At 45.3% G+C, this 72089-nt stretch overlaps 1 long non-coding RNA gene across 1 annotated transcript; it reads right to left on the bottom strand.

Moving 5' to 3' along the window:
• Positions 1-42769: 42769 nt before the first annotated feature.
• LOC123074975 (uncharacterized) lies at positions 42770-49310 on the bottom strand. The gene is made up of 3 exons (XR_006436072.1): positions 49135-49310; positions 46439-46683; positions 42770-43220 (listed from the first exon to the last, which is right to left on the bottom strand). It is a non-coding gene; the product is annotated as an uncharacterized lncRNA (long non-coding RNA).
• Between the last annotated feature and the right edge of the window lie 22779 nt (positions 49311-72089).

Raw genomic sequence — 72089 nt, 5'->3', positions numbered from 1 at the left:
ACATCCAGGAGGCCCGCCACGGACGTCTTCATCCGTCCCGGACACGGAACGGAGCCGAGGTGGCCCGTGCGCTCGCCATCGAGCCAGACTTCGTCGCGTACGTCGTCGTCGTCCGTCATCGATTACCGCCGATCCTGTCAACCCCGACCCTCCCTGACCTCACCATCTCCATCACAGTGAGCTGCTCCTTCCTAACCCCCTCGCCCCGCTATCGATCTGTCGCCATAGACCCGTGCCCGCCCGAGGCCGCCTTGGCCGGAGTTCCGCATCCGCACACATCCACTCCTAGCCCTGCTCGTGTTGCTCCTCCTGCCGTCGCCCGTCGCGCGCGACCACGCACGCGCTCGTCCGCCCACACACGCCCGTGCTCGCGCCATGCCTATTGCCGCTCGCCCGCTGCCGCTCCCCTGTCTCGCTTGGCCACGCTCCGCGTGCCTCCCCGTCGGGCTCCACCGCGCCCAGGGCCGCGTCTTGGCCGCCCTCGCCTGTGCACGCCCGCCCGTGGGCCGCGCCCAGCCCCTCCTCCCCCCCGCTGCTGTGCTCCCGCCGCTGCTTCCCGTTGTTTGCTTCTGCTGCTGCGTACTGCAGTTGCCTGCAGCAGCTCGCCCCTGGCGCTGCCTGTTGCTGCTCCTTGCCGAGCCTGCTGCCCGCTACTGCTTTGCCGCTAGTTTTCCCTCTGCTGCTGCCGCTTAGTGCTGCCTGCTGCTATCGTTGGCCGTTGCGGCAGATTGGCCATGGTCGTGCGCGCATGCTCAATGTGCACAGCCGGTTGTGCCTCTGGCCGGCTTAATTAATTAGAGATAGATTAGTTTGGGATTAGATTAGTGGTATAAATAGCCTAATGTGTAGATGACATGTGGCCCCACTAGTTTGAATTGGTTTAGACTAATTAAATTTCCCCTTGTCACTTACATGTGGGCCACACCTGCCCCTTTGACTAGTCAAGTTTGACTTGGTCAATTCAGAATTTTACTAAATACACAAATTTCAGAATATTTGTTAAATTTTAAAAAATCATAGAAAATAAAACGTAGCTCAGATGAAAATACTTTCTACATGAAAGTTGCTCAGAACGACGAGACGAATCCGGATACGCAGCCCGTTCGTCCACCACACATCCGTAGCATAGCAAACCTGTAACGTTTCACCTCCGGTTCATCTGTCCGAAAACGCGAAACACCGGGGATACTTTCCCGGATGTTTCCCCTTTCGCCGGTATCACCTATCCCTACGTTAGGTCACCCCTAGCACAACGTATCGCCGCGTCTTGCTTTGTGTTGCATTTGATTGCTCTGTATTTATTGTGTTCCTCCTCCGTTACTTCTTTCCGGTAGACTCCGAGACCGCTGCCGATGTTCGTGTGTTCGACTACATCGAAGACGACCCCTCCTACTTGCCAGAACAACCAGGCAAGCCCCCCCCCCTTGATCACCAGATATCGCCTATTCTTCTCTATACTGCTTGCATTAGAGTAGTGTAGCATGTTACTGCTTTCCGCTATCCTATACTGATGCATAGCCTATCCTTGCTACTACTGTTGTTACCTTTACCTGCAATCCTACATGCTTAGTATAGGATGCTAGTTTTCCATCAGTGGCCCTACATTCTTGTCCGTCTGCTGTGCTATACTATTGGGCCGTGATCACTTGGGCGGTGATCACGGGTATATACTTATATACTCTATACATGAGACATGTGGTAGATAAAGTCGGGTCGGCTCGTAGGAGTACCCGCAAGTGGATCTTTGTGGCGGAGCGACAGGGCAGGTTGAGACCGCCTAGGTGAGAGGTGGGCCTGGCCCTGGACGGCGTCCACGGTTACTTCGACATAACACGCATAACGAGTTCTTGGTATTTGATTTGAGTCTGGCCATTTGGTCTATACGCACTAACCATCTACGCGGGAGTAGTTATGGGTATCCCGGCGTCGTGGTATCAGCCGAAGCCTTCGTGACGTCAGCGACTGAGTGGCGCGCGCCGGATTGGACTGGAACGCCACTAGGCTAGGTCTGCTTCCGGCCGCGTACGCAACATGCAAGTGTGCATAGGGCGATGGGCCCAGACCCCTGCGCGCATAGGGTTAGACCGACGTGCTGACCTCTCTGTTGTGCTTAGGTGGGGCTGCGACGTGTTGATCTTCCGAGGCCGGGCATGACCCAGAAAAGTGTGTCCGGCCAAATGGGATCGAGCGTGTTGGGTTATGTGGTGCACCCCTGCAGGGAAGTTTATCTATTCGAATAGCCGTGTCCCTCTGTAAAAGGACGACCAGGAGTTGTACCTTGACCTTATGACAACTAGAACCGGATACTGAATAAAATACACCCTTCCAAGTGCCAGATACAACCCGGTGGTCGCTCTCTAACAAGGCGACGAGGAGGGGATCGCCGGGTAGGATTATGCTATGCGATGCTACTTGGAGGACTTCAATCTGCTCTCTTCTACATGCTGCAAGATGGAGATGGCCAGAAGCGTAGTCTTCGACAGGATTAGCTATCCCCCTATTATTCTGGCATTCTGCAGTTCAGTCCACTGATATGCCCTTTACACATATACCCATGCATATGTAGTGTAGCTCCTTGCTTGCGAGTACTTTGGATGAGTACTCACGGTTGCCTTTCTCCCTCTTTTCCCCCTTTCCTTTCTACCTGGTTGTCGCAACCAGATGCTGGAGTCCAGGAGCCAGACGCCACCGTCGACGATGACACCTACGACACTGGTGGTGCCTACTACTACGTGCAGGCCGCTGACGACGACCAGGAGTAGTTAGGAGGATCCCAGGCAGGAGGCCTGCGCCTCGTTCGATCTGTATCCCAGTTTGTGCTAGCCTTCTTAAGGCAAACTTGTTTAACTTATGTCTGTACTCAGATATTGTTGCTTCCGCTGACTCATCTGTGATCGAGCACTTGTATTCGAGCCCTCGAGGCCCCTGGCTTGTATTATGATGCTTGTATGACTTATTTATGTTTTAGAGTTGTGTTGTGATATCTTCCCGTGAGTCCCTGATCTAGATCGTACACATTTGCGTGCATGATTAGTGTACGGTCAAATCGGGGGCGTCACAAGTTGGTATCAGAGCCGACTGCCTGTAGGAATTCCCCTTTCCAACTCCTTGGCCGAAGTTGAGTCTAGTCATTGCAAAACTTTTACTAACATGGCTGTGTGTCTTACGGGCCCACGTCGCCATTGGGTGGTACTAGGATCTTTTACTCCTTGTCTATACTCTGGGACTCTGATCTCTCTTCTATTCGGGTTAATTGAATTTTGCTAAATCTGACATTAGGATCTCGTTATCACTTTCACCCGGAGAGCCCCTTATTACTGATGATCGTCTGCTGCACGTGAAGACCCTGAAGATACTCTCCGCTGATAACCCGAGAACTTGTGTTCATCGCTTTTGCAATTCCCTTTCATCGATAAACTCCTATGGATAACCACGTATACTCGCCACTCATACAATGTTTCCCAGTTGATCTTATATTACAAGATACCCCGAAATTCTCTCTGTTGTTCCGAGAATCCTTTGAGCTTACTGCCTTGCTGTTCTTTGTCACCTGAATACCCCTACGGATAATTCTCGCACTTACCGAGTATCCGCTCATCCCCAGTTGATTCAAGTATTTCACAAAAGTGTTCAAAATACCATTCGATCTTCCGAAAATCCTCAGGAGCCTTTTGCTCTTGAAATTCTTGCTTACTTGCACTATGATTAATCTTAAGTCTCGTAATCTTATTGGCATCTCTTGTCATTATCATTTTGAGCCCGCTGATTCAATCTGTTGCGAATGCTCGCAATCCTCAATCAGATCCTAGAATTCATCCTTCCGGCTCAGATGTCATTTTAAACGTGAGTTGGATCTCGACCAATCAAATTTGCCATCGATTGTACCCGTAAGTTTACTCGACTTATCCATCCTCCATCAGAGCGTTTGCTTCTGATCCCTTGAATTTGAAATTATAATTCCTTTGCATTCAGCTTTGAGTTAGTCAGTTGTTTCTATAATCTGATCTCCTTGCATTCTTTCTTCCTCTGGTTGAGTACTGATGCTCACATCAGATCCCTTGTGGACTATCAGACCCTTTTGTCGGATTTTATCCGACAATGTCCTTCATATTAAATAAGCTTGTGAGATTTTCCTCGGATACCTGATGCCTTTGGTAAATTGTATCCTCTGCTTTGTGAACCATGCTCTACTTTTGAGCTTGTGTTATTTACTCCTGAAGTTTGTAGTATATCTTTCTACGATGCCCCGATGGGTTGAACCTATGCCTTCCTTAATTTGTGTGAACCCGAAAGATTTCGCGGGACATACTTATCTGGTATTGCACCAGGTAAAACTTTCGACAACTAATGTCATTATCAAAATACGAGAGGCGAATGGAAGGTTATGCATTGAAGAAGTGGGAGTCGACCTTGAACCTTTGTGTTCATGCCCATGGACACGATGTAGATCCTATCATGGAAGCTTCTTATAATAATAACTTTTTCCTTGATATAATATCATCTGGTATATGTGAATTGGTCCTTTGCAATCGTGGTTCTGACCATGATTGATCTCCTTTGATTCCATTTCTCAGACGAGATGAAGTACTTGTCTTCTACGGATCAATACCCCACTCCAACCTCTACTTTGATCTGTCGTCGAGTATTACCCCCCTGGTATCTTGAGGTTATCTTGGAACTGCATAACTTCTTATGAGTTCTTCATCAAGTACTACATTCTCACCGATTCCAATCCCCCTCGGGTTCTGAGTTATTAGTCACTCGAGAACACTGATAAGTGAATCGATTCCGCACTTCGACTCTATAACTCCAAGTAATTTTCATTGCTTACGAGTTTAATGATCCTTCAAATCATTCCTAGTCTGATCGGCTATACCATTATTGTGCTAAATTTTAAAACGTGCCATCTGGTACTTATTCCCAGAGCACAGCTTTCGACGATGAGCTAAGCTTACATCGATCTTCCTCGTCTTATCGTTCACCTTGAACAGCAAGCTTGATTTCGAGTTTGTGTCGTACCCATGGTTCCAATAACCTTTCGCTTCATCATTCCTTTGACTTGATGTCATCGCCGTTCGATTATCTCTTCATGAAGTCTCTCGACAAATGTGTCGTGATCATCATCAGCATTCTGAGCTCTTCCAGGATATCAATTGAATTCTTCATGGGGAAATACCATCCTTGTCCCTTGGTAATTTGTGTTGCCATCGACTACTTCCTTGCCTTCTTTCTGACTCAAACTTGTTTGTGTTGTGGCTGTACTTTGAGTTACTGGTTATCCAGCTTATATTATGTTCTACCTTGAAGTAATACCATCTTATATATCAAGAATGTTGTGAGAATTTCACCACCTCTTAAGAATTCTTGATACAATTGATACACTCGCCATCTACATTCATCTCTTGGTCCCCGTGTTGTCTCCAACCGGAATACCGATGATTGGACTATGAGGTGTAATATTCAAAATTACTAGCAACCTTATTGCCTGTAAGATAATGAACGATAGTTTCATTCCTTGTGTATTGGTTATTGAATCACCATTCTAAACATTGATCATGCTACCTAAGCCCATATTTCGGGCGCACCTTTTAACCAATGTTTAATTGTGTATGTTTTCCTCGAGCATACATAATTATATCATTTGATCTGACAAGTGTTCCTCCTTGTTCACATAATTGTGGAAATCCATCTTTTTGGTAATCTCCATGAATTGTTGCTGAGTCAATCAGCCACCTCCTCACCTCCTTGATTTAATGATGAACTCTTGTTTTGGAACTCACTTCCATAGTTCATTTCCTAAAAATCTTACGATATCATCTCGTCAATTTGTGTTGCACCTTTTCTTCTCAGGCATCCTGAGTCTGAGTTATCCTGACACCAATCAGATCTGAATCTCGGTCAGATATGATGGTTGGAACATATTTCCAAGAGTTATAACATTGGCCTATTTATGACCCGGTAAGGTGATGTCATTCCTAACACACCTGGCCGGAGGACCTATTGTTATAGTTTTCTTTTTGGCAAGGTTAGTCATTCTTCCGTAAGGAAATTGTAAGACTTATTCTATAAGTTGTTCCTGATGGATCCTTTTTGTTTCCAAAGTCTGATCTTCACCTGTTGACCATGTCAATGCTATCTCGAAGCATGTCTATGGTACTCCGATTTTTAACAGGAACATTTGAAGCCCAATGCTAAATGTTTCTCGCTCAATTATCCAAACACCGTTGTATGGGTGATGTCATGAAATTTCTCTCACCTTACCTAAAGAGTTTTCTACATTATATCCTGTCCTGGATATCATGCTCTGCTTACCCTTGGGAAGAATATACCCTTGAAATATGTGTTTAAACACATTTTCCTTTCCATTGTTCTGTTTAATCTGATAATGATATTTTCCTTTCCATTGTTTTGTTTAACCCTTCTTGAGTTCTATATGATCTAAGCAGTAATATTCTCCTGCTTATGTAAGCATCTCGGTGTACAATTCTGTCAGCAAGACCCTGTTACTATTGTTGATGACATCCCAGTAGCCACCGATGAACGAGAACTTTGCCTAATGGTCCGCCTCGTTTCAACGAGCAGGAAAATGGTTCTCTTCGTCCCTTGCCCTTGGTACCAACGTGTTGCCGACATAACTGACAGGGTACTCTCTGACATGCCTTGCTATCATGTCCGTGCAAGATGTCACTGCTACTATAAAAAAACCACATGGTGGGCCCATAACCCACAGTTCCACAGGATCGAAACCTGACTCTCTTGTATATCCCTGTTCCCAAGGTTATTCCTCACGCTTGGCTTCGTATGTAATTCACGTGCCACCTTTCGTGAGATCATCAATTTTGGTATCAGACACAATACTTATTCCCGTTGCTCAGAACCCTTCAGGCATCAAACGATTGCCTGCCCGCTCGAAACTTCCCCACGATACCTCCTTACTTTGCTCTCGATATTATCTTAAATTTCCATTCGAGAGTTACTTTCCGCCACCTTCCCCGATGTTATCAACCAGATAGTCAACCGTTCAGAGGCCTATTATTCCGAAGTTACCCCTTGTCCTTCGTAAGTATGATGGAGTTCCCGAAGGAAGGATGCCAGCTTCATCATGATGACCTGAAGCAGGAAAATGAAGACATCAACGTAATGGATCAACCGCTTCGAGAAGAGCAACCAAGATCGAGAACGCTCGTTAGAATTTCGTGACCAAATCCCTTTCCCGTCACTTCCCCTCTTAAATCTCGGGACGAGATATCTTGTAGTGAAGGAGAATTGTGACGCCCAGATATTTAAGCTACAGTAAACCTCTGCTAATGATGCCACGTCACCTTGATTACTATTGTTAATCTTGCGATGATTCAAGTCCCATTCGAATTCAAATTTAAAATAAAGTTAAACAACAAAAGTTTTCAAACATTAAAAGTAAAATGTTTGTTGGGTTGCAAATATTCAGTAGCTAATTATCTTGTAGAAATCAACATTTTACAAAGTATTGGAATGCCCCTTATATATTCAAAACAGGACCAAGAGCATTTAAATTAACCAATTAAAAACAAACAAATTTGTAAACTATTCAAAATAAATTGAAACTTGTTGTGCTAACTCAACTCACTACCTAGTATTTATGTGATAAATATTGGTTTTAAATAATTTGATTTAATATAGAAAATAAGTGCAAAACAAGAATATGGAAATATAATATTGAAAATAGAAGGAACAAAAAAATGGAGAAAAGGCTAAGTGCACACTATTTACTTGCGGCCTGCTACGAGAGTAACGAGGCCCAACCCACAAACGGCCTTCTCCTTCCTCTACAGAGGAGGAGGCAGGAGATGTGTGTGTCGCACATCCACGGTTGCCGTGGCCGTGATGGCCGCCACGTCGATCCCCTTCGCTTATAACTGCGCCAACGCAAACCCTAGGTCGCCCTCGTCCATTCCCCCCTCTTTCCCCCGTCGCCCCCTTCTTCTTTCGCTCGAATTCGAGCTTGGAAACTCTCACGGTGACCACGCTCGTCATCGTCATTACCACGACCACCGTCGTCGCCTTCGCGTGGGAGGACATCCAGGAGGCCCGCCACGGACGTCTTCATCCGTCCCGGACACGGAACGGAGCCGAGGTGGCCCGTGCGCTCGCCATCGAGCCAGACTTCGTCGCGTACGTCGTCGTCGTCCGTCATCGATTACCGCCGTTCCGGTCAACCCCGACTCTCCCTGACCTCACCATCTCCATCACAGTGAGCTGCTCCTTCCTAACCCCCTCGCCCCGCTGTCGATCTGTCGCCATAGACCCGTGCCCGCCCGAGGCCGCCTTGGCCGGAGTTCCGCATCCGCACACATCCACTCCTAGCCCTGCTCGTGTTGCTCCTCCTGCCGTCGCCCGTCGCGCGCGACCACGCACGCGCTCGTCCGCCCACACACGCCCGTGCTCGCGCCATGCCTATTGCCGCTCGCCCGCTGCCGCTCCCCTGTCTCGCTTGGCCACGCTCCGCGTGCCTCCCCGTCGGGCTCCACCGCGCCCAGGGCCACGTCTTGGCCGCCCTCGCCTGTGCACGCCCGCCCGTGGGCCGCGCCCAGCCCCTCCTCCCCCCCGCTGCTGTGCTCCCGCCGCTGCTTCCCGTTGTTTGCTTCTGCTGCTGCGTACTGCAGTTGCCTGCAGCAGCTCGCCCCTGGCGCTGCCTGTTGCTGCTCCTTGCCGAGCCTGCTGCCCGCTACTGCTTTGCCGCTAGTTTTCCCTCTGCTGCTGCCGCTTAGTGCTGCCTGCTGCTATCGTTGGCCGTTGCGGCAGATTGGCCATGGTCGTGCGCGCATGCTCAATGTGCACAGCCGGTTGTGCCTCTGGCCGGCTTAATTAGTTAGAGATAGATTAGTTTAGGATTAGATTAGTGGTATAAATAGCCTAATGTGTAGATGACATGTGGCCCCACTAGTTTGAATTGGTTTAGACTAATTAAATTTCCCCTTGTCACTTACATGTGGGCCACACCTGCCCCTTTGACTAGTCAAGTTTGACTTGGTCAATTCAGATTTTTACTAAATACACAAATTTCAGAATATTTGTTAAATTTTAAAAAATCATAGAAAATAAACCGTAGCTCAGATGAAAATACTTTCTACATGAAAGTTGCTCAGAACGACGAGACGAATCCGGATACGCGGCCCGTTCGTCCGCCACACATCCGTAGCATAGCAAACCTGTAACGTTTCACCTCCGGTTCATCTGTCCGAAAACGCGAAACACCGGGGATACTTTCCCGGATGTTTCCCCTTTCGCCGGTATCACCTATCCCTACGTTAGGTCACCCCTAGCACAACGTATCGCCGCGTCTTGCTTTGTGTTGCATTTGATTGCTCTGTTATTTATTGTGTTCCTCCTCCGTTACTTCTTTCCGGTAGACTCCGAGACCGCTGCCGAGGTTCGTGTGTTCGACTACATCGAAGACGACCCCTCCTACTTGCCAGAACAACCAGGCAAGCCCCCCCCCCTTGATCACCAGATATCGCCTATTCTTCTCTATACTGCTTGCATTAGAGTAGTGTACCATGTTACTGCTTTCCGCTATCCTATACTGATGCATAGCCTATCCTTGCTACTACTGTTGTTACCTTTACCTGCAATCCTACATGCTTAGTATAGGATGCTAGTTTTCCATCAGTGGCCCTACATTCTTGTCCGTCTGCTGTGCTATACTATCGGGCCGTGATCACTTGGGCGGTGATCACGGGTATATACTTATATACTCTATACATGACACATGTGGTAGATAAAGTCGGGTCGGCTCGTAGGAGTACCCGCAAGTGGATCTTTGTGGCGGAGCGACAGGGCAGGTTGACACCGCCTAGGTGAGAGGTGGGCCTGGCCCTGGACGGCGTCCGCGGTTACTTCGACATAACACGCATAACGAGTTCTTGGTATTTGATCTGAGTCTGGCCATTTGGTCTATACGCACTAACCATCTACGCGGGAGTAGTTATGGGTATCCCGGCGTCGTGGTATCAGCCGAAGCCTTCGTGACGTCAGCGACTGAGTGGCGCGCGCCGGATTGGACTGGAACGCCACTAGGCTAGGTCTGCTTCCGACCGCGTACGCAACGTGCAGGTGTGCATAGGGCGATGGGCCCAGACCCCTGCGCGCATAGGGTTAGACCGGCGTGCTAACCTCTCTGTTGTGCTTAGGTGGGGCTGCGACGTGTTGATCTTCCGAGGCCGGGCATGACCCAGAAAAGTGTGTCCGGACAAATGGGATCGAGCGTGTTGGGTTATGTGGTGCACCCCTGCAGGGAAGTTTATCTATTCGAATAGCCGTGTCCCTCGGTAAAAGGACGACCCGGAGTTGTACCTTGACCTTATGACCACTAGAACCAGATACTGAATAAAATACACCCTTCCAAGTGCCAGATACAACCCGGTGGTCGCTCTCTAAAGGGGCGACAAGGAGGGGATCGTCGGGTAGGATTATGCTATGCGATGCTACTTGGAGGACTTCAATCTACTCTCCTCTACATGCTGCAAGATGGAGATGGCCAGAAGCGTAGTCTTCGACAGGATTAGCTATCCCCCTATTATTCTGGCATTCTGCAGTTCAGTCCACTGATATGCCCTTTACACATATACCCATGCATATGTAGTGTAGCTCCTTGCTTGCGAGTACTTTGGATGAGTACTCACGGTTGCCTTTCTCCCTCTTTTCCCCCTTTCCTTTCTACCTGGTTGTCGCAACCAGATGCTGGAGTCCAGGAGCCAGACGCCACCGTCGACGACGACACCTACGACACTGGTGGTGCCTACTACTACGTGCAGGCCGCTGACGACGACCAGGAGTAGTTAGGAGGATCCCAGGCAGGAGGCCTGCGCCTCGTTCGATCTGTATCCCAGTTTGTGCTAGCCTTCTTAAGGCAAACTTGTTTAACTTATGTCTGTACTCAGATTGTTGCTTCCGCTGACTCATCTGTGATCGAGCACTTGTATTCGAGCCCTCGAGGCCCCTGGCTTGTATTATGATGCTTGTATGACTTATTTATGTTTTAGAGTTGTGTTGTGATATCTTCCCGTGAGTCCCTGATCTTGATCGTACACATTTGCGTGCATGATTAGTGTACGGTCAAATCGGGGGCGTCACAATGAAGAGTTTGATAGTGAGTCCGATGCCTAGAGGAGTCCCAGTCAGTCCCGTGCGATCCTGGATTTCGGTCACTTGTATTATATACGCTTCCGCCACCCGCAATAAGAGTCCTCGAGCCTCACTCCGATGCTCGATGAGCTGTTAGATTCAGGAGTCATGTCACCCACTTCACTGTGACATATCCACCACCACTTTTATTACGAGTCAGTAGTATGCCACCATACCCCCTTGTGTCATATTCGCCTTTGTGTTTAATATCGGTGTGCTTGTAATAAATTGTTGAGCAGTCTCCGCTCAACCTTGTATTATATTTACTACTCCTGGATATTTCTGTAATCAAGAAATTGTCTACCAGTGAGAAGGATTCTTCTCTACTGGTCCGTAAAAGGGATCGGTTTCTCAATAAATGTTTTATTGGAAAACCGGTCGTGACAAGCTTGGTATCAGAGCCAGGCTGACTGTAGGAAGCCACTAGGTGCGATCGCTAATCGGTTATTAGCGTTTTTAGTGCTTTTTCAGCATTTTGCAAATGTAGCTATTTTCTGTTGGTCATCATAAATTTATGATTTGACTACTCAGAATTTTTGCCTACTTTTGTAGATGGCTGGCAGCGACTGTGAGACTCGGGTGTTCACTAATGTGCCCGAGGGGTTTGTCAAACTCCTCGTCTCCATCACCAAGCTCACGATCGGGCCAGCGACTCGTCCGGAGTTCACGCTTTACCAGCACAAGCTCAGCGACGACGTGTCTATGCACCAGGTCGTGGTACAATTCAAGGGAGGACGTTCTGCGTCTCGCCACTTCCATTTTGTGGGAAGGGCCATGCCTACGGAGAGGCATGCCATGCAGATGGCCGCCCGTGAGGCGATAGCTCGTCTTCGGGATGTTCTTCCTACGATGAAGACTCGTCGCTACCGCTACCTCCCATGCCATGTGCGATATACTTGTCACTATGCATTCGCCTGCCATAGGGGAGAGAGGGATGAAGCTATCGAGATGCTTGTTGAGTATCTCAAAACTCTGGAGGCAGCTTTCGACAACCTCGTGGACGATCTTGTGGCTGCCCGCATGGACTTAGTTCAGGGCTGTTCTGCCAACAGGAGGGAGCTTCTCCACATGGCACCGCCACTGACTTTCGTCTTGTCCTCAGCATCCTATTCACCTGCCATTTTGGCCACCGCTCGCCGTCTGCCTATCACTGAGGAGTTCGACCAGGTCATTGCTCCTACTCCAGTCAGAGCTGCACCATGGACCGCACCCGCTCCTACCCCTCAGCGTAGTGCTACGCGCCTGGAGCCTATTAGGGAGGAGGTGGAGGTTGAGTCTCCTGCGCCGCTAGGTCTTACCCTCGGCAGGCAGAAGGAAATCTTCACCATCTCCGACTGAGTGCGCCTAGCAGCCGTGTGATGTACCCGCTTGTATGATATGTTTTATATGTACATAGGTTTGGTAAGAAGTAGTTTGTGTGCGCATCATGTAGGAACCCGGAGAAGCGCACTAGCCTAAATAACATGTCAGGAATGTGTACGCACATCCTGAGTGCTGTATTGTATAATTACGTATCGTGTGTAAGATATGTACTGAGCAGTCCTTCTCCGTGCACAATCAAATATTTTCTTGAAAAATTTTGAGGTCTTTTAAATTTTTGCTTTTGCAAAATTTTCCTTGTGCCACACAGTTCTTCTCATGAGTTTTGCAAAATAATACCCCAGAGTGGAAAATGTCTCGTCCGTGGACTCGTTCCATGCCAAATCCACCGGAAGAAGTTTATGGAACACAGACAAGCAACAACTTCACACAGGGGCAGTCTAGTCAACAGGACAGCGAGGCAGCCTTATCTCAAGTATGCCGCCTTTCGAACAAAGCCAACAGCAACACCAAGAAATGATGAATCACGTCATCAATATGGGAAATCACCGTGAGCCATACCAACCGCACTCCAAGTTGTCTGAACTACAGAAGACACGCCCTCCAACGTTCGCTCACACTGATAGGCCGCTTGAAGCCGATGATTGGCTTCGAGACATCAAAAGAAAGTTGATTATTGCTCAATGTTCAGATCATGAGAAGGTGCTTTATGCACCTCACTACCTCACTGGAGCAGCTGCCGCATGGTGGGAAAATTTCCTACACATGCACCCCAGTGAACATAACATCACCTGGGAAGAGTTTAAGGAAGGCTTTCGTGGGGCACACATCCCCAGGAGCATCATAAAAATCAAGAAAAGGGAGTTTGATGACCTCAAGCAGAGAGGCATGACAGTGACTGAATACAACAGTCAGTTTACCCAGCTATCTCGTTATGCCTACGATGAGCATATGACTGAGAATAAAAGGATGGAAAAAAATTTGGACCGCCTGGCCCCAGCACTAAAATGCCAACTGGTCGTACACACTTTTCCCGATTTCAAAACTCTGGTTGACAAGGCCATTACATTGGAGAATGAGCGCCACAGCCTGGAGGATATTCGCAAGCGAAAAAGGGACAAGACGGCTCATGCTCGCAGCAACCGAAGCAAGACTGATATTCAGAGGAATGAAGCGAGAAAGTCCACGACCACTGCTCTAAGGCCAACCAAACATTTCCATTCAAGGGACAAGGACTTTACATACCGTCCAGGTGTCACTTGCTATGCTTGTGGAGAGGAAGGGCACTACGCCAAACAATGCCCAAAACCAAGGAACTCGGCCCCTAAGCCGAACAATGGTGGGAATAATCCAGCCCCCAAGCGTAACAATTTCAACCCCAACAACAATCACAAGAAGGGTCACCTGAACCATGTGACCAAGGAAGAAGCATAGAATGCCCCAGATATCGTGCTCGGTACGTTCCCTGTCAACACAATACCTGCCACGGTTTTGTTTGATTCTGGAGCTTCTCACTCGTTCATTTCGAAGAGTTTTGTTTTGCAACATGGTTTTCCGATACTTTCTTTGGGAAAGTCTATGATCATCATGTCCCCCGGGAATAAGCAGATCACTCAGAGTTACTGTCAAGCAGTGATTATTGAGTTTGAAGGACTAAAGTTTCAGGCAAATCTCATCGTGTTGGAAAATAAAGGACTGGATGTTATCCTAGGAATGGACTGGTTAACCACCAACAAGGGATTTATTGACTGCTTCAATCGGACTGTAATCCTCACTCACCATCACGGCAAGACAATAAAAGTTACAGCTCAAGAGAGACCACGGTCACGGCAACCAAAGTTGAACAAGGTGGACATTTCAGAATTGAGAAAAGTTCCAGTGGTGTGCGAGTTTCCCGACGTATTTCCTGAAGAACTACCAGGCATGCCACCAGACCGAGAGATAGAGTTCAGCATTGAACTAGCACCTGGCACCACCCCCATTTATAAGAAACCTTATAGAATGGCACCCTCCGAGTTGGTAGAATTGAAGAAGCAAATAAAAGAATTACTGGACAAAGGATTTATACGAGCCAGCTCCTCACCTTGGGGTTCACCAGTATTATTCGCCAAGAAAAAGGATGGGACACTGAGATTGTGTATAGACTATCGAGCTCTCAATATGGTCACCATCAAAAACAAATATCCGATGCCACGGATAAATGATTTGTTTGACCAGCTCGCACAAGCCAAGGTGTTCTCAAAAATTGATTTAAGATCGGGATATCATCAATTAAAAGTACGGACAGAAGATATCCCTAAGACAGCATTCACCTCCAGATACGGATTATATGAGTTCACAGTAATGCCGTTTGGACTGACGAACGCCCCCGCATATTTCGTCCACCTCATGAACAAAGTGTTTATGAGATTTATGGACAAATTTGTTGTGGTGTTCATTGACGATATTCTGGTATACTCAAGGACACCAGAAGAACATGCTGAAAATCTCAGAATTGTATTGGGAGAATTAAGGAAACATCAATTGTACGCCAAATTCAGCAAATGCGAATTTTGGCTAAGACAAGTTGGTTTTCTAGGCCATATATTGACCCAAGAAGGCGTGGCCGTAGACCCAGAAAAAGTCAAAGCCATACTTGACTGGAAACCACCAGCCAACGTAACAGATGTACGGAGTTTCCTAGGAATGGCTGGATATTACCGAAGGTTTATTGAAGGATTCTCCACTGTGGCAAAACCAATGACACAGTTACTCAAGAAAGACAAGAAATTTGTATGGACTGAAGCGTGCGAGAAAAGCTTCCAAGAACTCAAAAAGAAACTAACAACAACACAGCTTTTGGTTGTGCCGGATATACACAAAAGTTTTGAAGTGTATTGTGACGCATCCCGGAAGGGCCTCGGGTGCGTATTGATGCAGGACGGCAAAGTTGTCGCATATGCTTCCAGGCAACTACGGAAACATGAAGAAAATTATCCTACTCATGACTTGGAGGTAGCAGCAGTCATCCATGCACTCAAAGAGTGGAGACACTTTTTGCTGGGAAATCGTTGTGAAATATATACGGACCATAAGAGCCTTAAATATATTTTCACGCAACCAAAGCTAAATTTACGACAACGACGCTGGTTGGAATTGGTCAAGGACTATGATGTCGGCATTCACTACCATCCAGGGAAAGCAAATGTAGTGGCAGATGCTCTTAGTCGGAACCCCAGCTCGGGCAACGACAGTCCACAGAACTTGAGGCCTGAATTTCCGCAGGAGTTCGCTAAACTCAACATGGTGATAGTCTCTGAGGGCAACGTATCAAATCTGGAGATACAGCCCACCCTAATGGAACAAATTAAGAAGGCTCAGCATGGACATCCCAGCATCGAAGGTATAAAGAGAAAAATGAGCCTTGGCAAGGCTTCAGAGTTCGTCACAGACAATGAGGGAATATTATGGTACGGGGACAGACTTTGCGTACCAAACATTGAGGACCTCAAACAGCAAATCCTAACCGAAAGCCACACCGCCCCATATTCAATCCACCCTGGAGGAACCAAAATGTACAAAGACATTCAGGAAAGATTTTGGTGGCACGGTATGAAAAGGGATATAGCCACATTCATTGCTTGTTGTGATTCATGTCAGCGCATTAAAGCTGAGCACCAAAAACCAGCAGGGCTGCTACAGCCAAACAGGATACCTGAGTGGAAATGGGACGAAATTGGAATGGATTTTATCGTCGGACTACCTCGATCACAACGCGGAAATGATGCCATATGGGTCATCACAGATAGGCTAACCAAGGTAGCACATTTCATTCCCGTGAAGACGACCTACTCCACTCAGAAGGCTTGCTAAGCTTTATCTCTCCCGTATAGTTTGTCTGCATGGAGTCCCAAAGACTATAATATCCGACCGGGGCACTCAATTTGTCTCTAAATTTTGGGATCACTTACAACAAGCTCTGGGCACTCAACTAGCATTCAGTACAGCGTACCACCCCCAGACTGATGGACAAACGGAACGCGTGAACCAAATCCTAGAAGACATGCTGAGAGCCTGTGTTCTCACCTATGGATCCAGTTGGGAAGAAAGTTTGCCGTATGCCGAGTTCGCATACAACAACAGTTACCAAGCCAGCTTACAAATGGCACCTTTTGAAGCATTGTACGGACGGAGATGTCGTACCCCATTAAACTGGTCAGAAACAGGTGACAGTCGTATCTTCGGCCCAGACATGCTCAAGGAAGCCGAGGAGAAATTTAAACAAATCAGGGACCGACTCAAGACAGCTCAAAGCCGACAAAAGAGCTATTACGATCGAAAACATCGTGAGGTCAGCTTTGAACCCGGTGAATATGTGTACCTACGAGTGTCTCCTATGAGGGGCCTGCAACGGTTCAAAATTAAAGGGAAGCTAGCCCCAAGATTTATTGGACCCTTCTGTGTAGTTGCACGAAGAGGCACAGTAGCCTACCAGCTAGACCTGCCCAAGGAGCTGTCAGACGTCCACGACGTGTTCCACGTCTCACAGTTGAGGAAATGTGTGAGCAACCCGGAAAAGCATGTATCTCATGAGAGCATTGACGTGCAACCAGACCTCACCTACAGAGAGCGGCCAGTAAAAATATTGGAAGAGTCTGAAAGGAGAACCCGTCAGAAAACGATTAAATTTTTCAAGGTTCAGTGGAGCAATCACACCGAGGATGAAGCAACATGGGAAAGAGAGGATTTTCTTCAGGCAGAGTACCCACATCTATTTGAGGATCAGCTGAAATCTCGGGGACGAGATTTTTCCTAAGGGGGTAGGTGTTGTGACACCCAAAAAATTTATTTGGCTTTATCAAACTTTTATTTGATTTGAGGGAGGTTATTTAAATTTTCTTCTAAAGGACTCTCCTTCTCAAAAAATTTCTTTTATAACAAGTATTTTATTTGGTTCATCCAAAACTTGATCTTTGGTCTTGGAGGTTTTTCCATCTTATGTTGACTCAACACAAATGTTTTTCATTGGGAAAGCTTTTGAAAATCTTTTCTTTTTAAAATAGCCCTATGGCATTTGGAGTGATCCTTTCCCCTTTCAAAATCTCCTCTTGCCATGACCTAAGTGGAAATCCCCTCCCAAAAGCCATCTCCCCTCTTTGTGTCAAGATAAACTTCAAATCCAGCAAGTTGAACTCCCCCATGATTTTCTTTCCATTTATTTCTTATCAAAAACTTTTTCTGCCTCTATTTTGACCCTTGGAGATTTACAAAGGAACTACCATTTCTCCTTTGAGTTTTGCCTCCAAACAAATTTCCCTGGCTAGTCCTTAGAACCCTCAACCAGATCCATGAAGATCCACTGGTCTCCAGTTCAAAATTTCAAAATGTGCTTGCTGCAAGTTTGGACCATATTTGTCAAATTTGATGAAATTCATTTGTTTCCTCCTCCTAAAAATCTGAGAAAATTCAGGCAGCCTCTGGATGCATCGAGAGGTCACCTCACCAAGTCCCAGCTCCAGAAAAAATTCCTCATGCCAAGTCATATCATCAAACACCTGGCGTGCACTGTTACTGTCAAAGTTCAGTGTTCAGAGATACAGTTTCAGAGCCGCCGTTGTTTTCTTCAGAAACCTACCTCGATCTCGCCAGTAGCCGTGGTGGCGCCTTGCTCCCTGTTCCTTCCTTCTTATCCCTGCGCCGCACGATCGCCTGGACACTTGCGGGCGTCGGCGACGAGCTGGCAGAGGTGCGCCTCCCCGTGAGTGGCAGCAGCAGCGCCCATTGCGGCTGCCAGAGAGGCGCGGAGTTGGACGGCGCCGTCCAGCGCCGCCCAAGCCACCAGAGGCCACCGCGTGGCCGTCCACTCACCTGTGCACGCTGCAGGTCCGTCGTCGTGAACTGGAAGGCGCGGAGCGCGCTCCCTGCCGCCGTCGTGCCCGTACGGCCGTCCGTCGAGGGCCAGCGTATTACGCAAGCCCGACCGAGGTTTGAGCAGAGAAACGGTGCCAGTGATCCACCACGATGATGCCTAGCCACCTAAACCCCCTGCCCAACCTCTGCCTCGCCGTAATTTCTCGCCGGCGTTATCCCGTTCACGGCCACCTCCTCGGATCGCCTATAAAAGGAGGTCCCGAGCTCGAACTCGAACCCGCACCATCTCTACACACCACTAGTACCACGCCAAGCCACTGGGCAGCCTCCGAGGGAGTCTTCTTCCCCAACTCCGGCCGCCTCGACCCGCTTCGGGATCCAGCACGATTCACTCCCGTGCGTGCACCCCTACCTCTCAGCTCATGCCAGTAGTCTCCTAGTGCATCCACCTCTCTGACCCGCGCATCAATTTGGAGTTTGCAGCACCCACCGGAGTATTCCACCATCGCCCGAACCACCGTCCGCCGGAGATAGGGTCGCCGTCGACGTGGTGCTCTCCGACGGTCAAGTCCACCACCCACCGACGCGGAAGAACACCCTGAACCCGTAGGTACCCTCCGATCACTCTGCCTCGCCGTGGTTCAACGCCGGCGACCACCGCAGCCTTCGGGCGCCGGCGAGCTCTGTTGGAGGTTTGAACCTGACGGGTGGGACCCCCCCGTCAGCCTCTCTTCTTTTCCCCTTCGAACCGTTTTCTGAAAGCGCCTTCGGGCAAAATGTGTTTTCTCTCTGGGCTAACGTATTTCTTACCGAAGCGTTTTCTGTTTTTCAAACAAGTCCCTGGATCTTTTCTGTTTCATCACAGATTAGTCCTTGGACTAAAACCCTTATATCTTTTAAATAAAAGATGCTTTTTGATTGATTCTTTTTCTGTCAGTCTTATATTTTTGTCTAGTTTTTTATAGTATTTATTTGGAAATTTTTTGGAACAATTTTTATACACGCAACGGTTTTCACGTTAGTATACGGTTTCGTTATACCGTAGGTTCCGGAGGAGGTGACGGAGCCGCGAACTTCGCCGAGCTAGACTCCGACTTCTCTGAACCAGGCAAGCATGTTTGAACCTTTGATATGATGAGTGTTTTGCATGTTTGCTTGAATGGTTTGTGCATGGCATATGAGCATCGGTGAGTGTTACGTTGCATGCAAGGCAACTAACCGTGTGCTTCGAAGTTTACTGTGATCTTTGATGAGAGATGACCTGATCATGTGGTGACATGAGAGGTAGTAAGATGGTATTGTTGTAGCATGCCAGTCTTATGTCATCCGATAAACTCCGACGTTAACGTGGACCGAGTCACCTTACCGTTCGTCCCCTTTCGTACTGCCACATGTTTTCTGCAAAGAATACGGTTTAGTAAGTTGCTAACCTCTTTCCTTGTACACACCAAATAGAGGGGCCGGGATGAGGGTTCCATGGCCCTGGATTAAAGCCAGTCATCCGGTCAGGGGGCATGGGTGTTTCCGGTTGGGACCGAGAGGGGGGCACCCCTTAGAGCGCGCGGTATAAATTTGATCCCATGCTACGCGAGGTTGTAGCCTCCCCGTCTCAAAGTTTTTCTTGAACGTTGCCTAGGGTGATTCCTGGCATCGGAATGTGGAATGGGTGTGTACTGGATAGATGTGTTTCTCCTAAAATACCGTAAACGGAACTAGTCCCCTGTGACTACTGAAATCCGTTGGCTGTGGTTAAGAGTACAAACTCTGCAGAGTCAAATCCTTCCGAGTCATCGTGTCCATGGTCAAAGACCGTGGCCAGCATATCCATATCCATGTCAGTCCCTGTGTCAGTCTCCGTGGAAATCCCCGGTGAACAAGCTTGAGTGGTAAACCCGGTTGAACGTTATTCCTGTGGATGGACTAACCTTTTATTATTTCGTACCTGAGTATTTCCTTGAAATGATTTAACTTCATGAGCTACTGAAATATTGAGTTATGAAATATAAGCCCTTTATGTGATGTCGCTCAGACGTCCGACTGTGGCACCCTTGTCATTTACTTTCGATATAAGCCCTTTATGTGATGTCGCTCAGACGTCCGACTGTGGCACTCTTGTCATTTACTTTCGATATAAGCCCTTTATGTGATGTCGCTCAGACGTCCGACTGTGGCACTCTTGTCATTTACTTTTGATATAAGCCCTTTATGTGATGTCGCTCAGACGTCCGACTGTGGCACGCTCGTTATTTACTTTTGATATAAGCCCTTTACGTGATGTCGCTCAGACGTCCGACTGTGGCACGCACTGTCATTTATATTCCATTATAAGCCCTTTATGTGGTGTCGCCTTGACGCCCGACTGCGGCATTGTTATTTATTTGTATCCTTTCGAGGAGTCATTCAGACACTCGATTGGCCTTCAGTATTACATTGGGATTTCGGGAGGACTACCGCCCGACTTCCTTTTTATTTCCCATGCATAGCTATTTTATTGTCTGAGTGCGCATTATTAATCTGTTCATATGCATCATGTTTACATTTGTTATATCTTATGTCCAAACTGTCTTGCGAGTACTTTCATAGTACTCACCTGGCTTGTTGATTTGGCCAGATGTTGACGAAGGCGATCTCATGGATGAAGAGTTTGATAGTGAGTCCGACGCCTAGAGGAGTCCCAGTCAGTCCCGTGCGATCCTGGATTTTGGTCACTTGTATTATATACGCTTCCGCCACCCACAATAAGAATCCTCGAGCCTCACTCCGACGCTCGATGAGCTGTTAGATTCAGGAGTCATGTCACCCACTTCACTGTGACATATCCACCACCACTTTTATTACGAGTCAGTAGTATGCCACCATACCCCTTGTGTCATATCCGCCTTTATGTTAATATCGGCGTGCTTGTAATAAATTGTTGAGCAGTCTCCGCTCAACCTTGTATTATATTTAGTACTCCTGGATATTTCTGTAATCAAGAAATTGTCTGCCAGTGAGAAGGATTCTTCTCTACTGGTCCGTAAAAGGGATCGGTTTCTCAATAAATGTTTTATTGGAAAACCGGTCGTGACAAGCGCTCCTCTTCTGGTAAAGTGGCGTTGTAAGTCCCGGTGAAGCTTGGTATTCTGATGTTCAGGTACCTAGTAACTTCCTTCAAGTGGATTCCAAAAGGGGTGTCTTCATCCGGTTGCGTGAACTTGTTCCTTGCGTCCGCCATCCTAAAGAGTAGAAAATGGAGAGGAGTCAGAAATGAGAAGAGAGTAGTGATCTAGGGCTTTAGCTTAATGGTCTTGTCCTACAGTCAACGTGTGCTCTGATACCATCTTGTAGCGACCCGACCTCAGACGGTCAAGTCTTTGTGCTTAAGTGTCATCTCTGGATCTGTAATGCTGACACACACAGTACTTGAAGGATTTATAACAGAGTAGCAATCACACACTTATTACATCGAATGTCTCAAAAGAGAACTTATTACAATAAATATGGCTTAAGGCCATCTAATACGATAACAGCGGAAGGCTTGGAAGATAAAGTGAGTCCATCAACTCCAACGGCATCACTGAGTGAAAGACCACGACCTAAGGCTCCTCACTCATCGCCTGAAAAGTCTGCAACATGATATGTTGCAGCCCGAAAACGGGTCAGCACATGGAATATGCTGGCAATGTAACACAAGAGAGTATTGAACAGAATAATGCTATCACTACACGCATATATTGCCGGTGGAGGCTGTATGGTTAATATGTTTTGCGAAAAGCCAATTTTTTCCTACAACAAAGGAATATATTTTATTTAATTACAAAGTTGGTTGAAAACATTGAGAATGGTAAACCCCATCTCAATCCCAACTAAAAGTAATTAATAACCCAATCAAAATTAATCTTGTAATAGAGTGATGAGATCCACATGATAATCCAAGAACCAGATACTCAAGATGTCCATAACCGGGGACACGGCTAACCATGATTAGTTTATACACTCTGCAGAGGTTTGTGCACTTTTTCCCACAAGACTCGATCTCCTCCGTTGGATTTCTCGCACTACATAATGTTTGAGAAACGGATGACCGAGACACAGTCTTTCCGAAGAGGTCCCCTTAACCGATAGATAGGCCTGTACACCTACAATCCCCTACATCTGCTAGCCCATCATGGAAAGGTTTCCCACAACTTACTCAACTATGCGAGAGCCCATAATGGCATGTGGCTGCACACGGAAGTTTCTAGCATGAATAATCTTATGATCCCTTTGAGCCTGGGTGGCAGTCCGTAGGAGAATCACACGGTACCCCGGGATTTCCAGAAATACACGCAATCACTGGGTTCCCGAGGTGCCTCAATCCACCCAGATGTGTATTAAAGTTGCCACCTTAAGTTAACCATTAATTAAAAATGCTCACATCTGTCATGAATACACTCAAACCCAATCCACGTCTACGAGCATAGCATAGCAGTATAAGCAACGTAGAAGTAACTCCCATAGGTTTGATAATAAACAGGTGAATAGGTACTGCCTCATCTACTTCCCAAAACCCACATATTAGTCAGATCATAACCATGCAATTGTTTGAGGATTGATCTAATGCAATAAAACTGGGTAGTAATGAGGTATGATCAAAGTGTTACTTGCCTTGCTGATGATCCGTGAAACCTAGAGACTCGTAGTAGCACGCTTCGCACTCCGGGTACTCTATCGCAAACAAACAAGCATACAATAAGAAATCAAGAAACCATGCACAGGTAAAACTCAAATAAGAGATCTAACCAGAAAGTTCAACTTAAGAACTCCGGTTTGCAAAAAGAATCAAATCAAACGAAGCAACAAAACTCAAACGGCGAAAGAAACAAGCTTCGATTACTAATATGGACTAAAGTCAAATTTTACAGTAGCAAAAACTTGTTTAAGTTGATTAAACAAAAAGAGGGTTTCGAGACGAAACTCTAGGCGCTTGAATCGCCTGATTCCGATAAACGAGCGAAAAGATAAACTAAAACAAAAATCGGATCAGAAATCGCGATCGAAAACAATCGCGGAAAAATCCGAGAAAAAGAAAAACTGACAAACAGGCTAACGAACGAACGTTCGTTATCTGCGGCTAACGGACGAAAACCGTTTGTTAAAACGAACGTACGGACGGACGTTCGCCAAATAACTAAACCGAAAAAAACAATCTAAAATAAAAAACGCATCTAGGATTTCGAAAAAAACCGATCGGTTTTCTCGCGAAAACCGAGGCGGCGGCGGCGGTGCGGCTCCGGTGCGGCGGCGCGGCGGCGGGTCGGCGGTGGTGCGGCGCGTCGGCGGCGAGGCGCGGCGGCGGAGTTAGGGTTAGGGTTTGGGGCGGCGGTGGGCTTCGGCGGTGGCTGGGCTTTGGGGTGGCTCGGGGCTCCGGCTTATAAAGCCCCCCGGGCGGAGTCCCGCTCGGGTACATCCCGAAATCGGTTTCTATTTTTTAAAATTATTCCGCGCAGAAAAACGAATAAAATAAATACTAAAAGACTTCAAAAATCCTGAAATAAATTTTCCCCGTCCTCTAAAAATCTACCGGACAAGGTCAACATTTATTTGGGACTCTAATGCAATTTTGGAAAACGCACATTTTTTTCTAATTCAAATAAAATAGCGATAAAACTCCGAATAAAAATCTTATTTGATTTTAATATTAAATCTCCGATATTTCTTTATTTTGAGGAAGTAATTTTATCCTCTCTCTTTTATTTTTATAAAAGAAATATTTAAAGAGAAAATAATTAAAATCAAACGATCCTCTTTTCAAAATTCGAGAAAAACTCGAATATGAAAATAATGAAATCCCCAACTTTCTCCGTGGGTCCTTGAGTTGCGTAGAATTTTTAGGATCAAACCAAAATGCAATAAAATATGATATGCAATGATGATCTAATGTATAACATTCCATATAGGCATATACAGTGTATTTTCTTTGCTAAAGCAACAACATAAGCTAGCAGCATCGATTTGTAGGACATTGTTGGTTCATGAATTTAATAGTTTGCACTTGATGTGCTAGCATGAGGTTTGTCCAAATTTTAGAACTTGCATTCATATACTAATTTATTTGACCATTTTTATCATGTTATACCGAAATCATGCTTTTTCGCTAAGTTGTTTGCTTTTCTGTAGTTAAATTTGAACATGCTTAGTTGAAACTTGAATCTTCTAGAGCTTCATGCAACTGTGCATTGATTCCTTTTTACATATGGTTACGAAATTGACCCTTTTCATTTTTAATTAATGTCTATGTCCTCAAAGACATAATTACAAATCTAGACCAGGCCATGGGTCCGTAGAATTTGGGAGTGATTGAGGAAGATGCAGATGATGTAAGTTTATTTCTACTCCTGTAAAGGCAATTTATTTTATCTTCATTTATCTCATCGAGAGGTAAACTGCTTTGATTTTGGTAGGCTAATAATATTTTCGAACATTCTCAACCTATATGGAAAGCCAGCAAGAGTAAACAAGGACTTCTCTTCCCAACCCTCTTGAGTACTTTTGCAGCAGGTATGTAATATAGTAATTGAATGACCACCCAAAAAACTTCACTTTTTTACTTTATGATAATGGGTATGGGTACTTTAATCTCAGGTGCTTAGACATTCAGATGATACTTGAAAACATCGACACACTAGGTACAAAGTCTTTATCTCTGTGTGTGTGGGGGGGGGGGGGGGTGGAGATTGGAGGCATTGAGTAATAGAAATGTCTTTAATTGTTAGTATCACTCTTGCACTTTGATGTTATTGTTGTTGTTTGTGCAACTTAATTAGCATGGATCATCGTCATGTGTAGATCTTCTGCTTGGAATTCTCATTTTGATTTATATAAAATTATTGTTTTCCGGTAACTTTATATTTCTTAATGTATTTAGTTCATGGCGATTTAGTTCGTGTCGATTAGGGTAATCATGCATCACATAGTTCAGATTTTAATTGCAGTGACTCATTGCCGACGCCCTTGAAACAATGGCTTCTCCCAGTGCCCAAATCAGACCATAGCCATGTGCCTCGTGCGGATTCTCCTAGTCATCAGACTGTGAGTAGCCTCTACTGTTGCTCCGGCCGACCATCGATGTGAAGAAACAGATGATTTTTGATAAGTATACATTGCTTCTGCTTGTTAGAATTATGTCGATATAGTGTCTAAGGTAGGTTACAGTTGGACTTATAGTTGTATTGTGTTTATAGAGTATGGAGTCTTGTCCTAGCAGAACACTTATATCCTAGGCATCTCATATATAGTGGGAATAGACACACATGTAACCTATGACAACATAATAGCACAGGGGCGCCAGGGGGAGCCGGCGGCGTGTGCCGGCGTCCGGATGGCCGATGTGTGGTATTGTGATGGTGTCACGGGGAGGAGCGCCCGTAGTCAAGCCCCGGGATGTAGCCATACCGGTGAACTTCATTAACAAATCTCGATGTTGCGCTCGTGTGATTGCTTGGTCCTTGGTAGATCGACCGTGCACCTCAGATTTATTTCAACAAGTAGTATCATGAGCAAGGTTTCAAGGAGGCCGCGACTGTGCTGGTCTAGAGGATGAAGTGGAAGAATTCGTTGAATCGAGTTGGTTGCGTGCGGCAACGGAAAAATCTGAAGACACGGCGAATATATCTGATCCAGAAGCAATGAGAAGCAACGGCAGTGTACAGCAGGGCGTCGGCTAGATCAGATCCGTAGCGTGTGCGGCACATTGGCGGCTGGCGCATGGCGTTCAGCAGCGAGAAGCACCGTGAGGCGGCGGCGTATATCGAATCCATCTGGGAAGCGGCGCGCTTGGGCAGCAGTCCAGGCGAAGGACACGTCAAGGCCCAGGTGGGCAGCTGGTAGCAGCGTGGGCCAAAGGGTTTGTGGCCCAAGCAAGCTGGCGGCCGGTGTACGTGGGGCTGGCCAAGCTGGCTGGGACGGACGCTGCTCGGGACTCGGATGTGCGCTGCGGACGCATGCGAGGATGAGGCAGCACTCGAGGCGCTCAGGTTTTGCGATTGGAAGCCAGCAAGAGGCAATGAGCTAGCGCTCAGGAGGCACCGAATTTGTTAAGGAAAAAAGGGAGTTGCTATGTCCAACGCCTGTGCACGAGAGTAGTTGGCATGGATCAAAACGATTTGATTTTCTGCTAGGTGCACACAGAAGTTAATATATCAAGCATGTGCAAGATAATTTGTAGACAAGGGATTTGTCCTTCAAGTTTGCATGAAAGTTTTGCTAGGTTGGTTTGATCGGATGGCTTGGAACGTGTGGACAGGAAATGGAGCACGCAGATAAGCGCGTCATGAGGATCATATTTAACTGGGCGTCGAGTAACGCATGGTATGTGTTGGTTGACACGATGCGGGGTGAAACATGTTTGCAGCCGGACAAGTTCGGCCGGGTCAGACTAGACAGTCTAACGGATCAACGTGAGTCGGTCGGTACAGAAGACGGTGGTGATTTCAGCGACAATGACATAGGAGGGTGATGCTGATGGTGACCGACTTCTGAGGCGTGGGAACACATGGCGCAGGCCCGGGGGCTTGTGTGGCTTCGACAAGACTACGATGCGGGGTTGATTCAAGACGGTGCACATGAGAGATTAAAGTTTATGGGGCACGAGGGTGGACTGATCATCTACCATGGAGTCATGTTGAAGGTGGAGCTGGATTGAGGGGCTACGGTGTAAGGATCCAGAGAATCGAAGCCAATTTCAGCAGGGAAAAAAACGAGTGATGCGTAGTTCGGGCTGGAGCCCAGTGGTCTGATGGAAACATGAAACTCGTCATCGGTCTGTGGTGATCGGTGGTACTCTGCAGCGGGGGTTGAGTGGTGTGGGTTCACGACCCTTAAGACTCGACCGAGACAGCGGAGTCTCGACGCGGTATTAGCGGCGAGCCGTGCGGTATGCATGGGACATGAAGACTGACCAGGGCTTTGGTGGTCATACGTGTGGTGAGAAAACTACGAACTTGACTCAGGATGACTACAAGCAACGGTGAAATATCTTCAAGTTTCAGAGGGGCGGTCAAGAAAAGAGCAGTGATGTTGAGTTTAGGTAACTCTTATATGTGGCACCCAATATGTGAGTTGTTCACTTTCACGTAGGTCAGTTGTGTGATGGAAGTTGGGAGCACATACTAGAGCAAAGAGAAACTTAATTTTGCTTGGGTGTTGTCTGTGATCAAAGAAATGAAGGGACTACAAGTTGTAGGTGGAGTCATATGGAGTCTTTGGAGTAGCAGTGGTACTCTTGGGATAAGCTCAAGTCCAATGTACATGAAAGTTTAACACATGAACGAATTCAAGGTGGTGAAGAATATTAGCCAAGGTGGAGTTTGTTAGAATTATGCCGAATATAGTGTACAAGGTAGGTTACAGTTGGACTTATAGTTGTATTGTGTTTACAGGGCATGGAGTCCTGTCCTAGCAGGACACTTGTATCCTAGGCCTCTCATATATTGTGGGGTTAGACACACGATGTAATCTATGATAACATAATAGCACATGCGCACAAGGAGGAGCCGACGGCGTGTTTCGGCGTCCGGGTGGCCGATGTGTGGCATTATGACGGTGTCACGGGGAAGAGCGCCCGTAGTCAAGCCCCGAGGATGTAGCCATATCGGTGAACCTCGTTAACAAATCTCGGTGTCGTACTCGTGTAATTGCTTGGTCCTCGGTAGACCTACTGTGCGCCTTGGATTTATTCCAACACTGCTCACCATGTCGCCCAGGGGCGCGGTGACACTTGAGCAGCAGCATGAATGAGGCTAGGAACTGGTTAATCAAGCATAGGGTTTTCCCATAGGATACACTAGGAAAAGGGCCCATGCGTTGCAACTGGAGAATAATTCATCACATTTGATTTGATTTATTATGACCTAAAATCAATTACTTCATCCCTTAGCATTCAACTTCTAACCATGACTCTCGATATACACTTCTAATCTTAGGTTTTCAATAATAAACAAAACTCAACAATGACAAATGTGCACACTGTTAGTTGCGAAAAATTCTGTTGGTGCCAAATTCTTCAACATATATTAAAAATAAGTATACTTATACAACTTTTACATTCTCGAACGAAGAACATGTTGGTTGTTTCAAATAGAAGATCTCTGGAAACATATGGACCAAAGTAAAGAATGTAGGAAATAAAGATAAACAAATTAGATTATGCTAGGTAGACCTTATTTTCATGATACATCACCTTGTTTATCGTGTTGTTTCAGAGTAACTTGTGTACATAAGCAAGTTAGCATAAAATCAATAGAAATAAGATAACCACTACAGAGTTCAATTGGACTTCTCACATTACAAAACAATTAGCCCCTTCCTTTTGGTTCGCATTTCTTTACAATTTTTCTTACTGTTTGGCATTCTATGACCATCTAGACAGTGTTTTTCAGATAATTTTGTTGTCCCTGCTACTAAAGATCAGTTCTAGACATGTTTAACCCATGTAGTACGCTTCTATGCAAAAAAAACATGTACTACTACCCTGAAGCAATTGAAGCGAGACCCTTCCCTTGGGCAATCAAAATGGAAGTGTTTCTCCTGAATGAGGAGTACGAGGGGTAGCGCCAAAAAAATAAGGAGTACCAGGGGAAAACAGGGGCATGTATCCCATAGGTTTGCTGATCAGAGGAAACTTGAGCATCCATTAAGCAAAATTTCACGTATGAAACCCATCCCGATCTATCCTAATGATCTGATCCTCAGAACCTATGACAAACGGAGGATACACCATTTGAACTGCGCCACTGAATTTGTTCCAGAATAGGAGAACTCCATCAGCATATTATTGATGAGTGGTGAAACCTGACCAGTAGTATGTCACATTAGTAGATATAGTTACAACAAGTCTACATTATTCCTTTGACCACTGAGTAAGTTTCTTGTATTTTTTTTCGAGCACGTCAAACACATCATTACATGCAGAACAATCAAGGGACTGGCGCACCTTGATTATAGTAATAATATATCCAGAAAGTAAGAGAACTCTCTTTCTTCTTCGTCTTCAAAATCACAAGGATGTCCTGAACCATCAGTATAGTTTCATCATTGTCAAGAGCATCCATCTCAGAGCACAAGTATAACTATCAATTGCAGCATCCACTACCACCTCGACAACAATTGCTGACGATGGAAAGTTAAGGAGCTCAGGCCTTAGCTAGGGAGCTACGTTAAAAACTAGAGAAAAATATATTTTTGGTCCCTCAAGTTTTAAAAAAGTACAGACTTGATCCCTCAAGATTTTTTGGTATACATTTGATCCCTCAAGTCTCAAAACCGGACAAGTTTGGTCCTAAACCAGATTTTGACCCCGTTGACCGGGTTTGACCGCCACAAAACCGCTCGATGATCAATAAATTTGAGTTTTTTTAAAGAATCTTCAAAAAAATCTGAAATTTTTTGGGGTCCAATATGCTTACATGCGTAAGGTGCGACCAAATTTTCATGGTCGTCGACACTCGAGGAGCTCGTGACAAAAAGAACAAAAATATATGTTAGTAAATTGAAAAAAAAAATTCAAAAAATTCTGAAATTTTTTGGGTCCAATACGGTTACATGCGCAAGGTGTGACCAACATTTTGTCATGAAATGACGTAGGACGGGCTCTAGCAAAAATCCAAATTTTGGCAAATTTTTGTTAGCGGAAATTTGTTTTTTTTTTGCCACTAGCTCCTTGAGTCTCGAAACACCACCAAATTTTGGTCGAACCTTGAGCATGTAATCATATTAGACCCCAATAAATTTCAGATTTTTTGGAATTTTTCTGATTTGGTTTTGAAATTTACTGTTCATCGGACGTACATATTTTTCTTTTTTTGCCACGAGCTCCTGAGTGTCGAAAGATCACGAAAATTTTGTCGCACCTTGCATGTAAGCATATTGGACCCCAAAAAATTTCAGATTTTTTTGAAGATTTTTTTTATAAAAACTCGAATTTACTGTTCATCGATCGGTTTTGTGGCGGTCAAACCCGGTCAATGGGGTCAAAATCTGGTTTAGGACCAAACTTGTCGGGTTTTGAGACTTGAGGGACGAAATGTATACCAAAAATCTTGAGGGACCAAATCTGTACTTTTGGGGAACTTGAGAGACCAAAAACATACTTTTCTCTAAAAACTAACACATAATTATCTAAAAGGATGACTGAAACTATAGAGCGACAAGATTGCTAACCATGAGGCTCTGTTGTACCTTGGTTGATGTTTTCGGTATTGAAAAATCTTCAGCTGGACATTCAAGAACAGATACTTGCTCGTATCAATCTAAATTTCCATTTGCTGCAGCTAGTTTCACAAAGGAAAGAAGATGGTAAATTTTTACCTAATAATAAAGCAAATCGGGTTTCTGGTCATCCGTCATGGCAATTTTTAGAAAAGTCCTTCTATTTCAGAGAATTCAACCCGCAATCTTGTTTTAAGTTAAAATGAATCGTTTTTTCGTATTTTACACAAAAGTCCTTGTGTTTTGATGAAATCAACCCGCAGTCCGGATTTAAGTTACACCCGAACCGTTATTTTATATTTTTTCAAAACCCCCCTGATGTTTTAGGTAATTCATCCGTGGATCATATCTAAGTCAAACAAATGCTTTTTAAAATCATCCATATCTTTTAAACCGTAACTCGGATTTGAACATGTTATATGTGAAATTCGATTAGAAAAATATGTAGAATATGAATATGAGATTATTTTTACCTGTTAAGTATTTTTAAATATTATTTTGGAATATATTTAAGTCAAACAAATGATTTTCTAAATTATCAGTATCTTTTAAACCGTAACTTCGATTTTAACATATTATATATGAAATTTTATTAGAAAAATGTGTTGAATCTAAATATATTGTTAATTTTACCAGTTAAATATTTTTAAAATATTGTTTTGGAAGCAAACTTATAATTTATAGCGCAAGATCCGGTTTTTTTTCATACCGGCGGCGATCCAGATTGCAAATAAACACACTATAACCATATAGGGAAAAGAAAACATCGATAACTACACATGCATACCTCTGAAAAATTTCGCAGGGGAAAACAACAGATTTCTCATCGCGAGAGTGAGAGAAAGCGAGAGAGAGGGAGAGGGAGGAGAGAGGGAGAGAGAGACGCCTTACGATTAACCATATTCAAACACATTTTTTTTGTTTTGTGTGAACACCGAGGCCATCGCCGGCGAGGGTGAGAAGGAGGATAAGCGGCAACACAAATATGATGTCTCGCAAAAATAAAGGAGATGGACCTATTGTGGTCTTGAGTGATGGTTGTTGGGTTAAGAGCGTGTGTTATGTTTTCTCCCCCGTTGCAACGCACGGGCTCTTTTGCTAGTAATACAAAGTTTTCATCCTATGACCATAAGTAAACTCTGTTGTAAATCAAAGATAGCTACTACATGAGCTGATCCACGCTTTCATCCTCACATGTGACTGTCTCTTCTAATTAACCGGAGTCCATGAGTGAGTGAGTTCATCAACACAAGTGCAGAACATATACATAGGAATTGCTATTCAAAATCTTGCAACCTATATGCCCTGTTTTTCATCCTATAACCATCAGTAAACTCTAATTGTAAATCAAAAATAGCTCCATCATAATTTGCACAAAAAAAAGATACCTGCGGTGAAGTAGGCGGAGGGGCGATTGACGACAAAATTTACTGATGATCTTCCGGCAAAGTCGGCGAAGGAGATTTCGGATGCTCTTGGGGCAAAGTCGGCCGGGACGACGGCGGATGGTCTTCCGGCGAAGTTGGGAGAGGCGTCGGCGGAGGCAACACTGGACTGTTTGTCTTTAGAATTTGCGATGTGATCCGGTCAAGGCTTTCTTTTCATGACACCGAAGAATATGTGAAATCCGGGTCGGGCACCCATGGCTATCGTGTTGGACCAGTTCTCCTGTACGGCGGTACTGAATCCAATCCAAATTGGACATGGCCGCCAGCGCCAGCAGGTCAACATGGAGGAGGCTGGGTGTGGCGCCGTGGGGATTGGGGGTGGGTGGGGAGGGAAAGGAGAACAGGGCACTGGAAGGAAGTTGGAGACGACAAATCGGCGACGTGGAGGCGAGAATCATGGCGGCTGTGTGCGTTCAGGAGAAGGAGGTCGTGCGGTCGTGCATTCAGGAGAAGAAGGAGGCCCAATACAATCAATACATGCCCAGCCAGAGGCCCAATTGTTTTAGTGGAGCCAAAGGCCCACCTGAGCAAGGAAAGCAGCATGTTGAGGCCCAGTCGAGCGACACACTGAAAAATTGAACACAACCTACTTAGGTACAAAGAAACGGACCGACGAAAGTCCTATGATGTACGAAGAAACAGACCAGACGGACGAAAATTACGGTTGAAAGAAGCAATAGCCCTTTTATTATTAGGTAGGTATAGGTATATATAGGTATAGATAGACTAGAATAACACATGGTTGGAAGGAGCAAAATAGTGTAGGATACTTATTTTCTTTAGTATGAGTACCAAATTGGCAAATACTATAGTTGTATAGGATTTTCCGCTCAGCAAGACTTGCAACTGTTGTTCAGGGTTGATGTGACTAAGCTTCGTTATAATATGTTAAGCATGTAGTACTTGCATGTCACCCCGAGCATAAAAACCAAACACCGAAAACCGAACCTGAAAAGACAGAGACTAAACCCAAAAAGACCAAACTCGGAAGGACCAAATAAAATACGGTCTGCATAATTGTAAGACCAAACTAATTATGGTCTGATCGGTCATGCTGTCTTCAGGACCGAATTGCCGATATAGACCGAATTTACAAAAGCCCATAGACATTATGTTCACCTAAGGCCCAACTGCCGAGCCCAAGGTCCCAAGCAGATACACACACGGACACACCTCACATCCTCTGTCCTCAGTCCTCTCACCTCACGTCGTGCCTGCCACATCGCTCAACTCCTCTCTAAGCACTGCCTGCCATTTCGGGATTCGAGCTCCTTGCGAGCCTAGCCACCAGGATGACACCTTGTTCTCAAAGCGATACGTAATATGCTCTTCATCCCAAAATAACTGTCTCAACTTTAGTAGCGAGTAACAAAAGAACTAAAGAAGCAAATTATGTGAAAAAAATTATGCGGACGGCCAGGATTAGATCCTGGTGTACGGCTCCATTATTTTATCTTTTGCAGGCATGCGTATGTGTTGAGCTGGCCATCCGGTTTGGTCTTTTTCTATTTATTTTCTTTATCACTTTCTTTTTTAGTTTTTTGTTTTCTTTTTTGTTTTCCTTTTTTATTTTAAACTCAAGATTTACTTATAATTTGAATTGCCCACATTTATACTACTTTTAGCCCTTTGAACACACAAAGAAAATAGGGCAAATATAAAGAGAATACTTTTCTGCCCTTATGCAATTTGAAAAAGGTTTTATGCATAAAGGAAAATCATTTTGACCTCTAATTAAACTTTAAATTGTTTTAGGGTTTAAGAATTGGTCAATTTGATTTTCCAAACACCAAATATGCTCTGAAATGATGAGAGGCAATGCTTCGAAATGCACATTCTGAATTTAAATTTTTTGGGGTGTGACATATGAATTATTAATGATTTGTTTCATCGTTGTCATGTCTGAGTAGATCCTTTTTGTCCTGTGGGGCAATTGTGATATGCTATTGTCCGTTTGAGGTGTATGTTGCATTGGTGTTGTCCTACGGTGCCCACCATTTGCGCACAGATGTGGGGTTCACGCTTTAGGGTTTTGCAATATGTGATTGATTTGCTTATGATGGGTTGCTAGAACGACAGAAACCTAAACCCTAATTTTTGAGTTGTTGCCCTCCGCCCCGAATTACTTGTCACGGAAATGAATTAAAATGGATGTATCTAAGACTAAAATATGTCTAGAAACATCCATTTCTGCGACAAGTAATTCCAAACGGAGGGACTCCATGTTTAACCTAAATGGATCATTGGTATTTTCTTATGCTTTCTAGAGTTCTAATCATATGTAATTCCAGTCAATGGATTTTGTTGTATGTTAGCGTAGGCCTAGATGATTATCACTTTAGTTTCATATCCAATTGCATGGGGACAATTCCGTACCATACACCACCACTACTCCACACTCATTATCCTTTATTTTATTGTACCTTTATATTAAAACACCTAACCTTTATTTTTGAGTTCTTTATTATCTTGCAAAGCTACCCTTTTATATCCACAAAGTACTACTAGTATTATTTCTTGGGTAGAGCAAAAGTTTGGTACATGTAGGGTTGTATCAATGGAAGATAGAACCTGAGAGAATACAAATATTACCTTTAGCTCCATGTGGGTTTGTCACTCCATACTTACCACCTCCATCATCAGGAAGTGGTATGAAAAATCCATACACTTAGGGATTATCAATCATGAATATTGAGGTCACCAGTGAGGAGGGATATTCCACTATGAAGCAGAGACAAAGGACAAACGAGACGCCTGAATGGAACACCAAACATATGAAGGACGTCGTTGTTGACTTGTTCTCAACGATTGTCGGCGTCCCTAGACGCTAGATATATAGGCTCCTTTTAAAGAACTTATCAAACTGTTAATTATTGATGAGACAAGCTTGTTTCCCTGCACTTCTCATTATGTTGGTTTCACTAATACTCTTCATACTTGGTTGGTTCTGCCAATGAAACAAAGGAGAAACTACCACAATAGTTAGCCAAATGAGTGTGTGAACGAGTTGTGGGTCGATAACCTGGATTCTCGAGTTAAACGAGAATTAATGAGGGATCAACTCGATTAGCCACTCGAGGATGAGGATTTTCATCGTGATGATTACTATCACTTTCATCAGCATCGGCATTAGTATTGCCATTTCCTTCAGGCCTCCATTTTGTTCGACATTTGTAATTTGATTGCCATTTGCATTTGGAGTGGTATTTTGTTCGGCAGTGGCTTGGAGAGTTCTGTTTCGAGCCATAGGAGTATCATCGTCGGAAGAATGAGGTGCATGTTCTTCGACTGGCTTGACGCTTCCAATAGCCATTGGCCAAATAACATCCGAGATCGGTGGTTCATCTATCACATTTGGCAGGTGCTCCTTTTGGGAGCCGTTAGATTCATCAAACCGCACATTTACCGTTTCCATAACTTTCCCATGGTGACAGTAATAGACACGATAAGTATGCGAGTTTGAGTCATAACGAAGAAGAAAACCTTCATGCGCTTTGGGTGCAAACTTGGAAGAATGATTCATATCAAGAATGTAACAAGGTGCACCAAAAACACGTAGATAAGGAACATTTGGTCTCTTGCCAGTGATAAGCTAATATGAAGTTTTCTTAAGGAACTTGTGAAGATAAACACGATTGATAACGTGACAAGCAGTGTTAATAGCATCAGCCCAGATCACTGAGCATTGTTCTCGCCATTTCGATGAGAGTTCTATTCTTTCGTTCAACAACTCCATTCTGTTGGGAGTGCATGCAGCAGAGAATTCATGAGTAATACCATTTTCATTGAGAAATTCATGGATATGAGTATTTTTGAACTCAGTCCCATTATCACTTCTGACATGCTTAATTCGCACATCATGTTCATTTTGGGCCTTCTTAGCGAAGCTTTTGAAGATGTCTTGGGTGCAGGTTTTGTCTTCGGGAAAGAATACACAAGTGTATCAAGAGAAATCATCAACAATAACAAGACCATAATGACTGCCACTGAAGGTTGCAAAGTTTTGAGGACCGAATAAATCCATATGAAGAATTTCAAAGGTCTTGTCGTGGTCATGACAGACTTTGATGAATGATGTTTCTTGGCCAATTTACCAGCCTCACATGCAGCACAAAGACGATCCTTGTCGAATTTCACATCAGGAATGCCACAAAGATGCTTTTTCTTCACTAGAGTCTGCAGATTCCTTATACCTTCATGACCAAGCCTTCGGTGCCACAGCCAACCTTCAGTTGCTTTTGTAAGCAAACAAGTTTGGACTGAGGGACCCTTAGTGAAATCCACAATATAGAGATCACCTTTTCTAATTCCCTCGAAGACGAAGGAATTGTCAGAGGCCATAAATACAATGTATTTCGATATGGAAAATAAGACTAGCATGCCTAGATCACATAGCTTGCCAACTGACATAATACTAAATCCAAGAGACTGAACGAGTAAAACATCATCAATGGATTTGTCTCTGGATAGCAATTTTACCTAGTCCAATTACCTTTCCCTTGTTGTTGTCGCCAAAAGTATTATACTTCAGAGGAGAAGCAGTTAAGATGGGGTCGACAAACAACGGCTTGTCTCCGGTCATATGACTAGTGCATCCACTATTCATTATCCATTCTGTACACCCGGAGACATAGTCCTGCAGAAGAATTAGGCTTTCTTAACCACCCACATCTTTGCAGGTGGCTTTGAAACGGTAAAGCAAGCAGGATATGATTTCTTTCGATAAACATAATTGTTGCTCGATGAGGTGAGAGCATAATCGAAAGAATAAGCATTAAAGTTCTTTCTAGAGGCATGAGTGTAGTGATTGTATGAAGTACACATGTATTCATTTTGTCGAATGAAATGACGAGCATTATCTGCCTGCATGGTTAGTGATGAAGTAATAGGCAATTCATCGATAGTTTTCTTGGGCACCCAAATAGCTTTCTTTGGGGGGGCGTTCCTGCAGTTAGGCCGTCCAACATAGCGAGCAAATACCTCACCACGTTGATTTTTAAACAATTTATAGTTGTTCAACGAATCATCATGTGAGTGTTAGGAGAGTCATATCCCGAGAGCAAAGCTGGATCACATGTTTTGCTCTTAGCTGGCACCCACACAGTGCGAGGATATTGGTCAGGTTTCCAGTAGGAGCCATCCTCATTTACTTTCCTTTCGAAACCGACACCTTCTTTCCTGAGATTTTTGTGAAGGGTGGATTTCTTCAGAACATCACAAAGGGTTTGATGTCCCTTGAGAGATTTGAACGTTCCTGTCTGAAGAAGATCCTTCAACCTAGCATTTTCATCAGAAACGGAACCATTATCCTCGACAGAGGGGTTAGCATTCATAGAAGATTCAGCATTTGATTCTGGATTGCTTCGTTCAAGGCATTTTAAGCAAGGTGGAACAAATACTTCAGGTTTCTAAGTTGTTGGGTGAGAAGAGAATTTTCTCTAACCAAATCCTCATGAGCCTCTCTCAGCGCCTCGAGTTCCTGTTTCCTTTTCAAGTAATCATAGGTCAATCTTTCGTGGTCGGCTGAGAGAAAATCATGACGATTTGTCAGTTCTTCCATCTGTGACTTGAGAGTGGAATATTCTTCAGTCAGCGACATATTTTTCTCCATCTCCTCAACCAACAACCCTTCAGATTTTCTAAGGGTTTTCCCAATTTTCTCAAGTGAGTTTTGTTGAATAAAAGCAAGTTTGATCAACTTAGCATGGGCATCCTCATCAGAAGAATATTGATCACTGGAGTGAATCTTGTGATTTTTGGAGGATACCTTTTCTTTCGAGGCCTTAGCCATGAAGTAGTAGGCAGGAGATTCATCGTCACTTGACGGATTCTCGAAGAAGTTTGTTGCAGGAGATCAGACACATGCTATGCCAGCCATGCCGGAGTCAGAATCCTCATCGGATTCTTCATCTTCTTCGGATCCTAACGATTCTTCTTCATCGGAATCCATTTCCTTGCCGATGTACGCCTTGGCCTTACGGGAGTTATTCTTGCGGTTGGAGAAGGACTTGGAAGGGATCCTTGATGAAGATCTCGACGGAGATTTTGAAGTGGAGTTATCCTTCTTCTTGAAGAACTTCTTCGTTTTCTTCTCATCATCGGACTCATAGTTCTTGCTCTTGCTTTTGCCTCGATAGTTGCCAGAGTCATATCTTCCACTAGCACGAATTTCAGCTTCCCAGAGAGGGCAGTCCAAAATGAAGTGTCCAAGCTTTTTGCACTTGAAGCACGTGTTTTCTCCAGTAGGTTTTGATGAAGATTTTGAACCCCCAGAGTTGCTTGAACTTCTTTTCTGGGACTGGCTGTTCTTGTGAAAGTGCTGGAATCTTTTCGAGATCAGTGCAAGATCCTTGCTGAGTCTTTCTGGATCATCTGAATCTTCATCGGCATTTCCATCAGAGGAAGAATCAGCCACAACCTTGAGAGCATGATTTTTGCGTTGACTTGAGCCATACAAATCTCTTTTCTCTTCTTGTTCCTCGTGGGTGTTTAGTATTTCCATGATATCAGCAAAATCGAGGGTTTTGAAGTCAGCTCGTTCGCGGATCATCAGAACAAGTCTGTCGAATTAACTGTCAAGAGATCAGAGCAGTTTCTTCACAACTTAATGGTTAGTGATGTCTTTGGCGCCAAGACCCTGAAGCTCATTTGCTATGTCACTCAGACGATCAAACATTTGCTGGCAGCTTTCATTTCTAATGCGCTTGAATCGATTGAATTTAGCTCGAAGAGTATCGATTCGAGCTTCTTTCTGAGTTGAAACACCTTCATTTATCTTCTCGAGGACATCCCACAAATCCTTTGCAGTTTCACAATGGCGATAGCGAAGAAATTGCGCACGAGAGAGATGGCCACCAATTTCATCTTTGGCTTGAGCATCCATTTGAATGAATTTCTTCTCTTCGTCAGTGGGGGCTTGAGGTATATTGACTGTGAACCCGAACCGCACCAGATTCCACGTATCATCATCTATTGCTCGGAGAGGGATCTTCATCTTCTCCTTCCAAAAGGGGTAGTCCGTCCCATCGAATATGGGGATCTTGAGATGCGACTTGTAGCTCACTGAAGACATACTTAAACTCCAAGGTTGTTAAACCAAAATGAGCAGAGTTAAGGAGTACCTTGCTCTGCTACCAATTGTAGGAACGAAGTATGTCTACCAGTGGGGGGGGGGGGTGAATCGGAGTTTTAAATTTTCTTTGGAAAACGCAAAACTCTCGGAACCCAGCAGCGAAGCGAATGAAAAACAAACTACATCGAGCTAAAACTAAGTACTGAAAAGAAACTAAGTCATGCATTGAGACAAATCACACGAATGAAAATACATCGAAGGTAAACATGGGTGATAGAGGTAACCCCTGATGCTCGACGGCGATAGGGTATTTGTTCGACCAATTCGCCCTTCTGCGCAAGGACTACGTCTGGTTGGAGGGGCTGTGACTTAACACGGAAGATAAACTCTCTTCGCCCTATTCTCCTTGACAATTGGTTCGTCAACCAATGCTGATCACTCGTGGTAGATACTTGAAGGTGATCTCTGAACCTTTACAGACTACTTCTTCAAGAACCACAATCACTCTTGGTCTCTGAAGAAATTGGCACGTAACCGTCTAGAGAGTTTACAGCTCTCAAGAATAATACGCGAAGCGTACTGGACTTAGATTCGAGTGATCTTGAACCACTATCTAATTCTTCGGCTCTAGGGTTTTTTCTCTCGGTGGATTTTAAACTCAAATCGCTCAGAGAGAGGTTTGCTCAACAATCTTCCCAGAATCAAACGGAGAAACCACCGGGCAAATCCAGTAGAGGGTGGCTATTTATAGCCGCGGCCTTCCCGGATGGGAAATGACCATTTTGGACACGAGGTCCAGCCAATGGCCAACCAACACGTTTGCAATGGTCGAATTTGGGAGCAACGGTAACATTACTTGAGGAACAAGTAATGATAACTCCTCGGTCTGAGACAAATCTCTCGCGGTGTAGAAGATCATCTCTTGCTGGCAAGTATTTGCTCGGAACAGAAAGAAATTTCTCTCGCAACTTTCATAGGATTTGGGTTTAGCGTCAGAGAATCAAAGTTTCGAATGCTACACCCCTCTTAATAGTACGGTGGTCCTATGACTCAATGAAGAGAAGAAGAACAATGAAATAAATGTTACATCTTCACTTCGTCTTTAATCTCCTTGGACGTAGTCATTTTCCTCAGATAGAGACCGAACCAATTGCTTCACTTCGGCAATTTTTGAGGGGTCACTCTTGTCATCATATTCTTCGGTGATAACCTTCGCTGCAACACAGGGAGATTATCTTCGTCGTTTGCATCAAATTCCTCGATATCTCAGGGACCTGTTACTGTGTGTACACTAGAAAACACATAAGTCCCATACTGTTTATGTCAACACACACCAAAACATAAGGGGCCTATCATTGCACCAACAAGCAAAAAAATTGTTTATTGGTGGTTGCAGAAGTACAAGGGAACAATAAACTTGTGTAGATTGTAAATCATGAAAACTAGCTTGGAAAGGGAAGACAACATGAATTACTCCAGCAGTAACAAGCTCATTCATTATTGGATCTTGAGCTCGTCAATCTAACCTCGGGCTCCGTACAACACTTTAGATTTTTTAAATGCGAACACAATAGACACCGAGAGTGAGGTCATTGCAAAGTGGTGACCGCTGGATCGAATCATGCCGGTAGCTTATTATTGATCCTTGTATATTTTTTCATGTGCAGAAAGCTGCTTAGGAGATCCAGTTCCTCACTATGGACCTAGTGAAGGTGAAGGACCAGTTGGGTTAGTTCAAGCTCAAGGTGCAGCGCCTTGATTAGAACGTCAGCATCGCCCCAGGTATGGCAGCTCAACCAACTTGTCTTCCTGTGTGATATATTCCTACTATCACTAACTTGTTTTTTATATCATTTTGCAGCGCTGGGAGGCGCATGACTGAGACAAAGGCACAGCTCCAAGCTGCTCAGCAGCAAGCCCAAGCTCCTCTGGAAGAAGCTCAACACTCCAAGGAGGAAGTTTAAAAGATGGTGCCCTACTCCAGAAGGAACAAGAGGCATGCCAAGCATCTCGAGAAGCAGCCACGTCGTCCAAGGCAACCTCAGCCGGCATAACAATATGACCAACTGAAGGTGGAGAGCGACACCGATGCCGAGAAGCAGGCCTTTGAGCTTAAGGAGTCCAGGCTACTCGAGGGAACTTAGCTTGAACATGAAATGGTAGCTAGTATGATGGGCTATCCAAATGCTTGCTACAACCTTGAATGGGGAATGGTAGCTATTATGTTGGTCCAGCTCAATGCTTGGCAATTTTATTTGGGCTAGATGCCTACAAATCATTAGTAGTATGTTTAGATTCTAGATTACTAACTTTTTATTTAACTATATAATTGTCGGTGTGTTGCAATGGGGTGTAAACATTTTAGTAGATTAGCTCGTGATTACATGTCTATTATTACATTAGTGCGTTAACTTTTAGCAAATATTTTTGTACGCAATTGCCATGATTTACCTGCCATCTTATTGTTAAAGACTTATTTGGTAACAATTTACTGACTTACCAAAGAAAATGTCTTTAGGGGGGAGATTAGAGATGGGAGGCAAAATATTCTTATTATTAAGCATTTATTGGCAAGAATTTACTGACTTACCAAAGAATATTATTATTTGGGAGAAAAGCCAGAGGTGGGAGGAAAAAATCAAACGGGAGAAGGGAAGGCGGCATCATATATATATGATGAAGGAGAGGGTGAAACCGAAACTTGTGTTCTTTTTTTTGAGGAAACTACTTGTGTTCTTTTTAAGTAGTACATATTTGTTGGCCCATTCGAAGGCCCACGTACTCTAGGTCCATATTACTCATGGTCCAATCTCACTTGTTTTTAAAACTAGTAATTGTGTATGTGAAATGCACGTTAATATTAGGCAAGATATTAATTGTATTGTACATTAATATTGGTAAGATATAAAATACATGTGAATACTAGGTAGGACATAATCACTTGATCAACATTGATGTTGATATTAGGCATGATATTAGTAAGGAGGGGGTGCTAAACATGTGTAATGCTAAAAAGTGGACGGACGAAGATTGTTGGATAGACGAGGTTAAATGGATGAGATTTGTTGGATCTCCGCAACTCACTCTTTTCATATTGGTACAGTTTTATTTCATCAACATTGAATGTGCATTATGAGTTGCTAGCTCACCCTTACCCTATAAATCATCTAAAAATCTCATGGTTTTCATTGATGTTTATTTGTTCCCAATTATAGTGGTAAGTAGGTGGCATGCAATTAGTTATTTCTTCACAAAGCATACAATTTATGGCAGACCATTAAGGAATTCAAACACTTGTTTTATCTTATTGCTTGTCATGTTTGATTGCCAAAGAACTTACATTAGAGTAACTTGATGATTTGGTTTCCTAAACCAAAAGCATTAATGATTACCGAAGTATATGTAATGCAATCAGTCTATACTTGCGTCCTAGCTCATTGAGCCTGGCCCTTCTGCTTTATTGCATTACGAAATTAAGAAAGAAACACCATTTACGTACTAAAAGAAAGACCACATGCAAGGGTCAAGCATAGCGCCACGATGATATAATGTATCTCAATTAAGAAACAAACAACAAACTGAAAACAGATTTCATTACACACACTACCAGTTGGAACATGTGCCACGCTATGCATCTATACTACACTTCACTGGCGTAGAATTGAGTTTGGTAGAAATATATTCAAAATGGCTTCCAAAGTCTTACATAGAAAATCGCTGCCATTCAACATAACAAGGTAAATCAAAAGCAACAATTTAGCTCCCCCAACTGCTACAACAACGATGAAATACAGAAAAGAAACACGATCACTAGACGACGCTCACAACAAGAAACAAAATTTCCCAAAGTAACATTTCCAAGAACCCTCCCCATCTCTTTAGCCACCGGCGAATAACTTTATTGCATCGATCTTGAAGTCATGTTGCCGACGGAGAAAGGGCAGTAGTAAACTACAGGGATGCCTCCACAGGTACTAGAAACCCTGAAACCACGTCTTGGTTCGCTGACAGCGCTGCCACCACCATAGGGTCAGCTTGCACCATCAAAGCCACTACCGACGCGAGAGACAATGGATCTGGCACCACGGGGTCAGCTGGCGCCGCTGGATCGAAGGCTAGCGGCGACGCTTCCACAACTTCACCTACACAGGCATATGTAACATACTTATCACTTCGGTCTATGGTACAAAATAATGCTCAGGCATGCATGTAACCTAAATTTTGTATGTACGCAACATACGAGTCATTAGCGGGCGTGCAACGTATGATTACCTAGCTGCACAACTTGCTGCTCTGGCGTGATGGGCTCCAGAAGTGGTTGAGATGACACGTTGGTGATGATGGCGCACTGGCATTTATCTGGAGCGTACAGTAGGGATGGTGACATCGGCTAGATCCTGTAGTGGGAATGCCCGAGGCCACTGTCATCTCATCCACGAGCAAGAAACGACCTGCGTGCGTCTGCGCCGTGGTGGTGAAGGTGATGGCGACCACATGGCTCTCATCCTAAGCGCACGGCAAGGACGGCAACCACGGCTGGAGCTATCAACACCGTCGTTGGAGGCCATCTCTCATTGGGTAGAAACCAGGGTGGAGCAAGGTATGCTTCAACACGGAGTAGGTGAGTTCTTTGACCCGTGCTTTACCCATCTACTTATGCCGTGTGCATGTTGATATGGGGCGTTTCCCTAAGACAGAGGCCAACATGGGCCTTAGGTTTCTTTATTTTGAGGGTTTATTTGTTGTGATAAAAATGATTTTTTTAATTTAGTGTGAATCGATCAACCTTGTCAATCCACTATATTTGGATGTGAAACTCATGAGATTTTTTTAACCTTTACACAGTTGACTCTCCTATGCGGTTGTTATGGATCGATAAGGTTGAAAGGTTCACACTAAATTCAAAAATATTTTTTCTCAAAAAAAATAAACCCTAAAAATGAAAGAAACCAAAGGCCTATGTTGGTGTCGGTCTTAGGGAAACGGCCCATGTCAACATGCGCACAGTATAAGTAGACGGTTAAAGCACGGGTCAAAGGACTCACCTACTCCCCATTCAAGCACCCCTAGCACCTCCCTGGTTTCTATCCAATGAGAGATGGCTTCCAACGACGGTGTCGATAGATCAAGCCGCATCCACCATCCTTACCATGGGCTTAGAATGAGATCCATGCGGTCGCCTTCACCTTCCCTTCCATGGCGCAGATGCACAAAAGTCATCGCTAGCTCTGTGGATGAGACGGTAGTGGCCTCGGGCATTCCAGCCACCATTGATGTCCTTATCGTGTGCTTTGGATAAATGCCAACACGCCATCATCACCACTGCCGCCGCCACCTCCAGAGCTCATCGTTCTAGAGCAGCAAGTTGTGCAGCTAGGTAAGCATATGTGCATGCTGCTAATGAATCCTCTGTTGTGTATGTACAAACTTTAGTTTACATGCATTCATGAGCATTCTTTCATACCACAGATCAAGGTGCTAAGTTTATTATGTGTGTGTGTGTGTGTGCGTGTGGCAGGTGAAGATGTGGAAGAACCATCGCTAGCCTTGGCTTCAGCAGTGCCAACTAACCCCATGGTGGAGGATCCACCATCTCTCGTGCTGGCAATGGCTTCACTGGTGCCAACTGACCCTGTGGTGGCGGTGCCACCGTCGCTGAACCCGCACATGGCTTTGGGAGTTCTAATCCCCATGGAGGCATCCCCCTAGTTTACAACTACTCTTTCTCTCCGGTGGCAAGATGACTTGAAGATCAATACAATGAAGTTCTCCACCGAGGGCTGAGGAGATGGAGAGGGTTCTTGGTAATGTTACTTGGCAAAATTTGTTTTGTGATCTCTATCTAGGGATCGTGTTTCCTTTTTAGTATTCCATCGTTATTGTAGCATCTAGTTGGAGCCAAACAACTGCTTTTGATTTACCTTGGTATCTTGAATGCTGACGATGTTCTATGTAATACTTTGGACGACATTTTGAATAATTTTGAACCCAAAGAAACTTGACGTTGATGAAGCGTAGTATAGATGTGTAACGTGGCACATGTTCAAGCTGGCAGTGTGTGCAAATACATCTGTTTTTAGTTTGATGTTTGTTTATATTAATTTAAAGACATTATACCACTATGGCGCTATGGTTGCACCCTTCCATATGGTCTTTCTTTTAGTATGTATGGTGTTCCCTTCTTAATTGCGTAATGTAATGAAATGGAAGGGCATGTCTCAATGAGCTGGGACACACCCATATACTGATTACATTACATATAGTTTGACAATCATTAATGCTTTTGGTTTATGAAACTAACCCATCAAGTTACCAACAAGTGTTTGAATTTTCCTAAATGGTTTGCCAAAAATCTTATGTTTTGTATAGAAATAATTAATTCCATGCCACCTAATTATCACTACAATTAGAAACAAATTAAACACCAATAAAACCATGAGATTTGTAGACGATTTCTAAGATCATCTAGCAATGCATAACGCACATTCAATGATGATGAATCAAATCTAAACAAATCAAAAGTGTTGCAGAGATCCAATAAATCTCATTCGCTTAGCAACATCTATGAAACAATCAAAGTCGCTCGAGTGTTGGGTGTTACACATGTTTAGCACCCTCCCCTAATTAATATGATGCCTAATCTCAACGTCAATTTTAATGAAGTAATTATATGCTACCTAATATTTACGTGTAGTTTATATCTAACCCAATATTAATGCAATACAATTAATATCTTGCCTAATATTAACAAGCATTGCATGTACACAATTCTGGTTTTAAAAAAGTGGCATTGGACCATGCGTAACATGGACCTGTAGTATGTGGGCCTTGGAATGGACCAATAGAATAATTTTTTTTATTAATGTGCAGTCTAGACATACAACTAGAGATTTGTAGGCATCTAGCCCAGATAAATTGCCAAGCATTGAGTTATCCCAAGATAATAGCTACCATTACCCATTCATGATTGCAGCAAGCATTGGGATAACACATCATACTAGCTACCATTTCATGTTCATGGTTGCATGATATTAGTTTGGCTAGCAAAATTATTGTAAACTAACCAAGCATCATCCTCATTTAGTGCAGAAATCAAAATCAAGCTTCTTCCTACATATTAGTCCTATTATAGATATCTATACATGAAAATAACCAATTTGAACTCTTTTAAGTGCAAACGAGAAAGAACTAGAATATAAACTAATTTGACATGATGGGAGCAGATAAATATAATTTTAACAAGACGACCAAGCACGTGAATAAGAAAAGGAAGAGGAAAAGAATATAATTATAACAAGGCGACCAGACACATGAATAAGAAAACAAGATTATAAAGAGATAAACTCAAAGAAATACTCACCGGAGAATTGTAGTGGAATTTCTCTCGCCGTGAGGAGTTTATGGGCCGAAAATATATGATTTTGATGAAGAGATCCCCATGGACTTCTAGCTCCACTATAAATATACACAGTGTTGTCTGTGGCCCAGGAAAACACTTAATTCCTTGTGTTTGTATTGGATGCCAAATTCCTACCATATATTGACACATCGTGTCTTCTAGATGACCGCATCGGAGTGGATCTTCCAATATCCAACCATATGTACCTATGATATCGCAAAATAACACATATCATGTGCTAGATCAGTATGGATGCATCTGGAGCCAGTCGTTCATTTACTTGATACGTCAAGGATCCAAATATTTATACGGTACATGATAACTTGGCTCTGATGGGACCTAGATCCAGGTAGAATAAGCCACTTCTACGACAAATCTCGACAATCCCTAGTTTGATGGAAAGGATTCTAGATCTAAAAATAAACAAAATTTACTCATCTTGAGAGTTATAACAGGGGTGGTATCACACACATCCAGAGAAGAGATTATGATGATATGGGAGGATGTCATCGGTGCAACGGGAGGGGTTGAGCACCTATGGGCATTGCACGATAACTAGAGAAGTTAGAGATGTTTTGATGTCGTTCATGGAATGAGAACCGGGAATAGGGTTATAAAGGGCTTGGGTGGGGAGGGGATGGCAGAAATGGTAATATGATTTGCTTGGGGGAGGGAGGAGACAATATATAGTGTGGGGCATCATATATTAATGAGTCCCTTCACGTTGGACAAACATGTGTATTATTTTTGCCAGAAATATGTGCAGTATTTCCATTGACAATAGTTGTCTCAACTACTAACGTCGCCGTGAGGAGTTTATGGGCTAAGAAAGTATAGGAAGACGACCAAAAGATCCTCATGGGTTGCTAGCTCCATCGTAAATGTAAACAGTTTTATCTATGGCCAAGAGAAACATATAAATCATGCCGTCTGTATCAGATGCCAACTCCCAACCATATATTAACGCATCGTGCCCTACAAATAACTGCATTAGAGTGGATATACCTAGATCCAGCCATACGCAACCGCGATATCTCAAAACAAACATATATCATGTGCTAGATCTATATAGATGCATCAATATCCAGTCGTCTATTTACTTTGAATGGTTAGAATGTTCGGATACGTCAAGATCCAAACATTGATACAATACATCAGAACTTGACTCTGATGGGACCTAGATCCAGCTAGATTAAGCCACTTCTATGACAAATCTCGACAATCCCTCGTTTCATGGAAAGGAATCTAGATCTGGAAATCAACAAAAAATTACTCACCTTGAGAGTTGACACAAGGGTGATATCAATGAAAAATGATGGATGAGAGGGTATCTAGAGATGACACTTTGAGATTGGAGGATGTCGGCAGTGAAACAAAAGGGGTTGAGCACCTATGGCCATTGCACAATAACTAGACAAGTCGAAGATTTTTTTCATGCCGCTCATGGAAAGAGAACCGTGAATAGGGTTATATAAAAGGCTTGGGCTGGGAGGGGGGAGGCGAAACTGGTAAGATGATCTTCTCAGGGGAGGAGAGTAGGAAACAATATATTGTGTAGGCCATTGCATATTAACTAGTCTCTTTGGGTTCGAGATAGATAAGTGTATTATTTTTGCCAGCCATATGTGTAGTATTTCCATTGACAATAGTTTTTTGTACTAGTAACCTCACACTAGGAATTTTTCATTGGTAATCACCCCCATATTACAGTCCAGCAAATTATATAGCTCAACGTGCTATAGCGAGTCAAAGTTAAACATCACTATAATCTCTTGTGTTGGGCAATTGATGTTATGAATATGAAGTTCATGTTTATGAATTTAATCAATGTAAAATCTAACCCTTAAAAGTTAGGAGTTATTGAAACCTCATAGTTGTATTTATGAATAAACAAATTCATAGTTGTATATTTGATACATTTATTTATTGTTTCCAACACTTCATATAGTCGTCTGGATTCCTAGTCCACTTATACAAAATCCTCTCTATGTTCGACACTAAGTGTGCAACCATAACCCCTCGCATATTTTTCCAACTTGTGTGAAATATTTAGCCCGGTTAGTTGCCTTGGAATCCGTAGTTTTATATATTGGTGATAATCTATCATGTAAGCAATGAGAGTATTTTCTCACATGTACTACGAATGGGAAAATCCTAGTGTTGGTACGACTCCAAGCGATTATGTGTCTATGGGATTTTCACATTTATGGGACAAATGCTTAAGAAATGCTATTTGGGTGACCTTGTTGGCCCCAAGCTACAACTTTGACGAAAAAAGGGCTGGCCCAACATAATAGCTACCATTCCTCATTCATGGTTGTAGCAAGCATTGGGATAGCCCATCATACTAGTTACCATTTCATGTTCAAGGTTGCAAGATATTGGTTTGGCTGGGAAAACTATACTAAACTAACAAAGCATCATCCTCATGTTGTGCCAAATTCAAAATTAAGCATCTTCCTAAATATTGCTCCTCTTAGAAATATTTATACATGAAAAAAACAAATATGAACTCTCTTAAGTGAAAATGAGAATATAAACTAATGTGACATGATGGGAGCAGAAGAATGTAATTTTAACAAGGTGACACAACACGTGAATAAAAAAAGGAAGGGGAAAACAAGACTATCGGTGGATAAAGTAGAAGAAATACTCACAAGTGCATTATGGTGGAATTTCTGTCCCCATGAGGAGTTTGAAATATATGAATATGACAAAGATATCCCCATGGACTGCGAGCTCCACCATAAATGTAAAGGTGTTGCCTATGGCCGAGGAAAATGCATAATTCATGGTGTTAGTATTAGATGCCAACTTCCTACCAATATAGTGATGCATCATGCCCTCTAGATGACTGCATCGGAGTGGATCTACCTAGATCTGACCATATGTACCTGCGATATCGCAAAATCACATATATCATGTGCTAGATCTATATGGATGCATTCAAATCCAGTCATATATTTACTTTGAATGGCTGGAATGTTCACATATGTCAAGATCCAAATGTTGATATGATACATCATAACTTGACTATGATTGGACCTAGATTCAGCTAGATTAAACCACTTGTACGGCAAATCTCAACAATCCCTACTTTTGTGGAGTGGATTCTAGATATCAAAACCAAGAAAATTTACTCAGCTCGAGAGTTGACACAGAGGTCATATCGATGAAGAATGATGGATGATAGGCGCATACAGAGATGAGATTATGAGATTGGAGGATGCCATTAGTGCAAGAAGAGGGGTTGAGCACCTATTGGGCATTGCATGACAGGTAGAGACGTCGGAGATGTTTTTTATATTGGTCATGAAAAGAGAATGTGGAATGGGGTAATATAAAAGGCTTTGGAGGGGGAGGGGAAGTAATAAATTGTAATATGCTTTGCTTGTGGGACAAGAGGAGAAAAAAATATATATTGTGGGTCATTGTAGATTAAGTAGTCTCTTCGCGTTGGAGAGAGATATGTATATTATTTTTCCCAGACATTTGTGCAATATTTCCATTGGCAATAGTTGTCTCTACTACTAACGTCGCACTAGGAATTTTTGGTTGGTAATCAACACCATATTATATTCCAGCAAATTTTACCATTCAAATTGCTATAGCGAATCAAAGTTCCACATAACTGTAATCTCTTGTGCCGTCTAATTGATGTTAGAATAGGAAGTTCATGTTTATGTATTTAATCAATGTAAAGTCTAACCCTTAAAATTTAGGAGTTACTGAAACATAATAGTTGTAGTTATGAATAACAAATTTCATAGTTTTATATTAGATTTATTTATTGTGTTTAATATGTTGTATAGTAGTCTTGTCTCCAAGTTCACTTATACAAAATCCTCTCTATGTTCGTCACTAAGTGTGCAACCTTAACAGTTCACATAATTTTCCAACTCGTGTGAAGTATTTACCCAGGTTAGTTGCCATGGAATCATTGGCTTTATATGTTGATGGTAGTCTATCCATGTAAGCAATGTGAGACTATTTCTCACATGTAGTCGTACATAGATGTGCGGAGGCGCAGAGCTACAAATTGAAAAATACTATTATTGCCACAACCTAGGTGATGATGTGTCAATGGGATTTTCACATTTACGGGCTAGATGCTTACAAAAATGCTATTTTGAGTGACCTTGTTGGCCCCAAGCTACAACTTTGACAACAGGAGGTATTGTACAACACAATAGCTAACATTCCCTATTCATGGTTCCGACAATCATTAGGATAGCCCACCATATTAACTACCATTTCATGTTCAAGGCCACAAGATTTGGCTGGCAAAAATATAGTGTACTAACCAAACATCATCCACATGTTGTGCAAAAATTAAAATCAAGCATGCCCCTAAATATTGATCCTCTTAGGGATACCTATACATGAAAGTAACCAGTTTGAACTATTCGAAGTGAAAACGCGAGAGAATTAGTATATAAACTACTATGACATGATAAGAGGATATGAATATAATTTAAACAAGATGGGGGAGCACGTAAATAAAAAAGGAAGGGGAAACAATATTATAAATAGATAAACTCGAAGAAATACTCGCCAGAGCATGTAGTGTAATTTCTCTCGCTGTGAAGAGTTTGTGGGCCAAAATATATATGAAGATGATGAAGAGATCCCCATGGTCTGCAAGCTCCACCATAAAAGTAAACGATGTTGCCTATGGCAGAGGAAAATTAATAATTCATGGTGTCCGTATTAGATGCCAACTTCCTACCATATATTGGCGCATCATGCCCTCTAGATGATCGCATTAGAGTGGATCTTCCTAGATCCGACCTTATCTACCCGCGCTATCGCAAAATAACACATATCATGTCCTAGATCTGTATGGATGCATCCTGATCTAGTCGTATATTTAGATAGAATGGCTGGAATATTCAGATACATGAAGATCCAAACATTTATATGATACATCACAACTTGACTATGATGGGACCTGATCAAGCTAAATTAAGCCACTTCTATGACAAATCTCGACAATACCTGGTTTTGTGGAGAAGATTCCAGATCTAAAAACCAACAAAATTTACTCACCTTGAGAGTTGAAACAGGGGCGATGTCGATGAAGAACGGCGGATGAGATACACATCCAGAGATGATACTATGAGATTGGAGGATGTCATCGGTTCAATAAGAGAGTTTGAGCACCTATGGACATTGCACAATAACTAGAGAAGTCAAAGATGTTTTCATGTCGCTCGTGGAAAGACAACCGGGAATGGGGTTATATAAAAGGCTTGGGTGGAGTAGGGGAAGGCAAAAATGGTAAGTTGATTTTATTGGGGGAGGACAGGAGGAAAACATACATATACTGTGGGCTCTTGTATACTAAGTAGTCTCTTCGCATTGCAATATATTAGTTTTGCTAGCAAAACTATTGTAAACTAACCAAGCATCGTCCTCATGTTGTGCAAAAATCAAAATCAAGCATCTTCCAAAATATTGGCCCTCTTAGAGATATCTATACATGAAAATAACCAATTTGAACTCCTTGAAGTGAAAACAAGAGATAACTAGTATGTAAAATACAATAACATGACGGGAGGAGATGAATATAATTAACACAAGACAACACAACATGTAAATAAAAAAGGAAGGGGAAACAAGATTAGAAATGGATGAACTCAAAAAATACTCACCAGAGCATTATAGTGGAACTTCACTCGTCATGAGGAGTTTATGGGCCGGAAAATATATGAAGATGATTAAGAAATCCCCTTGAACTGCTAGCTCCACCATAAAAGTAAAGGGTGTTGTCTGTGGCCAAGGAAAATGCATAATTCATGGTGTCCGTATTAGATGCCAACTTCCTACCATATATTGCCGCATCATGCCCTCTAGATGACCGCGTCAGAGTGGATCTTCCCAGATCCGGCCTTATGTACCTGCGATATCGCAAAATCACACATATAATGTGCTAGATCTGTATGGATGCACCCAGATCTAGTCGTATATTTACTTTGAATGGCTCGAATGTTCACATACATCAAGATCGAAACCTTGATACGATACATCATAACTTGACTATGATCGGACCTAGATCCAGCTAAATTAAGCCACTTCTATGACAAATCTCGACAATCCCTGGATTTGTGGAGAGGATTCTAGATCTGAAACCAACAAAATTTCCTCACCTTGATAATTGACCCAGGGGTGATATCCATGATGATTGATGGATGAGAGGCGCATCCAGAGATGAGACTATCAGATTGGAGGATGTCATCGGTGCAACAAGAGGGGTTGACCACCTACGGGCATTCCATGATAACTAGCGAACTCAGAGATATTTTTCATGTTGCTCATGGAAAGAGAACCGGGAATGGGGTTATATAGAAGGCTTGGGTGGGGGAGGGGAAGGCGAAAATGGTAAGATTATTTTCTTGGGGCAGGAGAGGAGGAAACAATATAAAGTGTGGGCCATTGCATATTGACTAGTTTCTTCGCATTGGAGACAGGTATGTATATTAATTTTGCCAGCCATATGTGAAGTATTTCCCATGGCAATAATTGTCTCTACTAATAATGTCACACTAGGAATTTTTGGTTGGTAATCACCCCCATATATTATATTCCACCAAATTTTACCGCTCAAAGTGCTATAGTGAATATAAGTTCAACATCGTGTCGTGTAATTGATGTTATGAACATGAATTTCATGTTTTTTAATTTAATCAACGCGAAGTCTAACCCTTAAAAATTAGGAGTTGTTGAAACCTCATAGTTGTAGTTATGTATAAACAAAATTTCATAGTTCTGTATTTTATTCATTTATTTATGGTGTTCAATACTTTTTATAGCCTCCTGGATTTCATGTCTACTATACAAAATCCTCTCTATATTCGTCACAGAGTATGCAACCATAACCATTCACATATATTCCCAACTCATGCGAATTATTTAGCTCGATTAGTTGCCTTGGAATCCTTGGCTTTATATGTTGGTGATAGTCTATCATGTAAGCAATGTGATACTATGTTCTCACATGTATTCGTACATGCATGGGCAGAGGCGATTTGCTACAAATGGGAAAATACTTGTGTTGGCATGGTCCCACGTGAGGATGTGTCTATGAAATTTTCACATTTATAGGCCAGATGCTTAAGAAATCATATTTTGACTGAGCTTATTGGCCCCAATCTGCAACCTGGACAACAAAATTTCTGGCCCCACCATTGGAATGTCCTATTTGGTGCTTCACGCATTTCATCTAGGTATTTTCGTACAAAACACCCATGTACATGCACGCTGCATGCGGTAAATTGGCAAGCCCATGTAGCTCCCCCTTTCTGCCGGTTTTTGGAAGCTTGCATAAGCTTCCGACCGATTACTTTTTCTATGGATTTCTTTTGGGTTTAACTGTATTAATGTCTTTTTTATTTTTGTTTTTGTTTTGTTTCCCTCTTTATTGTCCAAAATTATTGAACATCTTATTTTTTAGATTCATGAACATTTTTTAAGTTCGTGAACGTTTTCCTAAATCCATTAACATTTTTAAATTTTATATTATTTTGTAAAAGTGGTGATTTTAAAAACAAAATCATGAATAGTTTCTAAATTCATTAATATTTAAAAGTTTGTTAACCTTTTTAAAATTCATGATTTTTTAATCTAGAACTTTTGTTTAAGTTTGATGAACATCTTTTTCAAAGTTGATTTTTTTTTCAAATTCTTGAATATATTGTCAATTTCGGGAACTTATCCAAAATTCATGAACTTTCTTTAAATCTATGCACCAACTATTTAATTTATAAAAAAACGAAGTATGTTTCCCCCCTTGTTAAGGTAACAAGACACACATTCAAAAAAGGGGCTCTTACCAAAGCGAATGTAGGACGGTTGGGGCCCATTTCAGGAACTTATAAATGTTGTGGTCAAGTTTCAAAATGGAAAAATAGAAAATATATTCAACATTAGTCTTGTTTCAAACATCTCATCAAAACAAACATGATGGTAAACCCAAATCTAAATTCAGATATATGGTTTGACATATATGGTCATTCATATGTTTGAAGAAAGGAATAAAAAAAATATGCATTTAGTGATGGGAGAGAAAAATGGTGGAGTGCAGGTTAATCTTGATAATGCATGAGGGCTTCGTTGCTAAGATGCCAATAGTCCATTTACCAGTCAGGCCATTTAATCCCCTGGGGGGCTTGACACTGCATTGATAACTAACTGGCGTTGCGGTGTGGTGGAGCGGTGGTAACTGGCTTGTGCCTGCTGGGGGCAGGGCTTGCCGGGCCTTCCCGGAGGGGCGCGCGCTTCGGTCCCCGGCAGCCCCCGGGGACGCGGCTGGCGCGACTTGATCTTGCTTCCATTTGTTTCGTCGACCTTGCCGGCCTCGCCTGCCCGGCAAAGGACACTTCTTGGAATCCTTGACTTGTACGTTGGCTTGGTCTTCTTGATGTGCTCCTTGATCTCACGAAGAGTGGCTTCTCTGGTCTAGCTTTGTGTGGACTTGACTTGGGCTTCTACTTGACGGGTCCAGCTATATTGAGACAGCCATTTCCCCGGCAAGCCTTGGCCATTGAGGTGGAGGCTTTCCGTGCGTGCACAAGTCAGGTGAAACGTAAACACCCCTGTTTGTGTACCCCGACACATGGTGTAATTCCTTCGGTGCAACGGATGCGTCCTCTCTATGTACATGCTTACCACTAACTAATAGCAGCATTCTGGCCTTATCAACCTATGCCTGGTACACTTGGATGTTTTTGAATATTTATTTTTGGTATCTACATTTTGAGACCAAAATTATCACACATTTATAAGAAAAAATGACTGGTATCATAATTTTATTATTATAACGAATGAAATAGGGAGCTAGATTGCAAACATCAACCAACAGGGTAACTTAGAAAATCAAGGATAAACATATATTACAACTTGGTTCTCAATCTACATATCATATCTTTCTCTTTAAAAAGTCGCTATTTATAATCCACAATGGTTCACAAGGAATTACCATAACATTCTCCCTTTTACCAACTTGTCCAACTTGATGTTCCACTTGAAATTTTATAATTGTTACATTGGTAAAGGCTTGGTGAATTCATCTACAACATGCCCACTTGAAGCCACAAATCGAATTTCGCGACAATATGCTAGCAACACGTTCTTGAACAGATTGATATCACCTCTATATGTTTTCTTAGCAAGAAATATTCGATTCGCAAAGATATAAGTACAGAAAAATTGTCACACGACTATGCAATTCTTTATTGAGTGCCACCAAGCTCGCCAAGAACTGACTCTACTGAAATATTCTATGTTGTTCCATTAGCTAATGCCTTATAATCAACTTTTGTGTTTGATCTAGAAACTAGGACATGGTTTGAAGGACTCCAAGAGGTAAGATTAGGTCAAAGCTATACAAAAAATCACCTATGGACCTTCTATCATTCAAACACCATGCCTGGTCTGTGAATCATTTTCTTTGAAACATGCCCTCTTCCGACGGCCTTTGGTGGTTTTTATAGCGGTATTTGATGGAAATATGCCCTAGAGGCAATAATAAAGTTATTATTATTATATTTCTTTATTCATGATAAGTGTTTATTATTCATGTTAAAATTGTATTGATCGAAAACTTAAATACATGTGTGGATATACATAAACAAATACCATGTCCCTAGTAAGCCTCTACTAGACTAGCTCGTTGATCAAAGATGGTTAAGGTTTCCTTACCATAGACATGAGTTGTCACTAGATGACGACATCACATCATTAGGAGAATTATGTGATGGACAAGACCCATCCGTTAGCTTAGCATATGATCGTTCAGTTTATTGCTATTGCTTTCTTAATGTAAAATACATGTTTCTTCGACCATGAGATCATGCAACTCCCGGATACTAGAGGAATACCTTGTGTGTTATCAAATGTCACAACGTAACTGGGTGATCATAAAGATGCTCAACAGGTATCTCCGAAGGTATCTGTTGAATTGGCGTGAATCGAGATTGGGATTTGTCACTCCGTATGACAGAGAGGTATCTCTGGGACCTTGATGACCCACAACTATAGGGGATCAATCATAGTTCTTTCGATAAGTAAGAGTGTCGAACCCAACGAGGAGCAGAAGGAAATGACAAGTGGTTTTCAGCAAGGTATTATCTGCAAGCACTGAAATTATGAGTAGCGAGTAGTTTGACAGCAAGATATTTTGTAACGAGCAAGTAATGCTAGTAGTAATAAAAGTGCAGAAAGGTATCCCAATCCTTTTGAGGCAAACGACAGGCCAAAACGGTCTCTTATAATAAGGAAAGCGTTCTTGAGGGTACACGTGAATTTCATCTAGTCACTTTCATCATGTTGGTTTGATTTGTGTTCACTACTTTGATAATTTGATATGTGGGAGGATCGGTGCTTAGGTGTTGTTCTTACTTGAACAAACCTCCTACTTATGATTAACCCCCTCGCAAGCTTCGGGAACTATGAGAAAAGTATTAAGAATAAATTCTAACCATAGCATTAAACTTTTGCATCCAATCGGTCCCTTACGGAATAGCGCATATACTAGGGTTTAAGCTTCTGTCACTCTCGCAACACATCATCTAATATCTACTCCACAATGCATTCCCTTAGGCCCAAATACGGTGAAGTGTCATGTAGTCGACGTTCACATGACAGCACTAAGGGAATCACAACATACATACCATCAAAATATCGAACACATATAAAGTTCAGATGATTGCTTGCAACATGATTTCTCCCGTGACCTCAAGAACAAAAGTAACTACTCAAAAATGATAATCATGCTCATGATCAGAGGGGTATTAAATAGCATAATGGATCTGAACATATAATTTTCCACCAAATAAACCATATAGTAATCAACTACAAGAGTTAATCAACACTACTAGTCACCCACAAGCACCAATCTGAGGTTCCGGTACAAAGATTGAACACAAGAGATGAACTAGTGTTTGAGAGGAGATGGTGCTATTGAAGATGTTGATGGAGATTGCCCTCCCCAAGATGGGAGAGTTGTTGGTGATGATGACGATGATTTCCCCCTCCGGGAGGGAAGTTCCCCCGGCGGAATCGCTCCGCCGGAGGGCAAAAGTGCTCCTGCCCAAGTTCCACCTCAAGATGGCAGCTCTCCATCCCGAAAGTCCTCTCCTTATTTTTTCTAGGTCAAAATGACTTATCTACCAGAAGATGGGCACCAGAGGTGGGCTGGGCTGAGCACAACCCACCAGGGCGCGCCTGGGGGCCTAGCGCACCCTGGTGTCTTGTGCTCATCACGTGGCCCCCCTTTGGTAGTTATTTGCTCCAGTATTTCTTATTTATTCCATAAAAATTCCTCATGAAGTTTCAGCTCATTTGGAGTTGTGCATAATAGGTAGCCCGACGTAGCTTTTTCAGGTCCAGATTTCCAACTGCGAGAATTCTCCCTCTTTGTGTGAACCTTGCATATTATGAGAGAAAAGGCATTAGAATTACTCCAAAAAGCATTATTATGCATAAAAACATTATAAATAACAGTAGGTAAACATGATGCAAAATGACGTATCAGCCCTCTCGATAATACATCATCACAAGAAGCTTGCAAGCAAAGTAGCTAAGGAGTTAGTTACAGATGATGCATTACGGAACGAGTAAAGAGACTTGTCGGTAACGAGATTGAACTAGGTATGCAGATACCGACGATCAAATCTCGGGCAAGTAACATACCGATAGACAAAGGGAACTACGTATGTTGTCATAAAGGTTCGACCGATAAAGATCTTCGTAGAATATGTAGGAACTAATATGGGCATCCAGGTATTGCTATTGGTTATTGACCGGAGAGGTGTCTCGGTCATGTCTATATCATTCTCGAACCCGTAGGGTCCCCACGCTTAACGTTCGTTGACGATTTAGTATTATATGAGTTATGTGAAATAGCGACCGAAAGTTGTTCGGTGTCCTGGATAAGATCACGGACATGACGAGGAGCTCCGGAATGGTCCGGAGGTAAAGATTGATATATATATATATATATAGGATGATACTATTTTGTCACCGAAACTGTTTCGGAATGTACCGGGTATTTATCGGATCACCGGAAGGGGTTCCGGGAAGCCCCGGGAGGTTATTGGGCTATATGGGCCAAACGAGGGGAGCAACCAACCCACAAGGGGATGGCACGCCCCACCTCTAGGCTGCCGGCCCTAGGGCAGGAAAAGGGGGAGGGCTAGCCCCTCCTGCCTTCCCCTCCTCATGAGAGAAAGGAAAGGGGGGCGCCACCCCTCCTGCCTTCCTCCCACGCGCCTAAGAAGGAAGAGGGGGCGCGGTCAGGGCAGGAGCCCAGGGTGGCCGCCTGCTCCATTGGGGGCGCCCTAGGCTGCCTCCCCTCCTTACCCCACCTATATATATGAGAGGAGGGAGAGGGGCAACACACACCACGATCCCCAAGCCATGTGTGGCGCCCCGTCTCCCTCTAGTTCTACTTCCTCCTCTGTCCACGTCCGGTGTGCTTTGCGAAGCCCTGCAGATAGTTTCATCACCATTGTCACCATGTCGTCGTGCTGCCGGAACTCATCTACTACGTCACCTCTCTTGGTGGATCGAGAAGACGAGGACGTCATCGAGCCGAACGTGTGTTGAGCGCAGACGTGCCGTGTGTTCAGTACTTGATCGGAAGGATCATGAAGGTGTATGACTACATCAACCGCATTGATAAACGCTTCCGCTAAACAGTCTGTGAGGTTACGTAGACACACCCTCCCCTCTCGTAGCTATGCATCTCCATGGATAGATCTTGCGTGTGCGTAGAAATTTTTTGTTTTCCATGCAACGTTCCCCAACACTAGCATCATGAAAAGAGTCCTTTTTAGAGAAGGAGTTCCTCTTGAAAGAAGTGGGTGGGAGGAAAGTAGAACTTGATGAGATAGTTGTACCTTCTCTCAAAATGGAAAGTAGCACACCGAAGAGAACCGTTTCCGTGATGCCTACACCAACTAGAGAGGCAGCTAATGATGGTGATCATGAAACTTTAGATCAAGTTACTACTAAACTTCGTAGGTCGAGCAGAACACGTTCCGCACCAGAGTGGTAAGGTAATCCTGTCCTAGAAGTCATGTTATTAGACCACGGTGAACCTACGAACTATGAAGAAGCTATGATGAGCCCAAATTCTGACAAATGGATTGAGGCCATGAAATCTGAGATAGGATCCATGTATGAGAACAAAGTGTGGACTTCGGTGGACTTGCACGATGATCGACAAGCCATTGAGAATAAATGGATCTTCAAGAAGAAGACGGACGTTGATGGTAATATCACTGTCTACAAAGCTTGACTTGTTGCAAAAGGTTTATGACAAGTTCAAGCGGTTGACTACGATGAGACTTTCTCACCCGTAGTGATGCTTAAGTCTGTCCGAATCATGTTAGCAATTGCCGCATTTTATGATTATGAAATCTGGTAAATGGACGTCAAAACTACATTCCTTAATGGATTTCTTAAAGAAGAGTTGTATGATGCAACCAGAAGGTTTTGTCGATCCTAAGGGTGCTAACAAAGTGTGCAAGCTCCAGTGATCCATCTATGGACTGGTGCAAGCATCTCAGAGTTGGAATATACGCTTTGACGAGGTGATCAAAGCATATGGTTTTATACAGACTTACGGTGAAGCCTGTATCTACAAGAAAGTGAGTGGGAGCTCTGTAGCATTTATGATATTATATGTGGATGACAAATTGTGATTGGAAATGGTATAGAATTTCTGGATAGCATAATAGGATATTTGAAAAAGAATTTTTCAATGAAAGACCTCGGTGAAGCTTATTATATTGGGCATCAAGATCTATAGGGATAGATCGAGACGCTTAATAGGACTTTCACAAAGCACATACCTTGAAAAAGTTCTAAAGAAGTTCAAAATGGACCAGTCAAAGAAAGGGTTCTCGCCTGTGTTGTAAGGTGTGAAATTGAGTCAGACTCAAACCCCGACCACGGCAGAAGATAGAGAGAAAATGAAAGTCATTCCCTATGCCTTAGCCATAGGTTCTATCATGTATGATATGCTGTGTACCAAACCTGATGTGTGCCTTGCCATAAGTTTGGCAGGGAGGTACCAAAGTAATTCAGGAGTGGATCACTGGACAATGGTCAAGAATATCCTAAAGTACCTAAAAAGGACCAAGGATATGTTTCTCGTTTATGGAGGTGATGAAGATCTCATCGTAAAAGGTTACGCTGATGCTAGCTTTGGCACAGATCCGGATGACTCTAAGTCACAAACTGGATAAGTATTTATATTGAATGGTGGAGCTATCAGTTGGTGCAGTTCCAAGCAAAGCGTCATGGCGGGATATACGTGTGAAGCGGAGTACATAGCTACTTCAGAAGCAGCGCATGAAGGAGTCTGGATGAAGGAGTTCATATCCGATCTGGGTGTAATAACCAATGCAACGGGTCTAATGATAATATTTTGTGACAACACTGGAGCAATTGCCATAGCCAAGGAGCCTAGGTATCACAAGAAAACCAAACACATCAAGCGGCACTTCAACTCCATTCATGAATATGTAAGGATGGAGACATAGAACTTTGCAAAGTACATACAAATCTGAATGTAACAGACTTGTTGACTTAACCTCTTCTGCGGGCAAAACTTGATCAACACCAATACTCCATGGGTGTTAGATTCATTAATACGTAATTTAGATTATTGACTCTAGTGCAAGTGGGAGACTGATGGAAATATGCCCTAGAGGCAATAATAAAGTTGTTATTATTATATTTCCTTATTCATGAAAAATGTTTGTTATTCATGCTAGAATTGTATTGACCGAAAACTTAAGTACATGTGTGGATACATAAACAAATACTGTGTCCCTAGTAAGCCTCTACTAGACTAGCTCGTTGATCAAATATGGTTAAGGTTTCCTAACCATAGACATGAGTTGTCACTTGATGATGAGATCACATCATTAGGAGAATGACGTGATGGACAAGTCCCATCTGTTAGCTTAGCATATGATCATTCAGTTTATTAATACTGCTTTCTTAATGTAAAATACATGTTTCTTTGACCATGAGATCATGCAACTCCCGGATACCGGAGGAATACCTTGTGTGTTATCTAACGTCACAACATAACTAGGTGATCATAAATATGCTCTACAGGTATCTCCGAAGGTATCTGTTGAATTGGGGTGAATCGAGATTGGGATTTGTCACTCCGTATGAGGGAGAGGTATATCTGGGCCCTCTCGGTAATACAAATCACAAGAAGCTTGCAAGCAAAGTAGCTAAGGAGTTAGTTACGGGATGATGTATGACGGAAAGAGTAAAGAGACTTGCCGGTGACGAGATTGAACTAGGTATGAAGATACCAACGATCAATTCTCTGGCAAGTAACATACCGTTAGACAATGGGAACTACGTATGTTGTCATAAAGGTCCGGCCGATAAAGATCTACGTAGAATATGTAGGAACCAATATGGGCATCCAGGTCCCGCTATTGGTTATTGACCGGAGAGGTGTCTCGGTCATGTCTACATCATTCTTGAACCCGTAGGGTCCGCATGCTTAACGTTCGTTGACGATTTAGTATTATATGAGTTATGTGAAATAGTGACCGAATGTTGTTCGGAGTCCCAGATGAGATCACGGACATGATGAGAAGCTCCCGAATGGTTCGGAGGTAAAGATTAATATATAGACGATACTATTTGGTTACCAAAAAGGTTTCAGAATTACTGGGTATTTATCCGATCGCCGGAAGGGGTTCCAGGTGGCCCCGGGAGGTTATTGGGCCATATGGGCCAAATGAGGGGAGCACCCTAGCCCACAAGGGGCTGGGGCGCCCCACCTCTAGGCCGCCGTCCCAAGGGAAGGAAAGGGGGAGGGCTAGCCCCTCCTGCCTTCCCCTCTCATGAGAGAAAGGAAAGGGGAGCGCCACCCCTCCTGCCTTCCTCCCACGCGCCTAAGAAGGAAGGGGGGCGGCTAGGGTAGGAGCCCGCCGGCCCCCTTGAGGGTGCCCTATGCTGCCTCCCCTCCTCCCCCACTGTCGGTGGGAAACGACACCTATGGGATCACAAGAATCCCTACTACGGTTCCCGGGGCGCGGGGTTGTGAGAAGAGCAGGATTAACAGTCAACACAAGGATCGTTTACCCAGGTTTGGGCTGCGAGGATGCGTAATACCCTAGTCCTGCTTTGGTGTGTATTTGAGAGAGTTCTTGAGCTCTCAAACTAGCTATGGTGGGTGCGTGGTTCAAAAGAGCCGAATCCCCCTCCTGGTCGCCTCGGGCCTCCTTTTATAGGGAAAAAGGGGTTGCCACAGTGGCACACAGGAGGTGGAAAGGTCTACAGTGTGCGAGCTTATCGCATGTATAGGACAAGACGCATTTAATGCGTCGCTTAGGTGTCCCTTAGCTTTATCGGGGATGGGAACGAGGCCCGTCCCGTCCGTTGCCGCCTCGCCTTGCTTCGACACGCGCCCAGGCCAGCGATGCATGCGGCGCCATGTAGGTAGGCAGGCAGCTGAGGTGGCGCGGTGGTAGGGTCTTCACGAAGATCTGCACGCCACCACGCAGGTGCTTGCTGAGTTGGCGTAGAGGCCGCCCGTCGCCACGCAGGTGCCTGCCTAGCTGGTTGAGCTAGCAGCTGCTTGGGGACAGCGGTGGAGTCTTGGTCGACGCAGGCCTGGCTGTGGCCCTGCTGACGCCCTCGGCAAGGGCCTTGCCGGGGGCCCGACAAGGGTCTTGCCGTGGCGCTGCAGTCGTCCCCGGCAAGGCGCTTGCCGGGGGTCTTGTGGATCTCGTCGGCAAGGATCCCGCCGAGGGTCGCTGTCTTCTGGTTCTCATCTGATCTTACATATCTATGGTCTTGACAAAGATCTGCATGCCACCACGGAGGTGCCTCCCGAGCCCTAGTTCCAATGTAGTTGATTGGGTTGGAACCCCTGGGCTCAAGGGTGGCTCACTCTGTTGGCGTCGGGCATGCCGCCCCGGCAAGGCCCTTGCCGAGGCTGCCCCAACAAGGGTCTTGCCAGGGGAGCGTGCTTCGCCCTTCTGTCCTTTGTGTTCTTGGTCTTGGCGTTGCCTTGGCCATCTTGTGCCTTGGCTTCTCTCCGGCTCCCCTCCTCTGCCCTTCTTAGTGTGGTCGCGGCGCGCGGCTCCGACTGCCCGTGCACAAGTAAAGGGGTACAAAGGGGTGCCCCTACTTTTGTACACCGACAGGAACCCCCGGGCCTAGGCCACACATAAGCGCGACACGTTGTTGGGCCAGGCCCAAAACGGTGCGCGGGCAGGCGGGACGGAGTTTTACCGCAGTAACTTTTTGTCCGCTGCGCTTCCCCACGACCCGCGTTGAACGCGCGACGTGGGGGGTCATGTGTGACGTGGGGGGCATGCGTGGGGCAGTTCCCGCACGCATGTGTCACATCGCAGTTAATGGGAAAGGAGGCGGCCCGCGCCTTCCTCGTAAAAAGGATTAACCATGGGCGCGTTGCTCACTTTACCCCCTTTCCCGCGCCTTCTCCAATCTCAGAGCCGCCGCCCCTTCCCTTCCTCCTTCTCGAGCTCTCGCCTTCGCTTGCCACCGCTGCGCCTTTGCTATCCTCCGCCCCTTGCTTCTCGTAGCCACCATGGCTCCTAAATCCACCAAGGGCAAGGGAGTGGCCAAAGATGCCAGGGCGACGGAGCCACCGGAGAGTGCGTTGGCGGCGCAGCGGACGCAGCTCGCCTACTTCCCCTCGACGGTCGACGTGTTAGAGCTCCGGGACTGCTTCAAGCCCCTTTGGGGGTGCAAGACGGGGGGAGAGACGACGGGGCATCCAGCCACGCGCGTCATCCCCGCCAATTGCGCCGAGGCCGCCCCAAATCGGTACCCATTCTTTGTCGACTACTTCTCCTGCGGGCTCTGTCCCCCCTTCTCTCATTTCTCCAATGACGTCATGCACACCTACGACTTCCACCTTTTGGATTTTACTCTGAATGCCGTGGCGTGCATGGCTCTTTTCGCGCACCTCTGCGAGGGCTTCGTCGGGGTGCATCCCAACACGGCGCTCTTCCGCCACTACTTCTTCCCTTGGATCCAACCGGGGGCGCCATTTCCGGTTGTGTCGCCTGGATCCCACGGTTCAAGGGGGCATACCCGGAGGGCGCCATGAAGGAGAGGTGGGAAGAATGGTGGGGCCGGTGGTGCTGGATTGAAGAGAAGGACCCGCCGAACTTTTGCCGGATCCGCGACGCGCCGCCGGTTCGCCGGGGCGACTGGAGCAAGGTTGACGATGACGATGTGAAGCTCACGGTCGCCACCACCAGGATCCTTCGCCTTACCGAGGCTGGGCTCACCCTTGAGATGATCGGGGTGGATTTCATCCGCCGCCGAATCGCTCCGTTGCATAACAAGGGGAGGCCGGCCTGGCTCTTCACAAACGCCGCCGACATCATGAGGCTCCGCCCCGGCCTCGACCACAACCTCACGTTGATGAGGCACGCCCATCTCTGCCAGCATCATGAGGCTCTTCCAGCTCAACGTGAACCGCGACGGCGAGGTCGAGCGGACCGGCAAGGCCGCGAGGGCCGCCGCGAAGGCCGGCAAGGTCGCCAAGGGGCCCTTGTTCAAGTTGCCGGTAGGAGTGGTCCTGCTGAGCAACAACTCACGCTGGACCGACATGATCGCCATGATGCCGGACTTCAACGCGCATGGCCTTGACTCGAGCTGGGTCGAGCCGGAGGAAATTCAAGTATAGGAGTTCTTCGACACCTTGCATGAGGGGTACGTCACCGCCGAGCCGCGGCTCATCCAGGACACCACCCAGGCGGAGCTGGACTACATCGCCGCCAGGGCGATGGAGGCGAAGCTTGTCGAGGAGGCCGGCAGTGCCGGTGGCGTGGAGGACAAGGCCGCGGCAGAAGCGGAAGAGAAGGAGGTCGCCCAGTGGGCGGAGGCCGCTGGGGAGGCCAGCAGCGCCGGCACCGGGGCTCCTCTCGTCGAGGAGGTGGTCGATGAGTCGTCGGAGGAGGAGGCTGAGGCTGTCGATCCTCCGGTGACGGGGAGAGGGCAGGTCCTGCGGCGGGCCACCTCTGGTGAGCCGGTCCGGCCGGGCAGGACCGAACAACCGCGGCAAGACCAGGAGGGATCCGGGCGCCAGACAAGGGCCGCAGCGGCGAAGAAGTCAGTGAAGGCCGCAGTGGAGAAGAAGAGGGCGACCGCCTCTTCGTCGTCCGAACGCCCTCGGACTCCGTCAGCTTCCCCTCCTCCGGCAGACGACGACACAGGGGTCACCTTCGACTTCGGGTCCCTCAGCTCAAGGAGGAAGAGGAAAGCAGCAGAGGAGGAGGTGGAGGACGACTAAGTATTCTTCCTTTCTGCCATCTCCACCCCCCTCAGACCGTGCCACTTATCTTGATTTGTGTTCATCTTTGCAGGGACGCGGAGACACTGGCCTAGAGGGTGAAGAGGGCCAAGGCTTCGGCGGACGGCCAGCCCCCGGCACGCGCCGCTAGCGCACCGCTGGTGGTGTTGAGCAGTTCAGACAGCAGCTCCCGGCACAGCCCCCAGGGTAAGTCCATCACTCGCCCTTCGTCAATGTGTGTTGGGGGCACGGGCCCCTTGGTGCTGACCTTGCCGCGATTGCAGGAGGGGGACAGCAGCAGGAGGAGCCACAGAGGGCTACCCCCAACAGGCCGCCCCCATCGACCACGCCGCCCCGAGGGGCATCCCCGGCAAGGGCGCCAAGCACCGAGCCCATGCACATTGAGGAGGAGGAGGCGAACTCGGGCGCTGGTGGCTTTGCCTCAGCACCAAACATTGGCGGGGAGGGGACCTCTGCTTCCCAGCCCGGCACGGGTAAGCCACTTTCCTTCCGTCCCTGTTCTTCTTTTTCTTTTTGTTCCTTCTGAATCTTGATCTTGGCCTCGCCTCATCCCCTTCTCGGTATCTATATTTCCCCTTGGTGGACCCAGAGGACGTCGACACCGTCATCGAGGATGTCGCCAAGGACGCCGCGGCGGAGGCCGAGAAGATTGCTGCCGAGGAGACCGCCAAGGGCGTTGTTGAAGACGCCGCCAAGGGGCCTGCCGGGGAGCCCGGCAAGGCCACTGCTGAGGAGGTCGGCAAGGGACCTGCTAGGGAGGCCGGCAAGGCCGCTTCCGAGGAGGAGGTGGTCGATGACCAGCCCTCCTCCTCTCCTGCCTCTGGCTCCGGCAGGTATCTAAGGGTAAGTGACGACCTTTTCGTCCACCTTCCAGGGGCGTCCAGCTCCAGGGCGCCCATCGAGGGAGAGGTGTTCGACAAAGAGGTGTGTGCCGCCGCCGGGCTCGAGGTCGTCGATGAGCCGAGCGCCGGTGGTGATGGCTCCCAGGAGGAGCGGCTTCTCCAGGCCATGGGTGCCAATTTTCGGAAGCTCCAGGTGCTCCACCGCGCCCGACTGGACAAGGCCAAGTCCAGGATGGCAACGGTGGACAAGGCGGAGGCGGGCCTCAAGGTGCGCATCGCCGAGGCACAGACTTGGTTCCGCCAAGCTAGCGAAGAGCTGAAGGCCGTCTAGGGCAAGCTGGCCAAGCGTGACGTGGAGCTCACCACGAAGGTGGCCGACATCGAGAAGGCCCAGGAGACGGCGGAGAGCTTCGCCGCCACAGCCGAGGCCGCTCCGACCCAGCACCAGGCCGCGCTAAACTCCCAGGAGGAGGACCTCGCCGCGCGAGAGGAGAAGCTTGCCGCAACGCTCCGCATAAAGGATGAGGAGGTGGAGAAGCTCGTCGTGCAGCGGACCCAAGAGCTGGAGCAGAGGCACAGGGAGGCGCTCGATGCCCAGGCTCTGGTTCACGCCGGCAGGTTGAAGGAGCTAGAGGTGGAGCGGGATGGGCTGAAGGGGCAGGCCCTGAAGCTGTCCAAAGAGAGGGACACGCTCAACGGCGCCCTGATGGAGGCGCAGGGCGCGGCCATCAGCAGGGCCGGGGAGCTCTCCGAAGCCAACAACTCCATCAAAGACCTAAAGCTGAAGCTGGAGGGCCTCGAGGAGATGCTCTCAGAGGCCAAGGCTCGGGAGGAGACCCTGACCAAGGATCTGGAGGCCGAGAAGCTGCAGCGGAAGAATGAAGCCGCCAGCCACAAGGATTTTGTGGAGGGCGAGAATCGCTGGATCAGCCGCCACGAGGACGTCGCCGGTAGGATCACCACGCAGCTGGCTACCATGGGGATGCCAAATGTGAGGTACACCCCAGAGCGCAGCGGGACTACCAACGCCAAGCTGACCCTGTTCTTCGAGGGTGTCCTTGGGGCCCTGGGGCAGCTCCACTCCAACCGGGAGGCCTCTCTGGCCGATGAGTCCCGAAGGCTCTGCCAGGGTGCCATGACCAAGGTCCTCGCCAAGGTGGCGCACTGGAATCCTGACCTCGACTTCGAAGCTGCGCTGGAGAGCCTGCCGGAGGATGCGGACACCGCGGCGCTCAAGGAGCGTATCAAGCCCATGATCAGACGCATCGACGGAATCCAGAGGGTGGAGGGCTAGCGCCGGGATTAGGCACCACGTTTCTTTCCATTGCTGCAGGCTCACAACCAAGACGATTTCTATCTTTAGTTAGAACTGCGGCAACAAGTGATGTAATATGACTCTGCAGTACTTTTGATACAATGCATGTTATCTTCCTGTTCGATTTTCCTTTGTATGTCCACCCTACGTTAACCGGGTAGGCTTGCCGGTGCGTAAACCCAGGGCGGCGTCTTGAGGACGGATCCCCATTGGCCTGCCGGGTGTGCTTGCTGCCGGGCGAACCACCTTACTGCCCTTAACGCGGCCGCCCGAACTGTCGAGCTTGACTCGAGTCAGAATCGAGAGCGTTGCCAATTGCGGAAGGCTACCCTGCCACTCTCGATGCGGCCGCTTGAGCTGTTGAGCGGACTCGAAACAGAACAAAGGCGTTGCCAATCACGGGAGGGCCCCTTTGCATGCAGGTTTTCCATGCAAAGAATAAGATCTTCGAGGGGAATAACCTTATATAAAAAGGAAAACCTAAAGTTTTGCATGACTTAGCTTTCTTGTCGCCGAATGGGTGCCCCTCGCGTATGCGGGTGGCGCCATCCTCTTGGCCGTCTTCTTCTCTGGAAGCCGTGGCCACCAGAGACTGCTAGGCTGGCCGCTAAACCAGATTCTCACAACTGCGCCCCCTACCTGGCGCGCCAAAGATGTCGGTGGGAAACGACACCTATGGGATCACAAGAATCCCTACTACGGTTGCCGGGGCGCGGGGTTGTGAGAAGAGCAGGAGTAACAGTCAACACAAGGATCGTTTACCCAGGTTCAGGCTGCGAGGATGCGTAATACCCTAGTTCTGCTTTGGTGTGTATTTGAGAGAGTTCTTGAGCTCTCAAACTAGCTATGGTGGGTGCGTTGTTCGAAAGAGACGAATCCCCCTCCTAGTTGCCTCGGGCCTCCTTTTATAGGGAAAAAGGGGTTGCCACAGTGGCACACAAGAGGTGGAAAGGTCTGCAGTGCGCGAGCTTATCGCACGTATTACAGGACAAGACACATTTAATGCGTCGCTTAGGTGTCCCTTAGCTTTATCGGGGACGGGAACAGGGCCCGTCCCATCTGTTGCTGCCTCGCCTTGCTTCGACACGCGCCCAGACCAGCGATGCATGTGGCGCCATGTAGGCAGGCAGGCAGCTGAGGTGGCGTGGTGGTAGGGTCTTCGCGAAGATCTGCACGCCACCACGCAGGTGCTTGCTGAGTTGGCGTAGAGGTCGCCCGTCGCCACGCAGGTGCCTGCCCAGCTGGTTGAGCTAGCAGCTGCTTGGGGACGGCGGTGGAGTCTTGGTCGACGTGGGCCTGGCTGTGGCCCTGCTGACGCCCTCGGCAAGGGCCTTGCCGGGGGCCCGACAAGGGTCTTGTTGTGGCGCTGCAGTCATCCCTGGCAAGGCGCATGCCGGGGGTCTTGTGGATCTCCTCGGCAAGGATCCCGCCGAGGGTCGCCGTCTTCTGGTTCTCATCTGATCTCACATATCTATGGTCTTGACAAAGATCTGCATGCCACCATGGAGGTGCCTCCTAAGCCCTAGTTCCAATGTAGTTGATTGGGTTGGAACCCGTGGGCTCAAGGGTGGCTCACTCTGTTGGCGTCGGGCGTGCCGCCCCGGCAAGGCCCTTACCGGGGCTGCCGAGGCTGCCCCGGCAAGGGTCTTGCCGGGGGAGCCTCCTTCGCCCTTCTGTCCTTTGTGTTCTTGGTCTTGGCGTTGCCTTGGCCATCTTGTGCTTTGGCTTCTCTCCGTCTACCCTCCTCTGCCCTTCTTAGTGTGGTCGCAGCGCGCGGCTCCGACTGCCCGTGCACAAGTAAAGTGGTACAAAGGGGTGCCCCTACTTTTGTACACCGAGACCCACCTATATATATGAGAGGAGGGAGAGGGGCAACACACACCATGATCCCCAAGCCGTGTGCGGCGCCCCGTCTCCCTCTAGTTCTAGTTCCTCCTCCGTCCACGTCCGTTGTGCTTGGCAAAGCCCTGCGGATAGTTTCACCACCACCGTCACCATGCCGTCGTGCTGCCGGAACTCATCTACTACTTCGCCTCTCTTGCTGGATCGAGAAGGCGAGGACGTCATCGAGCTGAACGTGTGCTGAGCGCGGAGGTGCCGTGTGTTTGGTACTTGATCGGAAGGATCGTGAAGTTGTACGACTACATCAACCGCATTGATAAATGCTTCCACTAAATGGTCTACGAGGGTACGTAGACACACTCTCCCCTCTTGTAGCTATGCATCTCCATGTATAGATCTTGCATGTGCGTAGAAATTTTTTGTTTTCCATGCAACGTTCCCCAACAGTATGGACTAGGTATTCGCTTAATCTGATGGGCTTAGCTAGTTCCTTGTAAATGGTGAGGATTTCAGGTGGGTCCAACGTGATGATGATGTGGTTGTTGCTACGAAGGTGTGTGGGCTAGTGGAGGTGTGTCTTGGCAACGTCATGGGAGCTTCCTTGTGTCTTATGCCTTGGTCGGTTGAGGGAGGGTGTTGGGTCTTGTTGCTTGGGGTAAAATCCAACCTAAAGTGCTGGGTACGGCGACGATGATGGCAGTGGGTTTTGTTTTCCCTCCTTGGGTTGTCATGGAGTAGATATTCCTGAACTTTTTCATAGATGTTCATGTTATTCGTATGAACCTTGATATATTGGTCACTGCGACATTTCCAAATGTTGCTTCCCTCTCTGGTGCGTCATCTTGAAGGCCATAAATCCATTTATACTTTCCCTGTGCCATACACATAGGACGTTGTGGTTATGACGTGTAGGCCAATGATGTTGATGGGGTGGCTTTTGTGGCAACAATGATGGTCGTGTTAAGGTTTTAGAACTCTAGGTAAATTAGACATTATAAGTGCATAAAAGGTTGTTGGAGTGGCATACATAACATGAGAGAATAGGAGACATATCTATTATCTCCTTAGAACGACACTCAATACTTCTAACCCATATATTAGACTAATGAATCGTAGAGCAATAGTATAATCTAAAATTCATCTAGGACAACATAAATAATTTGATCATAAAGTAATAAATCATCACACAACATAAAAAAATCACCGCATAGATTACATCATATGGATCACAACCATCGAATATGATCACTATGTTGAATCATGGAACCTAGGATGACAAATAGCTACTGCTTGGAACTCGTAGTCCAGAGGATTGATGAGTGGAGTTTACACTCATTTTTACCCATGTTTAAACCATATATTCTTATATATTTTGAGATTATCATTTCAACTTTTCCACTAATGCTAATAAATGCAAAAAATTGCAATTATTCTTGTTTATTTGTTCCTTAAAACAATAGACGTTTTAGGTGGGAAATCAAGCGACATATGGGATATTCTAGACAAGAGGATAATTTCCATATAATTGGGCGTGCACAAGTGGTTCTAGAAGAGAAGATGATGCAGATTAATTAGGCATGAAACAACAACCTACTAGCTTACTTAAGACCGGCCCAGAAGCTCAAATAGTTCAGGCGTTTGTGACATATGCATGGAAAAGAATGATAAGTGTAGGGCAAGGATATAGTCAGTGGGTGTCTGATACGTCCATTTTGCATCATGTTTACCTACTGTTAGTTATAATGGTTTTATGCATAATAATGCTTTTTGGAGTAATTCTAATGCCTTTTCTCTCATAATATACAAGGTTCACACAAATAGGGAGAATTCCGGCACCTGGAAATCTGGACCTGAAAAAGCTACGTCAGGCTACCTATTCTGCACAACTCGAAATGAGTTGAAACATCACGAGGAATTTTTATGGATTAATAAGAAATACCGGAGCAGATAACTAATGGAGGGGGCCACCTGGTGAGCAGAAGACACGAGGGCGCGCCAAGCCCCCCAGGCGCGCCCTGGTGGGTTGTGCTCAGCCCAGCCCACCTCCGATGCCCATCTTCTGGTATATAAGTCATTTTGACCTAGAAAAAATAAGGGGAGGACTTTCGGGACGGAACGCCGCCGTCTCGAGGTGGAACTTGGGCAGGAGCACTTTTGCCCTCCGGCGGACCGATTCCGCCGGGGGAACTTCCCTCCCGGAGGGGGAAATCATCGTCATCATCATCACCAACAACTCTCCCATCTTGGGGAGGGAAATCTCCATCAACATCTTCAACA

Source organism: Triticum aestivum, chromosome 3D, assembly GCF_018294505.1.
Source record: "Triticum aestivum cultivar Chinese Spring chromosome 3D, IWGSC CS RefSeq v2.1, whole genome shotgun sequence".
In the NCBI taxonomy this organism is placed as follows: domain Eukaryota; kingdom Viridiplantae; phylum Streptophyta; class Magnoliopsida; order Poales; family Poaceae; genus Triticum; species Triticum aestivum.
The sequence above is the reverse complement of the archived record's forward strand: the minus strand, read 5'-3'. Positions and strand labels throughout refer to the sequence as shown.